A 66,215-nucleotide genomic window follows, 5' to 3' on the forward strand; every position below is an offset into this window, starting at 1 on the left:
TTGGAATACCAGTGAGACAGAACTGTTCACTCCCCTGGAAAGGGTGCTGAAGCCAGGGAGCCAACTGGTCTAGCTCAGCGGATCCCACCCCCATGGAGCCCAGCAAGCTAAGATCCACTGGCTTGAAATTCTCACTGCCAGTACAGCAGTCTGAAGTCAATCTGGGACGCTTGAGCTTGGTTAGGGGAGGCTATAGTAGGTGGTTTTCCCCTCACAGTATAAACAAAGCCGCTGGGAAGTTCGAACTGGGCAGAGCCCACCACACCTTGGCAAAGCCACTGTAGCCAGACTGCCTCTCTAGATTCCACCTCTCTGGGCAGGGCATCTCTGAAAGAGAGGTAGCAGCCCCAGACAGGGACTTATAGATAAAACTCCCATCTCCCTGGGACAGATCACCTGGGGGAAGGGGCAGCTGTGGGTGCAGCTTCAGCAGACTTAAACTTTCCTGCCTGCCAGCTCTGAAGAGAGCAGCGGATCTCCCAGCACAGTGCTCAAGCTCTGCCAAGGGACAGACTGCCTCCTCAAGTGGGTCCCTGACCCCTGTGCCTCCTGACTAGGGGACACCTCCCAGCAGGGATTGACAAATGCCTCATAAAGGAGAGCTCTGCCTGGCATCTGGCAGGTGCCCCTCTGGGACAAAGTTTCAAGAGGAAGGAACAGGCAGCAATCTTTGCTGCTCTGCATCCTCCGCTGGTGATATCCAGGTAAACAGGGTCTGGAGTGGACCACCAGCAAACTCCAGCAGACCTGCAGCAGAGAGGCCTGATATTAGAAGGAAAACTACCAAACAGAAAGGAATAGCATCAACATCAACAAAAAGGATGTCCACACAGACACCCCATATGAAGGTCACCAACCTCAAAGACCAAAGGTAGATGAATCCACAAAGATGAGGAAAAATCAGTGCAAAAAGGCTGAAAATTCCAAAAACTAGAACTCCTCTTCCCCTCCAAAGGATCACAACTCCTTGCCAGCAAGAGAACAAAACTGGACAGAGAATGAGTTTGACAAATTGACAGAAGTAGGCTTCATAAGGTGATTAATAACAAATTCCTCCAAGCTAAAGGAGCATGTTCTAACCCAATGCAAGGAAGCTAAGAACCTTGAAAAAAGGTTATAGAAATTGCTAACTAGAATAACCAGTTTAGAGAAGAACATAAATAACCTGATGGAGCTGAAAAACACAGCATGAGAACTTCATGAAGAATGCACAAGTATCAATAGCTGAATCGATCAAGTGGAAGAAAGGATATCAGAGATTGAAGATCAACTTAATGAAATAAAACATGAAGACAAGATTAGAGAAAAAAGAATGAAAAGGAATGAACAAAGCCTCCAAGAAATATGGGACTATGTGAAAAGAGCAAACCTACATTTGATTTGTGGCCTGAAAGTGACAGGGAGAATGGAACCAAGTTGGAAAACACTGTTCCGGGTATTATCCAGGAGAACTTCCCCAACCTAGCAAGACAGGCCAACATTCAAATTCAGGAAATACAAAGAACACCACAAAGATACTCCTCAAGAAGAGCAACCCCAAGACACATAATTGTCAGATTCACCAAGGTCGAAATAAAGGAAAAAATGTTAAGCGCAGCCAGAAAGAAAGGTTGGGTTAACCACCAAAGGAAGCCCCTCAGACTAACAGTGAATCTCTCAGCAGAAACCACACAAGCCAGAAGAGAGTGGGGACCAATATTCAACTTGCTTAAAGAAAAGAATTTTCAACCCAGAATTTCATATCCAGCCAAACTAAGCTTCGTAAGTGAAGGAGACGTAAAATCCTTTTGAGACAAGCAAATGCTGAGACATTTTGGCACTACCAGGCCAGCCTTACAAGAGTGCCTGAAGGAAGTACTAAATATGGAAAGAAAAAAAGAAAAAACCAGTACCAGCCACTGCAAAAAACATACCAAATTGTAAAGACCATCAATACTATGAAGAAATTGCGTCAATTAATGGGCAAAATAACCAACTAACACATAATGACAGGATCGAATTCACACATAATAATATTAACCTTAAATATAAATGGGCTAAATGCCCCAATTAAAAGACAAAGACTGGCAAATTGGATAAAGAGTCAAGACCCATGAGTGTGCTGTATTCATGAGACCCATCTCACATGCAAAGACATACATAGGCTCAAAACAAAGAGATGGAGGAATATTTACCAAAAGCAAATGGAAAGCAAAAAAAAAAAAAAAAAAAAAAAAAGGCAGGGGTTGCAATCCTAGTCTCTGATAAAACAGACTTTAAACCAACAAAGATCAAAAAACACAAAGAAGGACATTACATAATGGTAAAGGGATCAATGCAACAAGAAGAGCTAATTATCCTAAATACATATGCACCCAATACAGGAACACCCAGATTCATAATGCAAGTTCTTTTTTTTGAGACAGAGTTTTGCTCTTGTTGCCCAGGCTGGAGTGCAATGGCTTGATTTCTGACCGCAACCTCCCCCTCCCAAGTTCAAGGGATTCTCCTGCCTCAGCCTCCCGTGTAACTGCGATTACAGGCATATGTGCCACTACACCCGGCTAATTTTGTATTTTTACTAGAGATGGGGTTTCTCCATGTTGGTCAGGCTGGTCTCGAACTCCCAACCTCAGGTGATCCTCCCGCCTCAGCCTCCCAATGTGCTGGGATTACAGGTGTGAGCCACCACGCCCACCCAGTAATGCAAGTTCTTAAAGACCTACAGAGAGACTTAGGCTCCCTGACAATAATAGTGGGAGACATTAACATCCCACTGTCAATATTAGACAGATCAATGAGACAGAAAATTAACAAGAATATCTACGATTTGAACTCAGCTCTGGACCAAGTGGACCTAATAGACATCTACAGAACTCTCCACCCCAAATCAACATAATATATATTCTTCTCAACACCACATTGCATTTATTCTAAAATTGACCTCATAATTAGAAGTAAAACACTCCTCAACAAATACAAAAGAACAGAAATCATAACAAACAGTCTCTCAGGCCACAGTGCAACCAAATTAGAACTCAGGATTAAGAAACTCACTCAAAACATCACCACTACATGCAAACCGAACAACCTGCTCCTGAATGACTACTGGGGAAATAACAAAATCAAGGCAGAAATAAATAAGTTCTTTGAAACCAATGAGAATAAAGACACAATGTACCAGAATCTCTGAGACACAGCTAAAGCAGTATTTTGAAGGAAATGTATGGCACTAAATGCCCACAGGAGAAAGGGGGAAAGATCTAAAATCGACACCCTAACATCACAATTAAAAGAACTAAGGAAGCAAGAGCAAACAAATTAAAAACCTAGAGGAAGACAAGAAATAACTAAGATCAGAGCAGAACTGAGGGAGACAGAGATATGAAAAACCCTTCAAAACATCAATGAATCCAGGACTTGGTTTTTTGAAAAGATTAACAAAATAGATAGACTGCTACCCAGACTAATAAGAAAAGAGAGAAGAATCAGATAGGCACAGTAAAAAACGATAAAGGGGATATCACCACTGATCCCACAGAAATACAAACTACCATCAGAGAATACTATAAACACCTCTACACAAATAAATTACAAAGTCTAGAAGAAATGGATAAATTCCTGGACACATATACCCTCCCAAGTCTAAACCAGGAAGAATTCAAATCCCTGAATAGACGAACAACAAGTTCTGAAATTGAGGCAGTAATTAATAGCCTACCAACCAACCAAAGCCCAGGACCAGATGGGATCACAGCTGAATTCTACCAGAGGTACAAAGAGGAGCTGGTACCATTCCTTCTGACACTATTCCAATCAATAGAAAAAGAGGGAATCCTCCCTAACTCATTTTATGAGGCCAGCATCATCCTGATACCAAAACGTGGCAGAGACACACACAAAAAAAGAAAATTTCAGGCCAATATCCCTGACGAACATAGATGTGAAAATCTTCAATAAAATACTGGCAAACCGAATCCAGCAGCACGTCAAAAAGCTTATCCACCACAATCAAGTTTGCTTCATCCCTGGGATGCAAGGCTGGTTCAACATACACAAATCAATAAATGTAATCCATCACATAAACAACACCAATGACAAAAACCATATGATTATCTCAATAGATGCAGAAAAGGCATTCGACAAAATTCAACAGCCCTTCATGCTAAAAACTCTCAATAAACTGGTTATCGATGGAATGTATCTCAAAATAATTAGAGCTATTTAGGACAAACCCACAGCCAATATCATACTGAACGGACAAAAACTGGAAGCATTCCCTTTGAAAACCAGCACAAGGCAAGGATGCCCTCTCTCACCACTCCTATTCAACATAGTATTAGAAGTTCTGGCCAGGGCAATTAGGCAAGAGAATGAAATAAAGGGTATTCAAATAGGAAGAGAGGAAGTCAAATTGTCCCTCTTTGCAGATGACATGATTGTATATTTAGAAAACCCCATCGTCTCAGCCCAAAATCTCCTTAAGGTGATAAGCAACTTCAGCAAAGTCTCAGTATACAAAATCATCCCAGGCTTACAAGGGTTAATGAACATATCTTTTGAGGACATTTAACACTCTATATTACATCTTATTCTGCACCTATCAAGCAGATTATTGATATGTAAACTGGTTTTCAGAGGATACCTTCAGTACAGATAACAGGATCTCATTGTCAAGTCAGGTTTATTTTACATTACAATTTCTTTCTTTTTTTTTTTTTTTTGGAGATGGAGTTTCACTCTTGTCACCCAGCTGGAGTGCAATGGCACGATCTCGTCTCACTGCAATCTCCACCTCCCGGGTTCAAGTGATTCCCCTGCCTCAGCCTCCCGAGTAGCTGGATTACAGGCATGCACCACCATGCGTGGCTAATTTTTTGTATTTTCGTAGAGACAGGGTTTCACCATGTTGGCCAGGATGGTCTCGGTCTCCTGACCTCGCGATTCACTCGCCTCAGCCTCCCAAAGTGCTGGGATTACAGGCGTGAGCCACCGCACCTGGTCTACATTACAATTTCTTAAATTTTCCCTCAAAAAGACCAATCAGTTGCTTGCCAGTTTAGTTAGCATTTCTCAGTCTTGATGAGCTTTGAGCAATCTGATAGAACTATATCTGCATGCTCTAAGGCCATAAAGATGCCCTTAATATATTTTTTTTATATAAAGAACACAGTAGCTTCCCTTTTGCTTCTGCCTTCATTTGCAATACATATTTATTATCAAAATAGGAAATTATCAATAATAAATACCAACTTATTAACATTTATTTACTGTTTGGCCATTTTCTAAAAATGTATTTATTTAATTTGCCTATACCCAATAAATGGACAACACCAAAAAAAAAAAAAAAAGAAAGAAAATTATACAAGACAAAAATTTCCAAGACCTTCTTTCATTTGAAAAAATCATTAGTCTATTCCCAAAAGCTTGACTTGTATTGACTTGGTCCCAAGGCATCCTATGACTGCAGAAACACAGGGTCAGAAAGAGAGAGGGAAATGGGAACCCAGCACCATGCAGAATGGAGCTGGGGAAATTGAGAGCTACAAACTCTGGTCTGAAAACATATAGCCAGGAAATTCCAGCAACAAATCTGAAGAATGGATAGGGGCATAGATTTATTCCTAATTATGGAAGCCTTTGGGATTGAGCACCCATTTAGGCATTAGGACATAGGAAGGAGAAATCCAGGTATTGGTCAAAAATTCAGTAGGCAAGCAGGTATTCTCATAATTGATAGGAATCTCAAGCTTAAAATGCCTACATTGAACACTTGATTTGATCCCCTAAATCTCTCCTTTCCCACAACTCATTTAATGGAATCACCCAGTAGTTAAAGCCAGAACCTAAAAGTCATCATTGATTGCATTCTTCCCTCTGCACAACCCTCATGAATCTCCCCTCATGGTCCCACACACATCTTATGTCTCAACAAATCCTGTTGGTGCTACTTCCAAATATCTTAGATCTGCCCATTTCTTTCTCTTGCCACATCTATCATCTTAGTCTAAGCCATCATCCTCTCTCACATAGGCTACAATGATGACTTGACTCATTTCCATGCTTTTTCCCTTACCTGCTATAGTCTATGCTGCACACAGCAGCCATATTTATGCAAAGTTTGGAGCAGCCAACTTAGACCACAGCATGAAGGCCTAGAGTTCAGAATGGCACAGGAAAAAGACAAAGCATAGATTCCTGAACCATTATGCCATTCTTGCACTGCTTATTCTCAAAGTAAGTTAAATGTTACTGAAGCCACTGTGTTTTTGGGTTTTGTGACAGCCAACTAAGTATAACTGCATCTTAATCCATAATTTATGAGGGGGAATGTGATCTAAGGAAGGACATGGCCTTAAAAGAAGCAAAACCTGTCCCATCTTTCCCTGCCAGAAGGCCCTTGCAAACATAGCATCACGACCTCAAAGGAAAATACAGCCTGTGTATCACAGGCTGCTAGAAGTGACAAAGTGAGCAATGGTTCAAGGTAAGATTTCAGCAGAGCAAGACTAAAGTATACCTGAGGGGACAGAAACTGTCCTTTAGAAGGAGGAAAACTTATTCTTGGGCAATGTATGTTTCCCTATAAGATTATTTGCCCCTAGAAGGCAGAGATTTTTATCACATCAATCTCTATAGGCCCAACAGGGTCTTGAGCATAGTAAGTGCTCAAGAGATATTAATAAAATTGCATAAAGCCCTTTCCGAGATGTGCCACCACTTTGAGACCAGCCTGAGCTTGCCCTCCCTCTTTGTCAGTTGATAATTGTGAATTTTTAAGTCTATTAATTACTCTGTGTACATTTGATGTTAAACTCCTAGGCAAAATTTGTTGCATTGCTTTGTTTTATATACGAGCCAGGATAGTACCACATGGAATTAGATGCCTAATAAATGCTTTCAGATGGTAGTAATGACAAAAAGAGTTCACATTAAGTTTTTTTGTTTGTTTGTTTGTTTTTTGAGACACAGTCTGGCTCTGTCGCCAGGCTGGAGTGCAGTGGCACAATCTCGGCTCACTGCAACCTCTGCCTCCCAGGTTCAAGTGATTCTCCTGCCTCAGCCTCCCGAGTAGCTGGGACTACAGGTGCACGCTACCACACCCAGCTAATTTTTTTGGTATTTTTAGTAGAGACAGGGTTTCACCAACATTAAGTTTTGAAAATCTAGTCAGGATATGTTAAAAAGGATTTATTTAGATTGTACCTAACAACAGTTATTGACAACATGAGAGCTGATACTGTTTTAGATTCTGTATAATGATATAATGAGCACATGATGTAAGGTTATAAAGAAATGAGATTAGGTCAATAAGTGTATTTGAGAGTAAGTAGTCTTGTTGTTACTCCTCAGAGATATTAATGATCACCCTGGAAAAAAGTACAAACATTTTTGCTAGCCCATACACATTTTTTCTGAGCCTGCGTAAGGAGTAAACATGGCTTTCTGTTGCTTTAAATTAGCAAAAATTGGGTGGGGGGATGGGAGGACAGAAGAATGAAGAAGTAGGATATTAATCTACATATCCTGCTCAGGTTGATTCTGGAGTACCAGGAAAGTCACTAGGAGTTCTATTTGCATTGAGACTGCCTTAGGCTGTGGCAAGAAATTATTAAGAGGTCTTTGCGAATGGTGGAACTGTCTGGAAAGGTGAGATTATTGCTTTCTAACAAAGGGGACATGAGAGGCCAAGTGTAGGGGCAGGTTCCTTTATTTAGACATAGAATTCACTCTGAGGCAGGAGACACCCAAGGCACCTGGGATCCTAGTTGGCAGTGATGCGGTATTCATTGATGTTGCTCACACAATGGCCATTCCTAACTCCCTTCTTCCTTGCTGGCAGAGCTTTCCTCCCATCGTAGAGACTAAATATGCCAGCTTTCTCCCTGTTCAGCTGCCCTTGCAGATACAGCATGGGTGTATATCCAATACTGGCCAGTAGGGCCCAAGGGAAATATGCTAGAGGCTTCTGGGAAAGTTTTTCACACCTAATAAAAAGAGAGAGAGATGTACATGAAACAAAACACCACTTTCCCTTCTTGCTTCTGTGTTTTTGTGTGAGCCATGATGCTTAGAGCTATGGTAGGTATCTTGTGACCACACACGGACAAATCTTCAATACATTGAGGATAACAAAAGGAAAAAAATGGGAAAGAGCCAAGAATCCTGATATTTTTGAGTTACTGACCCCACCCTAGAAAAGCCTACCTCAAGACTTTCCGTCGTGGAGGAAATTAAATCCCTATTCCTTCAGCCACTACTTTTAAAGAGCTGTTGTGTTACTCACAACCAAAAGTATCGTAACAGAAAAGTGAGGAAGGACCTTTTTATTAAAACAGGTTGCTACCATTCAAATATCCTCTAGGTAAATTCTTGGAAAATTGTCCTAAGTATCTGAGGTGAGAAAAGCATTAAAACCAGAATACTTTTGAAATGTGTTTAAGAGCGACAATCACTGATGGACTAAGAGCCTTACCCGGCACTACAATTTACAAAGCATGAAACTACCAGATGAGCACAGCTATAGGAAATGTGGCTGCAGAAGGATGGCACTCAGGCTAGAAGAGGCCACCCTGCATCAGAATAAACAGCAATGAGAATGACCCCCAGATCCAAAAGCAATCAATGCATTGAAATGAGTCTCAGAGCAGCAGCCCCCAACCTTTTTGGCACGAGGGACTGGTTTTGTGGAAGGCAATTTTTCCACAGTGGGCAGGATGGGCTGGGGGTGGAGGGTTAGATGGTTTCAGGATGAAACTGTTCCACCTCAGATCATCAGGCATTAGATTCTCATATGCTGCATGCATCCTAGACCCCCTGCATGCACAGTTCACAATAGGGGTCATGCTCCTAAGTGAATCTAATGCAGTTGATCTGACAGGAGGCAGAGCTCAGGCAGTAGTGCTTGTTTGCCTATTGCTCACCTCCTGGGGTACGCCTGCCACAGGGTCCCTAACAGGCCACTGACGGGTACCAATCCACAGCTCAGAGATTGGGAACCCCTGTCTTAGACACAGTGAGAAGGGAGGGTGTATTAGTCCATTCTCACACTGCTATAAAGAACTACCTGATTCTGATGATTTATAAATAAAAGCTGTAATTGGCTCATGGTTCTGCAGATTGTACAGGAAATACAGCTGTGGAGGCCTCAGGAGACTTAGCATCATGGCAGAAGTCAAAAGGGAAGTAGGCAGGTCTTATGTGGCTGGAGCAGGAGGGAGAGAGAAGAGAGGAGGTACTGCACACTTTTAAACAACCAGATCTTGTGAGAATTCACTCACTATCACGAGAACAGCAAGGGGAAAAACCCACCCCCATAATCCAATCACCTCCCACCAGGCCCCTCCTCCGACACTGGGGATTACAATTCAACATGAAATTTGGGCAGAGACACAAATCCAAACTGTATCAGAGGGGCTGGGATAATTTGGAAGGGAAAGAGAGGACTTTAAGTCCTAAACCATTATGTTTGTTAAACAAATTGTTCCACAAAGTTGTTATGACCTGGGGAAATAAAAGAAAATCTCGAATGATGATTATGTGTCTATAGCATCATAGGTGCAGTTGAGCAGAAGAGAACATTTAAAAACCCTTGGCAAGAGCCAGGGGCTTTAATTACGTTGGGTTATTTTAATTAAACAGTATGTACAGACATGCTGTCAGTTTTTAGGATAGTGCCATGTTCGTTCTTACTGAGTTTAAATAAATTTGAAGAGCAGATCAATTTCCTTACATGCAACTTATAGTGTAACATATCTGTGGAGAATCCAGTCCATGTGTCTAACTCCAAAATTCCGAATTTCAGATCAGGCCACGGGCATCCTTCTTTGCATGAGGAGCCCCCCGACATTCTATGAATAATAGAGAAAAGTATTTTGGGACTGATACGTGGCCCCAGGACAGTCTAATATGATTAACATCCCAGACAAATATGGGATGCACAATGTCCCGTACCCTCTGATTGACAGATGTTATAGATGAACCATCTGGAAAGAAAGAGGTGCATGGCCTAGGCCTAGGACTCCACATTGTGTGTGTAAATTTTGAGGTAGGCAACAGTGATTTCTCCTGGAACCTATAGCCAAGCTCCATGCTGTACTACCATGAAGTAATAGTAGGTTCAGCTTTCCTTTGGAGAAAATGCTCTCTTACCCTGGTTTCAGAGGAAAAAAATGAGGAATAATGGTTAGAAGAGGCAAAGACAACAAACTATTTTTTTTCCTGGTGTTACTAGTCAATATCTGCAAAATATAACCATTGGGTCTGTCAGCTTGCGTTGCAGGACTTTTCCTTAGTTCAGCTAAAGATGGCATTCTTTGTCTCACAGTCATGAAGATTCAGGCTCTCAGACAATTTGAATGGTGAGTAAGACAGGGTTTTATTGGGTGAAAAGGGAGAAAAGTGGGAAACCGGGACTCTCGCAAGGTCAGAGTCTCCCCACTGCAAAGGATGTAAACTTCCCAAGGCTCCACCTCAGTGGGCAGGCTGGTCGGAGTTTCTCCAGGGACGCCCCCTCACCTGGCTGTCTCACTTGTATGGCCAAAGTGTCAGTGCCACAGCCACATAGACTAAGAAAATAGGTAAGAAAAGAAAGTACAGATGGGAGGTGGAAACCTCTTTTTTGGAAAAATAGAAGTTGTGATAACTGGAAAAGGAAGTGGTGTCTAAGAAGAGTTTGATTATTCATTTGGTTTTGTTAAGATGGGAGATATTCAAATACGTCTATGTGCTAAGGAGAAGTCAACAGAAAGGGAGTGCTTGAAAGTTCAGAAGAGAGAAGTGACAACTGAGGGAAGTGACCCAACGAGACTGGTGGGGGTTGGGGAGATTAACCTGTGGCAAAAGGAGGAACACTTTGCTTCCTAAGCCAGGAGACAAAAGAATACAGTGTGTGTGGAGCCCTGTACCTGTCAAGGTTAACCAGGTCATACTGTGGCAACAATCCCACAATCTCTGTGGCTTACAACAGAAAAGATTTCTTTCTCCCTCATACCCATGTCCAGAAGTGGTTGGCTCTGACTTGATTCCATGTTGTCCACATTTCAGGATTTAAGTGAGAGTATCGGCTCCTATCCGGAATACTGGTGGCCGAAGGAAAAGAGAGAATGCCAAACCATGCACAAGCTCTTAAAGCTGCTGCTGGGAAGGGAAACACACTATCTCGGTACACATTTCATGGCCGGAGCAACTCCCACGTTCATGTCTGAGTTCACCAGAACAGGGACATAGAGAGGGCCTATGAATATGGAGAACAACCCAGAAGACAGGGGCTTTGACTGTGGGCAAACAATATAATCTACTACTGGGCCATCCTGCTTTTGCTGGTGAAAAAGTTGCTCCTTCATTCATTCAATAAATATTGAGTAAGCTCCTACTTTGTGCCTGGTGCTACACTTTTCTCATAGACCTCTAGATAAGACAGACCTTTGGTCTTGTAGATATTACAGTTTAGAGAATTTCCACCTGATGGCCTTGGTTTTTCTTACTGGCATAGGGGACTACATCATCTGCTGAGAGAAAGTTGTTTGAAGGTAAGGAGTTTGAGGAGAAGGGTAAATATTTCAAATCACCACTAAACAAAAAGAGAAGGAAAGCTGAATAGGGGAAATAAATGGATTGCCTGTCAGCATTACATGTGTCACTATGGTTGGCAACCTCATGGCTATGTTCCCTATCAGTGCTTAGTCTCCCGGATACTCTAAGAGCAAAAAAGGTAAGGATCTGGGGGGCCGGAGGGCTAGGAGACACAGGAGCCAGAGATGATGTTGACAATATAAAGGAATAGGGTCTGGCTAGGCAATAAGAAAGGAAGGAAAGTCATGTGGGCAAATGCTGAGCAAGAGACAAAGGTCTTGGGAGCTAAGTTGAGGTGTATTGGGAGGGGAGTGAATGACCTAGAAAGGCAGGATGAACTGATCAAGAAATGCACTGCTGCAGTTTAAAGTTTCATAGGTGGGGCAGTTCTTGATCTAGAAGAGTCTAGGGTGTGGAAACTGGGTGGGGACTGGTTTATGATTATTGAGGTCTTAATTGTTCCTAAGACACTGTGCCTGTAGTCATGGGTTATGTCCATGTGCAGCTTTATATTGATTGACTCAAATGCTGAGTTTCCTGGGAATAATGAATTAACTACCTATACTGTTGTGTCTCCCCCTCCCTACTCCAGACCCCAGTCATTTCACACTTGCTTGGAAAAAAGAGCTGATGAAAATATAACGTTTCTTTTTAAAGTCCTCCAGTGCTTCTTTGTATGGTACTGTCTGTATACTAGGTGTTCATACATTCGTCTTGAATTGAGTCATATTGAGATTGTTCCCTTTTCTGCTTCCTACTCAATAGCAGGATTTTTCAGACTCCTTTTGGCATCTGAAAACATTCAGCAACTTCAAGAACTGTCCTTCCTTGGAGGAGGGCAATAATGGCGCTCATCCCCTATCATGTAAAGCAACATAGTAACAACAGAAGATGAGAATGGAAACAGAGGAAACAAAATGGGAGAAGAGGGGGAAATATTTAAAATGATTACAAGAAAATCAGTCTTTTTTTAGTTCAGTTTTATTAAGATCTAATGTGTATGCTATTCACCAATTTTAAGCTCAGAATTCAATGAATTTTGACAAATGCGTACAGTTGTATAACCACATATATCATCCTCATCACCCCAAAAATTTCCTCAGACCTCTTTGCAGTCGTTCTGCTTCTCATAATCCCAGTCTCAGACAACCACTGATCTGCTCTCTTTCATTATACCTTTGCCCTTTCCAGAACTTCAGAAAAATGGAATCAGACAGTATATAGCCTTTCATGTTCAGCTTCCTCAAGAAAACCAGTCTTATATGGAGGATGTGAAAACAGCACAGAGGCTAGGGAAGGGTAAGGAAAAGAAATAGTAAAGTTCACCAGTCTGAGTGCCCACATCCTTCAGCTTCATCCTAAGTAATAATACCCCTCCCACAAAAAATCAGGTTTTATGTGCTAGTTACATTTTTAAATTCTCATTAGAGGCTAGAGGCAGTGGCTCATGCCTGTAATCCCAGCGTTTTGGGAGGCCAAGGTGAGCGGATCACTTGAGGTCAAGAGTTCAAGACCAGCCTGGTCAACATGGTGAAACCCCTTCTCTACTAAAAGTATAAAAGTTAGCCAAGCATAGTGGTGCGTGCCTGTAGTCCCAGCTACTCAAGAGGCTGAGGCACAAGAATTGCTTGAACCTGGAAAGTAGAGGTTGCAGTGAGCCGAGATCATGCCACAGCACTCCAGCCTGGGTGATAGAGTGAGATTCTATCTCAAAAAGCAAATAAAACAAAACTCATTTAAGATAAATACATAATTATTGAAGACAAAAACATGTATCTTAGTACCACTGATAGGTATTTCACGTACATCAGTGATAAGCAGACCTCATTTAGGAAAACACTGATTTCAAAGCTTTTGACATGTCTATATACTTCAAACGGTCTTATTCTCTCAGTCACTGATTTGGGATAGCGAATCTTGAATAAGTGGCCATTAGCAAAATTTGTAAGTAATGATGACATCTGAATCCCCACATGTAGCATCATAATGTGCACATTTACCTTACTTTTAAAGGTGAATTTAAACCTTTTATTTTTGCTTATCTTTATTTCCCATTGAATTTAGTTGGAATTAGAAAAATGTATACTTGAATTTAACGGAAAACAAAAACACAACTAATAGAGATGGGAAAATCGAGACTTGCCATGCAGCAAACATAGATTCCGATAGACGTCCTGTGTGAGATTTGAAGACAGTTTCACATCAGATAGATGATCGACTCAGCATTGCTGGTTAGGAGAGTGCAGACTACAAAGACACCATAGAAAGGGTATAATTACATTTTGCAGTGGAATGTCTGTGGACAGTCTATACATGTGCACTCATTTTTACTGTGTGTGGATGACAGTTGCTCTATCACTTTTGTACCTTTAGACGAGGACTCCATAGTTTCCTGTGCGTCTCTTTGTGTGGTTGTACAGGCTTAGCTGACTGAGTCATTATGGAATATAGCACTGATAAATCATTGAATCTATGAAGACCATGTCTTTCTGTGGATGAGGCCTTTTCCTAGGAAATTAAAACTCTGGAAGGTTCCCAAAGGGCCTTGGAAGTTTGAATAAGAAAAAAAGTTCAAGTTTAATTTTTCAAAGCTCTCTTTTTACATTTGTCTTTGTGACAATTGTTGCTAATTGGCGAGTCTAGAGGAGATGATAAAGGGAGATGGATAAGACCATTGTCAAGGGTTGCAGGCAGGTGAGTTCCATGCCTACTTCGCCAATGTTTTTTACTGAGGTCAATTCAGGTCAGATTGTAGTATCTGAGGCAACTGAAATATAAAGATGCAGCCGCGGCTATCTGCAAGGGTGTGTGGTAACAGGAGTGGCACAGATACACTCACTTTGCCTGAACAAATATATAAGCCCTAGGTCTTTCATAGCACTCTGAGGGAGAGATACAAGGAGCTGCATGCCCAATTGGCAGTGCCTGACTGCTAATGGTATAAACAGGGCTTTGAATCAAGCGAGGGGGCCCGTTTGAGTCTACGTGTTATTATTTGTCATGTTGTTGTGACCTATGAAAAACAGTTTCTCAGGTCCTTTACATGCTACAACCTCCCCGGGCTCGGGCAATCCTCCCACCTCATCCTCCTTTCAGAGAAGCTGAGACTAAAGGCACACGCCACCACGCCCAGCTAATTTTTGTATTTTTTGTGGAGACGGGTTTTCACTATGTTGCCCAGGCTGGTCTCGAAATCCTGGGCTCAAGCAATAGGCCTGTCTCAGCCTCCCAAAGTGCTGGGATTATAGGCGTGAGCCACCACATCCAACCTTAAATGCTAGCTGTTAAATTGTCTTTCAGGGGAGGCCATTTCAAAATGAAACCTTGGCTCTGTTTTCAGTGATAATTTCATAGTTCTAAACCCCAATTAATTCTGAATTGGTCCAGCTTAAGCATGTAGTTACATAGAGAATGTGCCTATTTCTATCTCAGGCAAATGATGATTGTCCTATTGGTAACATGACTTCATTGTCATTTTTTTCCTCTGTAGACTACTGTGAGGAATCATATTACTAATACGTGTGCAGGCCTCACTCCTTAATTTAACAAGCAATGTCGATACAATAATATTTTTTATTTGCACAGATATGACCTTTTTATTATTATTATTATTATTATTATTATTTTGAGACAGAGTCTCACTCTGTCGCCCCAGGCTGGAATGCAGTCGCGCAATCTTGGCTCACTTAAAGCTGCACCTCCCGAGTTCACGCCATTCTCCTGCCTCAGCCTCCCGAGTAGCTGGGACTACAGGCGCCCGCCACCACGCCCAGCTAATTTTTTATATTTTTAGTAGATACTGGGTTTCACCGTGTTAGCCAGGATGGTCTCAATCTCCTGACCTCGTGATCCACCCGCCTCAGCCTCCCAAAGTGCTGGGATTACAGGCGTGAGCCACCGTGCCCAGCCAAGACCTTTTTATTTTAAAACTGCAAATTCAACTCAAAGATTGCAAGATCAAATTTTGCATCTTGAAAAAATACTACCATAAACAAAGCCCACATTATAATCAGAACCCTACTTTCTTTTCTCCATAAAGCAGCATAGAACAGTGGTCATTTATAGATACATGAATTCCAGGAAGCTAAACAAATAAGAATTTGTACTATAAGTAAAGTAGGTTATATAAATTTTAAATGAAGGAAGAAACACCAAATTGAGGACAAAAATGATCTTTTTCCTTCTTTGAATTGTACTCCTTCAAGTAATATAAAAAGACCTCCCAAAATCAAATATTAAAAAATAATTTGTTTAGGCCAGGCGCGGTGGCTCAAATCTGTAATCCCAGCACTTTGGGAGGCCAAGGCGGGAGGATCATGAGGTCAGGAAATCAAGACCATCCTGGCTAACACGGTGAAATCCCATCTCTACCAAAAATACAAAACATTGGTCGGGCGTGGTGGCGGGCACCTGTAGTCCTAGCTACTCGAGAAGCTGAAGCAGGAGCATGGTGTGAACCCGGGAGGCAGAGCTTGCAGTGAGTTGAGATCGCGCCACTGCACTCCAGCCTGAGCGAGAGAGCGAGGCTCTGTCTCAAAATAATAATAATTTGTTTAAATGCGTGTACAAATAATTTTCCCCAGTAAAACACAGGGAAGATCAACCAATAAATAAATAAGCCCTCTTGTTTCAAACCTCGTTGCTGAAAATAATTCTAAGTGTATTAGTATTTACTACATTGGTGAGTGCTTGGGGATACCTTCCACTTCCATGATCTTTGCCCTGTATTGTATCTACGTGTAGATGGACGTGATTGTCAAAAATAGGTACTGACTTCAAGACACAGTGTACACTGAAGTTGTCTTTATTAGAAGTCTCAGCCGTGCCTCCCGTTCCGAGATGAATCTCAATTCACAAGTTCCACTACCACCATCACCATCACTGCCACCAGATAGAATAAGACTTCTAATAACTTGAAAGACAAGTCTACAAAGATCCTGTAATCGTTTTCACTGTATCACTTTTTCCTGGCTACTTGTATCCGATAAAAACCTCATTTTATTTTTAAGCTATTAAACATGCGGACAAAGGGAATCTTCGTTTTATGCAAAAACGCAACCATGCATGATAACTGCGCAAGTCTTTCTTGGAATGGTCTGTATTTGGGTGAAGTCATCCGACGTCATTACACTTCTTTATTTGGGGGTTGTCAACTCGTTTTCCAGGATTTAAAGACTATAACGATGGTAAAAGTCAGTTTCGCACCCTGTCAAAGGCTTGGCCCGTTGCCTTTTCCTTCCCGGCAATACTCGGTTCAATTAGGTCTTGTCCTCTCATTGTCTGTGAGGACTGAATTCCATCCCCGCTATTCAACACAGGCTCTTTGCTCGGGGAAAGTCAAACCATCCCTCAAAGGATCAAAGAGCTCAGCCATAGACAGAGCCGCCGGAGGAAAGCGGAGTCGCTGCGTCAGATGAAAGGGGCCCCTCAGCCTCACTCCTCACCGCAGCTCCTGGGATCTTAAAGACAGGGTCAGCAGGATCAGGAGGGACAAGAGGGATGGAAGCGAAAGGCTGGATCCTTAATCCAGGCTGGAGACAAAGGTGAGTAACTGCGCGTGGTGGACGGGGAGATGGGGAGTAGGAGGCTCCTGGCCCTCCAGCCGGGTGGTGTGACTTCAGGAGGACTCAGAAAACCGGCCAGGACTGGGTAAGACGGAAGGTCCCAGGAGGGGCGGGCAAACCGGCTCCTCTGCGAGGGCCGAGGCTGAGAACGCCCCCTCCAGGCCCCGCCCTCCCGCGCCCGGGCCGGGAACTCGAACTCGGGCGAGCGACCAGGTCACGCGCCGAGGCGGCCCCGCTGCCTCCAGCTTCCCGGGGCTGGCGTCTCGGAGGAAGAGCGCGTGCCTCACGTCCTCCTCCCCGCCCCGCCCCCTGCGCACTGCGCACGCGCGGCCGCGCCCCGCCCTTTCTCGGCCCCGCGAGGGTGATGGGGTGAGGGCGGGGGAACCGAGGTGGCGAGGCCTCCAGAGATCCCAGACTGCGAGCACGCGAGCTGCTGCCGCCGTCACCCAGGCCGCGTCACGGCTCCCGGGCCCGCCCTCCACTGACCCCTCCCCTCTCTCCGTTTCCCCCTCCTCTCCCCCTCCTCCTCCGTCCGAGCAGTGACTTAAGCAACGGAGCGCGGTGAAGCCCATTTTTCTCCTTCCTCGCAGCCGCGCCGGGGAGTTCGCGGCGCGCGGCCCCTGCCCTCCGGCCCGAGATGAATGCTGCGGCAGAAGCCGAGTTCAACATCCTCCTGGCCACGGACTCCTACAAGGTAAAGCTCGGGGCAGGGGCAGGTGACGAGGAGCGGGGCGCGCTGGAGGCGAGCGCGCGGCTCGGGGGCGGGGGCGGCTGGGACTGGGGCTAGGGTCGCGGCGCGGGGAGGCCCGGGGGAGGCGCGGGCGGCGGCGGCGGCTGGGGCAGGTGAGGAGGCGCCGCAGTGGGCAGAAGGTGGCTGGAGGAGGATGGAGGGCTGGGCGGTGGAGGCGGGGCCTGGGGACGCGCGGCGGCGGGGGCGCGGCGGGGGGCTGAGGCGGGCCCCAGCGGACTCCCGGGCTCCGGTGCTCGGGGCTTGGGCGTCGCCGGCGAGTGCACGCCCTCCCCTGAAGCGCGGCCTCTTGGCCTGGAGCTGGGACCAGTTAGGTAACGGCCCCGGGGACCCGCAGTGGAGAGTGAGCGGGGCTTTCCCCGCCGAGCCGGCCCGGCGCGCTCTCCCCTGGCTGGGCAGGTAAGTCTTCCAGGGGGCGAGGTGGGAGAAGTCCTGGCACGGGCGCCGGAGCAGCTGCGGTCCTCTGTCTGCTGCTCCGGCGCGGCGGACACTCGCCTGGCCCCAGTAGCCGTACTGGCTTCCCCTATCCCACTCTGCCGGGCTCCGTTTCAAACTCCTTCGCACCTAGTGATTGCTCGTGCTCCTTATCCCTGGGTGTAGAGACCGACCTTCTCTTAACTGCTTTAGGGTCACTAGGATTTCTGTGAAAAGGAAAGTGAAACACGAGGATTTAAAGGAACTGTAGTTTCAACCCTAGAGAACTTGTGGAGAGGGAATGGCACAACGTTGCGTTCACATGCCCTTTGAACACTTTGCGTGGGTAGCTGCCACATTCAGTTGATAGGAAGCACGCGGTAGTAAAGGGAAGAGGTAAATTTTAGTTGAGCAACATAGTGGTTTTGGAATACAGTGGTAAAACATAGTACTCTCATGTTTTTGTTTTGATTCTTTTTTTCCTTTGTTTTTAGCCCTCCTTCGATATTCCGAGAAAGTATTTTAGAGAATTCCATTTTACTTAAATTTTGTCTGTTTCTTTCCAATCAGCTTAAAATGGTGTTTATATATTTAGATTGTTGAAATCGAGCCAAGATCCATCAACAAGTTGTCTTTTAGATGCAAGTTTAAAGTATTGCAAAATCCGAACACTCTCAAGTATGATCCTTGATAACATTGTCAAGTATACGTGATAATACCCTAACTATGGTCCTTTACTTGGTCCTAAAACCTCCTGTTGTGTTCTCTTGGTTCAATCATAGTGTTTTCAAAATTTTAAATAGTGATTTTAGAATAGCCTCATTCGTAGTTTTGTAGAATTTTTTTCTTAACTAAATCTAAAATAATTGTCAGATTTTTTTTTACATGTTAGCCAAATGTAAAGGGAGGTTGATTAGTCTAAATTTTAAAAACAAAGAGGAGTGCAACTTCCTTTCGTTTGCAGTTCGTCTAACCATTATACATAAGGAATGTAAAATTACTTTAACATCAGTTTTCTGGGGTGCTTTTAGTTAGAATAGTGAATTACCTTAAAGATTTCTCATCTAGTGAGCCATACTTAATTGCACTATTAGAATTTGCACCTATTTAGTAAAGTTTACTTTTGAAGTAAACTTTCAAGTTAGGCTGGTATGTTTTATCTCCTTTATAATATGAAACTTCAGAATATTTTCATCTTAGATTTTTCATTTTTTTCCCCAAAAGTCACCTCTAGGGGATTCAATCAAGTTGATAACGTTTTATACCAGTGGCTTACCGCAGTATGCTGAAATAGATTGTGTATTCCACAGTCACATTTAAGTCTTAAGTTTCATTTCCCTTATGTTTTTAGGGGTCCTTATAACCTGTTTTACATTTTTGTCTTTTTATCTAGCCAAAAGAACAAAAATGATAATCTTGAGGTTAGGAGTAATGAAACTTACTTAGAAATTACATGAGAATGTTACATATCCTTATCAGTGCTTACAAACTATTGGCCAAAATTGGGAACTCTAGTAGTTTTAAATGTGTTGATGAAGAGAGCAAAATATTGTTGATTTCATCTAAAACTGAAGGAAGAATAATTGATTGCCTAAGCACTACAAAAGTTATTTTGCGAGTAGATGGTATGGTAGCCAAGCACATGACAATGGGAATTTTGTTTTGTCTTGTATCCTGTCAAGAGAGTCCAGAACAATTTGGACCAAAGGAGCATTTGAAGTATATACATTCACTTCTGTAACCTCATACTTTATTGTATATAGGAAGGAATTAAGGACACAGACAAATGTGGTTCCTCTGTTTTCATCCTGGTTCTTGTTAGAATTAAGAAGGGACACAGTTTAAACCGCATTACCCATTAGTTAGAAAGTGTGCTGTCCTGTGTAGGTTGCTTCTCAAAGGGTCATCTGTAAGCTGGTTATCTAGAATTCAGCATAGTTTTAACCACTCATTTAATAAATATTGGTCACCTATTGGGTATTATAAAAGAAGACAAAGATAAGTAGTATTTTGAAATCCAGGATGGAGGGAAGTTGATTTCATAGAAATTTCAAAGAGATGTGCAATTTATATTTGGTGATTAGGAATTCAAGGCACCTTTTATTCAAAAAAAGAAAATTTTGCTTCCTCCAACGGCCGAATAACAAATTTTTGTCGCTTGTCCTTCACTGCTTCTGAACGGATGCTTCGGTATTATCACGGTGGCTCCCGAGGCAACCTGAGCCTCATGAGTGGGGTACTGTTGCAGCTTGTACTCCAGAGACTATGCTTTCATAAAGATATATGTGACATTGTCCATTTATTTAATTTTTCCATTGTTTTATGTTATAAATTATAGGAAAAACTTGAGCAACATAAATAAAATATATATAAATGAATATACCTCATAGGGAGATTAATTTAGGTCATTAATAATTAAGCGGTGTTCTCATTGTGAGGTAATGAAATCTGGTTTAAAGGTGTGGCAAAAGAGATACAAGTCATTAGAAACTCAATGCAAGAGGTTTTAAGGGAAGAGGCAATATGATTATAGGTGGTTTTACAATTTCTCTCCTTCCCCAAATAATATAACCCAAAATCCTTAAGTCATATTTATGAGTGAGTATTGCTTCAAAGCCAAATAGCAGTGAATTATTTTTGGGGGCAACAGATTTCCAGGGCTTAAGAAATCTTAAATAATACTGAAAAGAAGACTGGGTTGCGGTTTTTGCTGTTTGTAGCACATTGGCTTTGAATCAGCAGTAAGTCTTAGCCAGTGTTGGGCAGAGTGTATCCTCTTCTGATTGCCCTTAGATATTATATAGCTAACATAACTTGCCCTGTGACCTTGGGTATGTTATCCCATGTGATCTTACATATACAGCTCATTTTTTAAATGTTGGCTTGTGATTTTTTAGCAGTTAAAAGTATAACTGAAAAAGTAAGGTAGTAGTACTTGCATTTGATCATGTGATCCCATCGTGGGAGGAAAGATCTTCAAATCAACTCTAAGACATCAAATCAGCCCTGTGGAACATCTAGAGAAGCATCTAGAGAAAACTAGGCTTTCTTCTCCCAAAAGGATTCTGTTCAACTAAAATATATGTGTCATATCTCATACCTTTTTTTTTAAACTGTCATACTTGGAACAAGGATATTTAGCCTTGGGAATAGAATTTTTTGATACACTTGGTTGGCCAGCACTCCTTAATGGAAAAAGCTGTCTATTATTTGACTTAGGGCTAGACCCTTTTTGTTTTAGACATTAAAATAATACCAGTTATTGTTATTTAGTATGTAATAATTTTTAGAAGTTTATCCTTTCATGAAGTAAATTAATCACACAACTAGAGAGTTATGTTAAAATAACTACATTTTTCTGTGTGTGCCTGTTCTTTTTTTTTTTTTTTTTTAAGTTGGAGTCTCACTCTGTTGCCCAGGCTGGAGTGCAGTGGTGCAATCTCAGCTGACTACAACCTCCACCTCCCGAGTTCAAGCGATTCTCCTGCCTCAGCCTCCTGAGTAGCTGGGACTAAAAGCACGTGCCACCACACCTGGCTAGTTTTTTGTATTTTTAGTAGAGACAGGGTTTCACCGTGTTAGCCAGGATGGTCTCAATCTCCCGACCTCATGATCCACCTGTCTTGGCCTCCCAAAGTGCTGGGATTACAGGCATGAGCCACCGTGCCCGGCCAGTTCTTTACCACATATGTATTAATGTTCAGGTGGTCTTTTAGCAGCAGGAGGGCCATGCCAGTTTAGGAAGCATTTTCACTGGTAAGGTTTGCTAGGATCTTATTAGGTATTTTGTTTTGTTTATATCTGCTGAATAATTTTGTATTTATTGCAGAACCATTTTCTTTAGTAATAGAAGTCAAGTCAGTGCTAAAAAGTTAACATGATTTAAGAGCTTTCTTTTTGTGTTTACTTTAGAATACTATGAAACTTTTTGTTGGTATTACTTAACATTTAAAATTCAGCACTTCATTTCCCTACCATTTGACAGCCTTCCCCATCTCCATAAATGGCACTATTATTAATGCAGTTGCTCAAACCAAAAATGTAGGATGTATTAATTCTTCCCCCTCATTATGTTCCACATCCAATTTACCAGCCTAGTTCCCCTTTACCTCCAAAAACACTGGGCGAATTCTCCTATCTAACCTAATAGCCCCTAACTCCTGCACTCTTTAGTCACCCTATAATCCATTCTTATCCACCCCACCACCAGGCTGATCCTTTTAAAAGGTGAATCATGTCATATTCACCCCAGCTTAAAGCATAATGGCTTTCCATTGCACTTGGCATAAAATCCAGGCTCCTTGGGGTAGCCTGTAAGCCTTACATGATCTCATTTCTGCCTACCTCTGACCTTATTGTGTACTTACTGTCCCCTCCCTGCCACCATACTTTTAAGTACCTACCACACTGGCCTGCCTTCTGTTCTGTCCCTTATGCCAAAGCATTTCCTGTCCCCTTGTCATTTAGGTCTTGCTCATATGTCACCTCCTCAAAGAAGTCTTCTTGGTCCCCTCTAGCCCATCATTCTCTTACATTTTCATAGCATCTATCTTGATCTGAAATTACTTGGTTTATGTATTTTTTTTCTTCCTTCTTCAGCACTTATTAGTCCTGTGAAAATAGAGACCATGTCAGTCTGTTTTCTTTCTCATCCTCGGTGTCTGAAGTAGGTACAGAATATGTATTTGTGAATGAAGTATTTATAAAATAACAGTTGATTTGAATTTATGCTATATTATTCCATGTTCTGGTGAAGATTCAAAATGGCCTGTTTAGGAGAAAGTGAAATGAAGAGGACAGTAAACCAGCAAAACTAGAATCATTATAAATCCTTTTGAGTATATTGTTAGAAATATTTTCTTAAAAAGCTCTGCTTTAAAAACATTTTCCCATTAAACAACATGTACATATGCCTCTATAAGTAGACCTAAACATGCTCTGTATTCTTTTGTAAACCTGTTAAGTGTTAGTAGATGGTTAATAAATGGTGTTTCTTGGCTAATTATCTGCAAGTTTGCCTAGATAACTTAGATTCGTTGGCTATATTCTAAAACAATACTCTTAAGGTTCTCCAAAGATTTTTAGAGTTCATACTTTGTTTCTAATGAAGCAGTTTAGACAGTTTTGTATTTTAAATATTTGTTTTCAGAGAAGGCATTCTAACTAAAGGTAGGTTTTAAAGTACTGTAATTAGAGAACATAGCGGAAGCTTTAAAATTGTAAATATTTAATTATTGTCCAGAATTGGAGCTGTATTTGTATAAAGGAAAATTTTTAGTATACTTTTAGACGGAGTTATGGAGTTAAATAGCTTAGAGACATTTCCATTTAGATTTGACTCTTCATTTTCTCAGAAAAAGAAAATAACTTGCCTTCTAGTAATTTTAAATCTGATATAGAATGCACCATTAAGTATCTGAACAGTAAGGGTCAAACTATTGAGAAATAAAACTATGAATCAGACTTAGAAACTTGTGCTATAAGATCCACACCTTTTTTCAAGTTTTACTTCATCATGTGTGCTTTTCTTCTACCTCACTACTTAGTCCCACTAAAGACGTTGGAGTTATTTACATTGTAAACTGGATATTTTAATTTTTAGATACATCTTGGGTGTGTTTTTAGGTAGAGGTGTCTTTTTCTTCAGTTTCATAAGTAGTTGAAGTAGTGGTCATATTTATTACTACAGACTCATTCGTAAATATATTTGTTTTTGCATTTTAGTGAATTGACATAAATTTCATTGCTGTAGATTCTGTATTAGCTATCTTGCTTAGCTACTTCTTAAATTTTATTAAAGTGGGATCAGCCCCTGGATTCTAACCTTAATAAGCCCTGACATATACTTCTAGGTTTTGATGAGACTTCCCTGTACCTTTTAGTATATTGCTATCTATTATACCTGAGGAAAACAGAAAGCTCCTGGTCTCCTGCTTGACTTAAACTCTCAGATCACCTGTTACTATAAAGATTTACCTCCAAGGTTGTCTGTGTGCTGCATTAGGGGGGCTATTTTTGTAGAATTGCAAGTATGCTACCATTGGCAAGGAAACAGCACATTCATTCAGAAACATCAATGGGAATATATTCGTCTTAGGATTCTTGTACTAAGCTATGAAGATTCTTGAGCATAGAGCCAAGTTTTACTGAGATTGAGACTGTGTACCCAAAGACAGCATTGACTTTCCTAAACTTGAGATCAAAGCTAAACAGGAAAAATGGTTTATGTTCACAGTGATCACTCATGAAAAATGGTCTGCAAAGATTTATTCCACCACTGCCATGATTCACCCTATACCTTAAGGCACTATTATTCTTAGTCTTGAAATTGGGAAAATACACATTATTCTTCCACTTTATTTTTTATTGGTAAAATGTTTTAATATGGTTAAAACATGGAAATAAATTCAAAGTATAGTGAACACTCACTTTTTGCTTTTTCTTAAAACAAAAGCAGATAAATTTTTTACGTAGTGGCTCTTACCCAAGTTCATGGAAAACAATTTTGTGCTTAAGGAAGACCTCTTCATTAAACTCACAAGAATTTGATGTTTCATTGTATAAGAATTTATTTTCCAATTAGGTGGGTGATTTGAGAAAAAGAGATTACAAAACAGGATTTTTTTTCCTTTGCTGCCGCTGCTGTTGCTGTCATCCAGGTTTTCATAGTGTCACTATATACAAGTAAGGTAGTCATGATAAGTCATTGAGTTTTGGAACATATTGCATTGAGATATTAATAGTACCAAATTCTGCTGTCTTTCAGTTCATTCTTTTGCCCATTAGGCAGCTGCTTCTCTCTCTCTTCGCCTGAATGAAAGGACTATTCCCCAAAACCAAATGAAATACTTTTCCAACCTAGAGGCCTTGTAGTAGGTTTAATGTGCTTGTATGTAAGATTTAATGCTCTCCTGTGGTTTTAAGATACTGAACTATGAAAATATCTTAGTAAGATACTTATTTTTTGTTTGATATAGCCAGGGAAAGAAACTGGTTAATAGCAAACAAGAAGTATAGTTTCTCTGGTTTTGGAGTAACTTCAAGCCTTTTCTGTTGTGATTTATAGTCTGCTCATCGGTGTTTTCTAACAGAAGTGTTTTTCTTTACATAGGTTACTCACTATAAACAGTATCCACCCAACACAAGCAAAGTTTATTCCTACTTTGAATGCCGTGAAAAGAAGACAGAAAACTCCAAATTAAGGAAGGTGAAATACGAGGAAACAGTATTTTATGGGTTGCAGTACATTCTTAATAAGTACTTAAAAGGTACTACTTTTCCTAGTATATTTTAAACACTGCTTATTACTCTAACAAATCTGTTAATTTGGATGCATTAAATCTTATAATTTGGTGTGTTTGTGTTTGATGTTCTAAGTATGAGAAAAGTTTTCTGAAATAAAAGGTTTTTTGTTTTTTTGGAAACCGAGTTTTGCTCTTGTTGCCCAGGCTGGAGTGCAATGGCACAGTCTCAGCTCACTGCAACCTCCACCTCGTGGATTCAAGCAATTCTCCTGCCTCAGCCTCCCGAGTAGCTGGGATTACAGGCATGCCCCACCACACCCAGCTAATTTTGTATTTTTAGTAGAGATGGGGTTTCTCCATGTTGGTTAGGCTGGTCTTGATCTTCCGACCTCAGGTGATCCACCTGTCTCCACCTCCCAAAGTGCTGTGATTACAGGCGTGAGCCACCGTGCCTGGCTGAAATAAAAGTTTTGAAATGAGTTTAGAAAAGTCGGTAATTTTTGGAGGCTAATCTGGTTTCTTATACTTTAGTCATTAATTCAAAGTAAAGGATTTGTTACTGAACTGGAAACTCCTTTTGAATTATGGTAGCAATCATAATTAGAATGTTTTTATATTAGCCAGTTTTTTTAAAAAACCCATTTTTAAAAACTACCTGTGTCTCTGGACTTAGTTGCAAATGCATATTAAAACAAAAATCCCCCAAACAATTTCTGTGCTTTCTTATTTGAAAGGCCATTTCTAATCCATTTTTGTAATGGTGTTTCTAGGGGGAAAACAGTTCCCAAACACATTATACATGTTGGAAAAGTTTATCTCTAACCTTTTGAATTTGAGTTCTCAAGTGATCTGCCTGCCTTGGCCTCCCAAAATGCTGGGATTACAGACATGAGCCACCATGCCTGGCCCCAAGATGTTTCAAATGAGTTTACTAGTTAACTTGTATTAAGTTACCAGAGACTGATAGCACACTTTAATTTAGCCATACAACTTAAGAACTTTGTAAAATATTATTATTAATTATAACTAAAATGTATTGATTACCTATTCTAGGCCAGCATTATTGTAAGTGGTTCATATGTCTTAACTCATTTTGTTCTCACAACCATCATATAAGTGGGTACTCGACTTTATCCTCATTTACGGATAAGAAAAGTTAATTAAAAGTGTGTTGTTTGTGGGGGAAAACATTTAGTAATCATGGAAATTACTGGCTTATCAACCCTGAAGATGCCACATTCTTTACGAACTAAGTGAGAAGGTTCCTTTGGATGTAAGAAGCTTTTGAGTCATCTCAGAGTTGAAAAGTACCAAAATTAATCGAGAGAAAAAATTAATATAATTTTTAAAAGCTATGCAAGTAATAGTTTTTTCTATTACACATCTGCTTTTACAATAAATTAACATTTATACTTTGAGTGATTAGAAGTACAAACTCCTTTTCTGACTCTGCTGTTGATTCTGGGTGAGTCATTTAACCTCTTAGTTGTATTTTTAATCCATAGAATGGGTGAAATAGCCAAAGTTATTAATTCTATGACAGTTCAGCAACTCACAGAATGCACCTTTAGAAATGTAAACAGGACGTGTATATTCTTTTAGGTAAAGTAGTAACCAAAGAGAAAATCCAGGAAGCCAAAGAGGTCTACAAAGAACATTTCCAAGATGATGTCTTTAATGAAAAGGGATGGAACTACATTCTTGAGGTAAAAGATGGTTTCATGTTTTGGTCTGTTTTGGTTTTTCTTTTAGTTCAAAACTTCTTGCAAAAGAATTTGTTTCTGTTTTTTTTTTTTTTTTTTTTGAGACAAAGTCTCACTCTGTCACCCAGGCTGGAGTGCAGTGTGGCACAATCTTGGCTCACTGCAACCTCCGCTTCCTAGGTTCAAGCTATTCTGCTGCCGTAGCCTCCTGAGTAGCTGGGACTACAGGCACACACCACCATGCCTGGCTAATTTTTAGTAGAGATGGGGTTTTACCATGTTGGCCAGGCTGGTCGCGAACTCCTGACTTCAAGTAATCTGCCCACCTTGGCCTCCCAAAGTGCTGGGATTACAGGTGTGAGCCACTATCCCCAGCCAGAATTGAATAGGAGATTAGAGTATCATTACAGTTCTTTTTTGTTTGTGATCTGAATATAATGACTATTTTAGACATCCTTTTGAAAAATTAAGGTTGACATGTTATCCCTCTCCCCACATTCCCCATGTTACATCATTAGCATATAGAATCTACAGCAAGTCTAATTAATAAAAATGAATTATAACTTAAATAACATTTTTGAGAAAGAATTCATTCTTGAAAATACGCTATAGGTAGGAAAGAGCATGGTTATTTGGCAGTTTCAAAATGTAGGTCTGTTTTCTTGACTGAAAATAGATGCTGTGAGTCTATCACTACACACAGTTCTAGGAAGTTTCTCACTGAATAGTGAGAATGGCTTGGTGCTGATCCACAAAGTTGATTTTTAGTAGTCTTGACTGTATTATATTTATATCTAGTATGTTTGAATTTATTGCTTAGATATCAAGGCACTCAAAGACATGGTAATATAATTATAAGAGTTGAATATCCCGTGGTGGTTTCCTTTTATTACAGTGATCAGTTGGGAATGGAATCTATTGGTGTATCTTGATGTTGAGTGTTACTTTAAGTCTCACAAACGAAAGTTTCTTACATTGAACAGACTGTCAAACATAGAATAATTAGAAATACTTTAACTTTCATGCCTATATGACAATACTGAGCTATACTATTTGGTACTTATGGGTCTTGAAAAAGCCAGGTAAGCACTCTGCGCTGCACTTTTCCCGAATCTTAAATAAGGTCAGTAGAATCTGTGAGCTATCACCTGCACTTGCTCCATTTCTCTTCTATGAGGTTTGTTGTAAGCATAAGTACAGTAATAAGTTTACGTGCTATGCTTATTACTATACTGTCCAGTGGCCAGGGCAGTAAGTCGTTTGATTATATGATCAGAAAATCTTGGGGAACTAAAGGTTCTCTAGAGATAATCTGGTCTAACCCCATTTTACAAACAGAATCTGAGACCTAGAGATGGCAAGTGACTTGCCCAAGGTCTCCCCAGTGCTTTTGAGTCCAAACTAGAACCTGTAGGGCAATGTTCTTTTTGCTATACACTGTGCCTCCAGTGCTTCTTTTAAACAGATTTTTCTTTTATTTAATTACCTTGTCCCAAATCACATAAATAAATTATCAGGATTTCTGAAGCAGCTTGCCTTCCTAGTGAATAGTTAGATACAGCTTTTAGCTTTAAAAGGGAGGCACAGTGTCACATAACAAATAATCTTCAGCCTAATTTTTAATTTTGGAGGCAATTATTGCATTAAGAGGAAGTCAGTTAAGTCAGACTTGAGTGTTAATTGCCAAGATTCTGCGTTTGGTCTGTCTCATAGTTTCATATCCACCACCAGAATAAAGAGGGAACCTATTTTGTTTCTTCTGCAGGGATTTCCCTAGCTCTCCCTCTCTCTCGTTTTGTTTTCTTTTGTTCTTTAATAGCCGTCCTTTATCTTTCAGTCTGCAGCCTTTATTTTGTGAAAATGACAAATTTAAAATAAAGATAGTGTTCTTGGAATACTTTTAGAATATGTTGGAATAAACGCATCCTTTTTCGTTTTCTGAAAGAGCAGGGAAAAAGCAACAGTTTTGTTTTGATCAGTTTGGAATTTTCTGTCACTTGTAGTGATAAATGTTCTTAGCAGAAGCACATGGCATCATTAAACTTAACAATTAATATCAGTACCTATGTTAATAATTTTAACTAGTTTTTAGAAGGATAAGGACATTCTGACTAGATTACGGTAGCATCTACAATTGCAATTTCAATGACAGTAAATTTAGATTCTATAAAATGTAAAGAACCTTTAGTAAAACAGCAGGTAATTGAGTGTCATCTGTTGAATAAATAAATTTATCATTTTCTCCTGCCAGAAATATGATGGGCATCTTCCAATAGAAGTAAAAGCTGTTCCTGAGGGCTCTGTCATTCCCAGAGGAAATGTTCTCTTCACGGTGGAAAACACAGATCCAGAGTGTTACTGGCTTACAAATTGGATTGAGGTAAATTGCTTTTTTGTTTTTTTAATTCTTATTTAACATTAATTGAATAAAGACCATTGAACTGAGATTACAGTTTAGAATTTGTTACTAATAAAGCTATATATATAATCTCCTATAATTTACTTAACCTTTCCAGGCTTCAATTTCCTCATCTATAAAATGACAGACTAATCTTTAAGGTTTCTTCTAGTAGAATAGAATGTTCTGAGATTTTGTTTAAATCAAATTATTGAGAGTGATTGTTTTCAAAACTTAGTTGGCTTAAAACTTATCCTTTCATCTAATTCATTGCCATTTTAAATGTGTATTATCTTAGAGCAAACTTACAACAGCATTTCTAGTAACTTACAACATTCAATGAATGATAAATGTTCAAGTTAGACTAAAGGAACTTTGTTCCAACTTTTAGTAACTACTTTCTTCATTTTTCTCTAATCAGTTTAGGTCCTGGGATCTACCATCTGTTACTTTTCAGTGTCTCATCTAAATATAAACAAGAGTTGCTATTCATATTGTTTAATTTCTCAGGAAGGGTACATTTTGGGCTTCGGGTTTATACTGCAAGCCTTTTTTTGTTTTTCTTGTATGTATACCTAAGTAGTCATATGTTTTCACATGGTCAGAGTTTTGATAATAATACTCTACTTGACTTCTGAACAGTTTAATCATAGATTTAATCTGTGAGAGGAAATATACCGTCGAAAGTAACTATAGAAATAACACCTTACTATCTGGTGGCATTTACTTAGTTCTTAGAACTGACTAATTAGTTTGTTGGTTAAAGTAATTTGCTATTTGCTATTATATTGTAAAATAGTACATTTGAGGCTCACTTAAAAAATTGAAAAAACATTGAAATATAAGAGGTCCAAGAATATGTTTGAAACACATTTTGCTAAGTTGACAGAAAATTAATAGACTTTTGATGGGCCATTAACTAATAATAGACTAAAAAAAAATAGGTACAGTTAAATAAAGGTTTTAAATAGTCTATACCATATACTAAAACTATTAACTGTGAACCGTAAAAGAGAACGTATTTTACTGGTTTCTGTAGAGCTGTAAATAGTGTTTGTCCTGGCAAATACTTGATTTTGAGGGGATGGTGTTACAAAAACACAAGAGTAGAAGAGTTGTTCATGTCATCTAGGCTAGCCTTTTACCTTAAATGCCAAAGATCCCAACCAGGTAAACTTAACTTAGAAAATTTGTCATCTATGGATTAACCTTTTTCATATTGTTCTTTTTAGTTGTCTGACTGGGGATTTAGTCAGTAAGTACTCTTCCTTATGTCTAATTAAACTTTCCTAAAGCAGATATTTATGGGTAGAGAATTAGATATCATTTCACCTTGCTTCCTTGTACAGTTTTCTTTGGCCTTAAAAGTAAATTTTTTTAAATAAAATTTTTAAAACATTTAAATAAATTTTTAATAAAAAACTTATTTTTGGTGTATCCGACTAGGAAACCATAAAGTAAAAAAAAAAAAAAAATCAATTATTTTAAAGCAGTTTACCAAATATATAAATATTTTTAAAAGTTATTAAACATAAATCTAGTATGGGACTGTTCGATACTGTTTTTTTAGTAGTACATAGACCCTTGCTTTTTTTTTGCTTATAACCTGAAACAATTTATATTGAGTTTACCTTTTTTATACTAATATATATTAAGTTATTTCCGTCCTAAATAGGCATTTATAGCTAAAACATAAAAACTTATAGTCTGATACTGTCTATCCCTTATTGTAGTTTCTGACAGATCCTATTTTTTAAAATGTGTTTATTCTGCATATTAGATCTCCAGAATAGACTTCTTCATAGATATTTTGCATCTCTTGTGGGGACAGAGGAAATTCATCCTACTCTTATCAATCCCCAACCTTAAGTTTACCACCTTGTATTTGAAATCTGTTCCCATCCCCAACAAACTTGTTATTTTCAAATTTGAAAATATTCTTTAAACAGATCTTGATTTAAAACATTTTCAGTAATAGCATCAAATAGTATTTTTTTCAGTTTTCTTTCCCACTGTATTTTCAGTTATTAATAACTATTGATTGTTATTCACCTGTTAGTAGCACACAGAATTCTAAAATACTGAAATTGAGTTGCTTTATTTCAATATTGGTGCCAGAAGAAACCTTAGTCCTCTCACATTTCATAACAATTTTAAGAGCACCTAGGAGTTCTGCAGAGGTGTCTCAGGCTTACAAGGGGGCTGAGGAACCAGCATAGTGGGCTAAACTTATCCCTTTCTTCCACCAAAAAGCAAAACAAGACCTTTCTACTATTAAGAAGAAAGGGAAAGTTGATTTTAAAAACGATTATACTGACCAAATGTCATTTCACAGATGGGGAAATTGCGTCCTGAGAGATGGACTGGTGAACAGAGTAGGTGCAGTGCCCTTTCTGCTGTACCATCCCATTTCTCATTCTTTAAAGCCTTTATCCTGCATCCTGCATGGTAGCATTGTAATAACACTTCTGGAAGGAAATTTACAGGTTTACTTCCTTTAGTCTTAGTTTCAACTAATAATTTTGATTTGTGTGGGCAAATTGCTATTTTGGAAAAGTTTCCAACAAGGCCTACTTTATTAGACCTTGGATTAACCCAAACTAACTTGCCTTTTTTTCCCTTGCTTACACCTACAGTGATCTTTTTAAAAGGGGAGTGATTTTATTAAGAGTATAATTTAAGCTGATTTTGTTGGACTATGGAAAGGAAACGGTGATGTGAAGGATCACTGTGTCTCATAGTTATTTCTCTCCTTCCCTGGCATTTTTCGAGGGGTAAGGTCAATCTTCTACCTTTATAACTCAACTAGAGTTTTTCACATTATGTTTTATATCTTTCTCATACTCCTAGATAATATCAGTATTTGAGTTGAATTAAATGTAAGAGCTGATTGACTTAAATTCAACAAGTGAATATTGATTTAAGTACCAGCTGTGTACCCAGAAAAATGCTGGGCACAGAAGTTAGAGTAAGATGTCTCACTTAAAGGGCCTTTGAGGGAGAGGTGACAATTCATTCTGAACTAATCACTAATATCATTAAGAATTAGTGCAAGTTGGCAGCAGAAAATAGGTAATTCTGTCTAAAGGAATCATGAAATGGAAAATAAGCTTTTAATAAGGAGAAGGCACAGTGTTCTTAGGATGACAAATAGTCCTATGGGGACTGCAGCATAAAAGTGAAAAATGTAGAAGATAAACCTTTAGATGGTAAACAAGGCAAGATTCTGGAAGATTCTCAAATTCTGTATGAATCAGCTCCACCCCTGCCCCATGGACAGTAGATGACTGTTAAAGGCTTTTAAGGAAAGATGCAACCAAAAAAAAAAAAAAAAAAAATTATTTTAGAATGATAACCAGTGGCAATATGAGGAATAATTAGAGAGGCTAAAGATTAAAGGTAGGATAATCATGGGCCTTGGCAGTGGAATTGAAAGAGTAATTTCAGAAGCAGAATGGTCAGATGTTGGAGGTGATTGGTTATAGAGTTTGAGAATTGTACCAATTTTCTATTGTGTAACAAACTACCCCAAAACTTAATGGCTTAAAACAACTGTTATTTCTCCTGATTCTGTGGTTGACTGGATGATCGTCTGTTGGTCTTGCTTAGACATACGCATGTGCATTTAGCTAAGGGTTCAGCCAGGGCTGGACAGTCTAATGGCCTCATTCCCGTGTCTGGGGCCTCAACTCAGATAGCTGGGACTACCAGGTCTCACTCCGTAAGAGGCTTCTTCAGAGCATGGTAGTCTTGGGGTTCTAAGAGAATGAGAGTAGAAGCTGCAAAACATCTTGAAACTGGGGCTTGGGAGTCACACATGACTTTCTCCACATTCTGTTTGTCAAAAGCCAGTCATAAGGGCAGCACAGAATCAAGAGATAAGAAAGTAGATTCCATCTCTTGATGAGAAGAGCTGCAAAGGCCATATTTAATCAGTCACAGGAGTCTAATGCTACAGGGTTTTTTAAAAAGGTGACTAGATTGGCAAGTTCAAGGTTAATCTTTTTGTTTTATTTATCACTTAGCTGGTATTCAGTAAAAGCTTGCTTTGTAAAATTTAGTTAATAAATATCTTTTTGGTTCAGCACAGACATCTTAGCAGCTCTTTTTCAAACAGATTTGAAGCTGCTTCTAATGATATACTATCTGGTTTATAAAATGAAAATAGAAAATTATGATCTTAGAATGAAGAAGTGAATTTCTAACCCATGATAATTATTATGATTGCTGCGATTAGACAGACTTTTCTGTGGAGCTTCCTGACAACCAAGAAAAAAGGGGAAATCAAGGAACTGTTCTCATCAGAAAGTAGGAACCCAGCAATTCTTTCAATTTTCTCTTTTGGGAACTTAATAGTCACTGAATTACAAAGTAGACAGTGACCTTGATTATACAACATAAGCAGAAGTGTTTCCTGTAACTTACATAAGTATTTTATCAAATACTTATATATTTGATAAAAGCTAAGCACATAACCATAACTCAGTAAATAGAATTTTCTAGTAGTAAGCTAAAGTGCCTCAAGTATATAATTTAGTTGTCATATTGAATCCAAGGGAAAATTAGATCTGAGACTACCTTGAGGAGTAAATGAACAACTGCTTTAGACCAATACTAATCAAAATGCAGTCCACGGACCAGTGCTGGTCCATGCCCTGTTTGATCCAAGTCCGCATTAAGTACAGAAATGAAGAGTAAGCATTTAGAAACTTGGGGCAATTTGACATTGCCTCAACATCCAAGTTTCAGTGTACTTTATAAACTGTTGATCCATGACAGAATGAAACTTGTAAAAAATTTTTCCTTTTATCACATAGTCTTTCAAAATATTATTTGCTTCTTTGGAGCTTTGTATAGAAACTTGGTAATGTGAAGTTCTCTGCTATGTGGGCCTGGTGTGCTTATCTTCTTTGTTGCTGATTTGAGAGCTGAGCTATGTACTATATCTGGAGTGCACACGGCAGGCATCCTACTGTGCAGTTGTGTGTCTAGTTAATAGTATGGAAGTTCAGGACATACCTCCAAAAAAAAAAAAAAACTAGGATTTTCCTCAGAAAGAATGCAGTATTTTATGTCTTAATATTTGTGGTTAATTTTGTTACTACAGACTATTCTTGTTCAGTCCTGGTATCCAATCACAGTGGCCACAAATTCTAGAGAGCAGAAGAAAATATTGGCCAAATATTTGTTAGAAACTTCTGGTAACTTAGATGGTCTGGAATACAAGTTACATGATTTTGGCTACAGAGGAGTCTCTTCCCAAGAGGTAAGTAACTGAAACCAACCTCATTTAATGTAGTGTGGATTGTTGATTAGAGTACCACTATAAACTTTTGGGGATGTTACTGAGATTGATCTTGGTTCTAAGTAGGCCACATTTTGAAATTCCAAAGATTCAACCAACAGATATGTATTTAGTACCTACTATGTTCAGGGTACATGGGATATGTCCTTCAACAGATGTCCCTGTCCTTTATATATTAGATGGATGGACAGATGGATAGACAGAAACAGACATAATAAATATATCAGGTGTGAAATAATGCCATAAAGAAGCTCAAGGCAGGGTAAGGGAAGAGAGAGTGATGAAAAGTGGGGGTGGGACACTGTTAACTAGGTCTCTTTGAGGAGATAATAGTTGATTTTTTAAATATTTAGGAAAAACTGAATATTTGTCATTAGGAACTGTTATCGCTGATAAATACTTTCCTAAGAATAAAGACGATTCTCATGGGAGCTATGCTATATACCTTAAATGTGGTTGACTGCATCCTGGTCTTATTATTAATGTGGGTTTTTCTTTTTCTTTTTTGGATTTTGGTTTATGATTGATTTTCCAGACTGCTGGCATAGGAGCATCTGCTCATTTGGTTAACTTCAAAGGAACAGATACAGTAGCAGGAATTGCTCTAATTAAAAAATATTATGGAACGAAAGATCCTGTTCCAGGCTATTCTGTTCCAGCAGCAGAACACAGGTAAAAAATTCTGTTTGTTTTCTAAAACTACTAATGTTTTCACTCGTGTGTGTGTAACTCAGTGACATTTTACTTAACTGCAGAGCCAGGTACCTACAATAAATCTTCATGAACTTGAGCAACCCAAACTCAGTATTTATACAGAAGTGTAAACATTAGTCTTAGAGAGGTAGAGAAATTTTATCCATCCTAGAAGAAACAGTATAAGAGCTTTTTTCCAACACTTATATTGCCATAGAAGTTTTAAGGAATTTTTTTTTCAATGACTGTATTGTCATATGTAGATAGATTTTATTCATTAAATTTAGAAGCACTCACTGTAAGTACCAGCCACTTTTTGCCTTTTCCCTGTCCTCCTACATGACCTTATCTATATTTGCCCTAGAAATTATCATCTGTACAGTATCTTCAGTTGCAGATGAGAAAGCAGGACCTATTGAGGAAAGAAAGGGTGTTCAGATTCTTTTTATGCTTCCTTGTTTGCTCTCACTAAACCATCTCCAGTTACCCAAGAAAAAAATTATAATCTAAACTGCGGCTGCTCTGGTCCTAGAGCTAACTTTATTAAAAGTAAATCAGGTTTTTAAAATGTTTGTCAAACCTTATCACTGGTTTTTATAACAAAATTATTTACTATAATCATTAGGGAATATTTAAGTTCTGCTAATACTTAAAATTGCAGAGTGCTAAAACCAACAGTGAGTTTAGAATCAGGCTAAGCTTTATTGGTACTACTATTTGAGACATATTAGTTGGCTGGTGTTCATGCAAGGCAGTCTACTGGATGCAACAAGGGATAGAAGGATATTTTTTAAACACTGACCCTATCCTCAGGATGAGAATAATACACTAGTAATAGTCTGCTTGGTTGGTTAACTCCTTGGAAGAAGGTACAATTAAAATGCTTTAGTGTTGCAAGGGAAGGAGAGGAAGAATCATATTCCTATAGGAAAGGAAGGATCATATTTCGCTAGCAGAATCAAGAAAGCTTTTATAGAAATATGCAAAATCTTCACTTCTTGAAGGATTGGTAAAATTTAATAGCCAACATTGGGCACTTACTCATTCTCTGAGTAAATATTTATTGCATGCTTATCTTGTGTCAAGCATTGTGGTGAAAGGGCAAGAATAGGGAGAGAGTGAATGTGTTGAGAGAATAAGGGCTGAAACACAGATTTTGTAGGGAGCATAGGGGAGACCGAGAAGACAGGTTCAGGTTAGAAAGGGCCCTCATATTTTGGCATGGAATGTTAACTATGTGCACGTCGTGCTAGGTTATTCTAAATTAGGCATTTTCAAATGGAAGCAGACACTGATATTTTTGAGCAAAGACGTGATGTTATGAGATAAATATCTTAGGGACTTTTTTATAGCAGGATATCTATCCTATGGATTGAAAAAAGGAAAAACCAGAAGGTAGTCTTTATAGGAAGCTATTCCAACAGTCTTAAGGTGATGAAGCCCAGACTAAGGTACTAAATAAATGGAAAGAAATAGGTAAAGATGAGCAATGGCTTGGGAGATAAAATTGCTCAAAGTTGGTGATTTAGTTGGTGATTTGAGTTGGGACTCAGTAGAAAATAGATTCAGCCGACGTTTATGAGCATTGTATTAGTAAGGCCTTGTTGAACCTTTTACAAACAACTTTCAAGACTAGGAAACTGGGAAAATAAGAGTGTCAAAAAGTTTTAAGAGTTATTTTTTGTTTGACCTTAGATGTATATACATCTTTTAAAACTCTAATGTAGTACACACATATTAGACTCTTTACTGATGGTTATTTCAAAGTAGTAACATCATGATAAGGAGAACAAAGATAATATCTTCTTTAGGGCTATCTTCTTCAGGACTTTCTTGTCAAAATGAAAAGGATACTGTATGTGGGCATGGGATAAAAATCCATTTTATTTTTATGGTCTCATATTCATTGCATTTGTAAAATTTGACTCCTTAATATATACAAATGCTTCACATGTTCTTAATAGAATGTCTTTTAAACAACAGCATAGTATAGCAAAAAGAGGACTGGACTGAAAGTTGGGAAATCTGGGTTACCTTCCGGCTGACATAGTGGGTGGCCTTGGGCAAGTCACTTATCTCTCTCAAGTCACTTATCTCTCTGTTCTTCATTTCCTCCATCCAACCAAACAAAAGGAGGAGCTGAAGTTTTACATCTCCAACATGACAAGGTCGTTGATGATAAATGAGCTAACATCTAAAATAACTTTAAAATAGAGAACTCTATAAATTTAGAGGTTTACCATTATCATATGTATCTTAATAGACGAATCTGCACCTAGAAATACTTAATTACAGAAGCTTTTTTTCTCAAACTTTGGAAAGTTATCAAATTTAATTTGGTGCTTGAAATTAGGATTTATGGCATTGGTAGAATTCATTGATGATTATTTATGATCTTCATATATCAAATACTGTACTAGACTAATAGAGGTTATGATTGGACTAGACAGAGGGTGCCAGAGCAAGTGTCTGTGGGACGCTGAGATGAAGATATTCAACTTTCCATCTAACAAAGTAGATCCAAAGCCCGGAAGAAAAACAGGCTAAGATACACATACTGGAAACTCTCATGCAGGGACTTTTTTTTTTTTTTTTTAAGCTTTTGAGTGTTTCACACAAGATGTTACAGAAGACAAGTGCCTAAGTTAGAACCATGAGAAATACTGCCATTTGACATGTTAGATTGAAGAAGGAGAGCACAGCATCTGGGGAAGACTGAAAAGGGAACCATAGAAATAGGGGGGAAAAAGGTGAAACATGGGAGATGTCATTGAAGTCAAGACAAAGAAAGCATCAGGAAAATTGCTAGACATGATACAACTAGATTGTTAGATGACTTGTTGATACAACATTATAAGCAATGACCCCTTAACTGTAGGAGTTACTTCATACATTGTAAAGTTCTCCAGTATTGGTATTCACTGATCTTAATTCTCTCCTTTTTAAAGAGGAAGGTTGCAGATCTGAATATGAAGAGGAGCTTCTCTTCAGTCATATCTTAATTTTCATTTAGCCTACAGATGCATGAAGTAGAGAATCGACATAGCTACTGGCAGCCTCTGTAGCTGTTAAGAAGAGTGTTCACTAATGAGTTTTATATAAACAGGTTCTCTCTCAATTTTGGATTCTGGGTAGTAGTCTTTACAATCTTGAAATGTACATGCTGCACTACCCCAGGTGTACCATTGACAGTATGGGAAAAGGTTATAACTGTAGTCCTTTAAAAAAAAACACACACGTTGTATAAAGTGATAATTTCAGACATAAAGTCTGACTCTTCAAACAGTTATTAGTTAAACTTATACCTACTTGGGCTTTATAATAAATGAATGTGCTATCTTTTTATTATTTCCTGAGGAGAACAGATTAGAGACAGACTAGAAAATTAGGGAGAATGACCAATTGCTTGGCATAATGCGATGGTAATTTTCAAAATTATTAAGTTGTTTGAGATCTTTTAAAATTATTTACATTATATATTAACAAATATTTACACAGGTTGAGCATCCCGAATCCAAAATGCTCCAAAATCTGAAACTTTTTGCTCAAAGGAAATACTCATTGGAGCATTTCAGATTTCAGAACTGGGGATGCTTAACTGATAAGTATAATGCACATATTCCAAAATCTGAAAAAATTTGAAATTCAGAATACTTCCGGTCCAAGCATTTCAAATAAGTGAAACCCAATCTATGATTACATATTAAATATGAATCTATCCTGTAAAAAGAACTGAAATTAAGGACATTGCAAAAATCACTATAACCATTCTTATCCAGTAGAAACTCTCATACTTTATTTTCCATCTTAATTATGTTTGGCTTAAACTAAGTATTTGAATTCTTATTCCCTGGGCATATATTAATTCATAGTAGATAATCTACAAACAAAATGTATGACTTCCTATTACTAGCCATTTGAAGATATAACAGGTAGTTGACTATATGTATGTATAGTATAGTATAAATAATTGCCTCTAAGTATAAGATTTTGAAAGGTAAAAAAAAAAAAAAAAGTATGTCTGTACTATTATTGGTATATAGTTTCAAAAATTCACAGAAGGGAGCCAGGTGCTCTCATTGCCTAACAAAATAATGGGAGTATGTAGTCATTCTGACATCTTGACATATAGTATAAAGGGCACTCAGCAAGTGCTTTTTAGTTAGACTGATTTTAAATGAGTAGATTCAGGAGTACAAAACACACACACACACAGATAATTGGTTGAAAATAAGAGGTTAGAAACTTAACTGTTGAAGAGGAGTAAGGCTACTTAATAGTGTTAAAAACTAACTGGGTAAGGTGTGGTTGACCCAGATATTCATTTGCCTTATGATGTGTATTCGTTAAACTAAGTCACTCACCTCTGTGATGTTGATGGTTTGGTATAGCACACATGAGATGTGGTTAAAGGTGATTCAGGGATAGATCATGTGTCTGCCTAAGTAAATCTGTATTTTCATTTTGTTTTCTAGTACCATAACAGCTTGGGGGAAAGACCATGAAAAAGATGCTTTTGAACATATTGTAACACAGTTTTCGTCAGTGCCTGTATCTGTGGTCAGCGATAGCTATGACATTTATAATGCGTGTGAGAAAATATGGGGTGAGGATCTAAGACATTTAATTGTATCGAGAAGTACAGAGGCACCACTAATAATCAGACCTGATTCTGGAAACCCTCTTGACACTGTGTTAAAGGTAAATTTTCATATGTAACTTGATTATTAGAATGCCTGTGTAGCCCAGTTGCATCAACACTACTTTTCATTTACACACAATTTCAGAGCTGTCTGGACCGTCCCCTTTGTTTTAGAGTTGCAGCCCAAACAGAGTAATAAATTTGCCTGAGGTCACACAGTAATAGCACAGAAGGATACCAAGAGTTACGGATTATTTTACTGTCAGTTAGACAGTTGAATAGATATTTTCTTTTCTGCTTACCTGCAAAATTAACAGCATTGCCATTTTAATTAATCCTATGATTTGGGCACCAAACTTATTTGCAGTTTCTTTCTTTTTCAGCATAAGTCACTGCTAGACCATTGAAGTTGTTAGCACAGAAGAAATAGGAACAGGGTGATGTGGAATAAAAATAATTCAAAAATACTCAAGTGGAGGTTCATTAGAAATACTGTTGATTCATAATGTAGCAATGTTGCTTTTTGTTGTTAATGTTCAAGGACTTGGTTTATCTTCTTCAAAAAGTAATAATAGCAGACTTATTTGATGCCTACTACTAGAAAAATATTTTAGGTGCTTTATATAAGATGTGCCATTTAATCTCTACAAAAAAACACAATGATAAATATTACTGTCTCTGTTATAGAAGAAAAAACAGAGGCTTAGAAAGGTTAAAGTAACTTGCTCAAGGTCACACAACATGGAAGATAAGGAGCCAGATATCCAGTGTAGGTCTTTCGGCTGCAGCCTTGCTACTTGACCACACTGTTTGATACTTAATGATAGAGTACTTACCCCTTAAGAAAGGGAGACACAGAATTAAGGAGGTCTTTTCTTACTCTATTAAATGATAGGCCAATCTGAAGGTCTTGTCTTAGCCTGCAATATTTGGTTTTAGCAAACTTGACAGGTTTCATATTTTTACTGTTACCCCATAAAAATTCTACACAGCTAGTTATGAGAAACTGATTTCATCAATATGGAATTTTCTCATTGTTAGAATCTTTAATCAGTTTATTTAGGAAAAGGAAATGATTGTTGTGGGAAGAGAATGTCAGTATTTACTCTTTTGTTTATCTGAGAAATTTTAAATTGGTGTACAAAACTTTCAGTAGTTAGTAAGACGGTTTGCGTATTGTGCAATTTGGCTTTAAGAGCAAAGGAGAACTTAAAGACTATGGGTTCTAGATGCTGTGTCTGCCTATCACAGTTTCTCTGAACTTTGTGATTGAACTGGATTCATGTTGGAGTTACATCAGACAAAAACCAAAGTCATTGGGCACAAGCAGAATAAATCCAAATCAAAAGTATAATCATGAGTTTGTTAAATGCTTTATATACTACTTTAAAATGTACTTAATCTAATATTAAGGGTTTTTTTTCTTGAATCCGTATAATTTGAAAGGTCTAAGGCGAAAAACTTGTTTTGAGCCACTTTATGATGTGAATTCACTTCATAGGAAATAACATGCTTGTTTTTAATGTACTTTAAAGGGTTTGGACCAAATTTTAGAAGGCGTATACATAGTGTTATAAAATTTTTTAAATAGTTACTTTTTATATTCTCGATTATCAAAGCAAAATCATTTAACTTTGAAAAGCTCTTATACTTGTTTTCAGCTTTATTTATGTTGCATGTATATTTTTCCATATAGGTTTTAGAGATTTTAGGTAAGAAGTTTCCTGTTACTGAGAACTCAAAGGGCTACAAGTTGCTGCCACCCTATCTTAGAGTTATTCAAGGGGATGGAGTAGATATTAATACCTTACAAGAGGTATGTGTTTTATATTAAAAGTTTCAATAAGGCAATTCTTATAATTAAGCTTGTTTATATTTGTTGGATAAAGAACACAACATAAATACAATTTTAAGTCTTTGTGTTTATGTTGGTATAAATCTCTGTGCATTGCTTAAAGTTTAGAAATATTAGTTTAAAATACAGAAGTGCCAGCCAAGCCATACTTACTCTTCCAGTTGTCATTGGCCACCCTGAATGATGAATCTAAAGAAGTATCACTGTGAAACAAGAAAATCTCAGTCAAGAAATATTCCTTGGAATATAAAACCAAACCTTGACTCTGCTGGCATAGGTGTGAGTTTTCATAGACCGGAGCTTCACAAATCTGTAAAACTCATATTAATGGGTGCTTTTTCAGAAATTATAGAATAGCTGTCACCTCTTCGAAATTAAGTATTGACTGTCATCACTATTAGTTTTAGCCAAATAGTGTAAGCGTTATGCAGGCATACCTCATTTTATTGTGCTTTGCAAACATTGCATTTTTTGCGAATTGAAGGTTGTGGCAACCCTGTGTTGAGCAAGTCTTTTGGTGCTATTTTTCCAACATGTGTTCACTTCGTGTCTGTGTGACACTTACTGGTAAATTCTCACAATATTTCAGACTTTGTCATTATATCTGTTATGGTGGTCTGTGATTAGTGATCTTCGATGTTACTACTATAATTGTTTTAGGGCACCACAGAGCACACCCAGAAAAGACAGTGAACTTAATTGATAAATACTGTGTGTGGTGTGACTCCTTCACCAGTTACCTATTCCCTGTCTCTCTCTGCTCACTTCAAGTCTGCCTATGCGCTGAGACACAACAGTATTTAAATTAGGTCAGTTAATAACCCCACAATGGCCTCTGAGTGTTCAAGTGAATGGAAAAGTCACATCCCTCTCATTTTAAATCAAAACCTAGAAATGATTAAGTTTAGTGAGGAAGGCATGTTGAAAGCTAGAATAGGCCTCTTAAGGCAAACAGTAGGCCAAGTTGTGAATGCAAAGGAAAAGTTCTTGAAGAAAAATAGAAGTGCTACTCCACTAAACATATGAATAAGAAAGTGAAACAGCTTTATTGATGACAGGGAGAAAGTTTGAGTGGTCTGAATAGAAGATCAAACCAGCCACAACATTTCCTTAGGCCAAAGCCTAATGCAGAGCAAGGCCCTCGTTTCAGTTCTGTGAAGGCTAAGAGAGGTGATGAAGCTGCAGAAGAAAAATTGGAAGCTAGCAGAGGTTGGTTCCTGTGATTTAGGGAAAGAAGCCATCTCTGTAACATGAGTGCAGAATGAAGCAGCAAGTGCTGATGTAGAAGCTGCTGCAAGTTACCCAGAAGATCTAGCTAAAATCATTGATGCAGGTGGCTACACTAAACAACAGATGGTCAATGTAGAGGAAACAGCCTTCCATTGGAAGAAGGTACCATCTAGGACTTTCATAACTAGAGAGGAAGAGTCAACGCCTGCTTTGAAAGGACACGCTAACTCTCGTTAGTGGATAATGCAGCTGGTCACTTTAAGTGGAAGACAGTGCTCATTTATCATTCTGAAAATCCTAGGACCCTTAGAATTTGCTGAATCTACCCTGCCTGTGCTTTATAAATGGAACAACAAAGCCTGGATGACAGCATGTCTGTTTACATCATAATGTACTGCATATTTTAAGCCTACTGTTTGGACCCACTGCTCAGGGGAAAAAAAAAAAAGATTGCTTTCAAAATATTATTGCAGATGGCATCTAAGATCTGATGGAGATGTACAAAGAGGTTAATGTTGTTTTTCATGCCTGCTAACACAACGTCCATTCAACAGCCTATCCATCAAAGAGTAATTTCAAATATTATTATTTAGGACATATATTCTTGGCCAGGTGCGGTGGCTCACGCCTGTAATCCCAACACTTTGGGAGGCCGAGGCGGGCAGATCACGAGGTCAGGAGATCAAGACCATTTCTGGCCAACCCGGTGAAACCCCGTCTCTACTAAAAATACAAAAATTAGCCGGGCGGGGCGATGCGTGCCTATAGTCCCAGCTACTCAGGAGGCTGAGGCAAGAGAATTGCCTGAACCCGGGAGGCGAAGGCTGCAGTGCACCAAGATCCTGCCACTGCACTCCAGCCTGGGCAACAGAGCAAAACTCCATCTCAGAAAAAAAAGAAAAAAGAAGAAATATAGTCTTAAGTGTATAGCTGAAAAGGATTCACCATTCTAGATGCCGTTTAAGAACAGGCTTCATGGGAGGATGTTAAAATGTCAGCATTAACAGGAATTTGGAAGAAATTGATTCTAACCCTCACGGATAACTGAGTCTTGATTTGACTTTAAGACTTCAGTGGAGGAAGTAACTACAAATGTGGTAGAAATAGCTAGATAACTAGAATTAGAAGTGGAGCCTGAAGGTATGACTGAATTGCTGCAGTCTCATGATTAAATTTGAACACATGAGGATTTGCTTCATATGGATGGATAAAGAAAGTGATTTCTTGAGATGAAATCTACTTCTAGCAGAGATGCTGTAACATCGTTGAAATGACAACAAAGGACTTTCGAATATCAATAAAATTGGTTGATAAAACCAAAGCAGGATTTGAGAAGATGCACTCCAATTTTGAAAGAAGTTCTTGTGTGGGTGAATGCTATTATACCAAACAGCATCGCATGCTACAGATAAATCTTTCGTGGTCGGAAGAGTCAATTGATGCGACAGACTTCATTGTTGTCATTTGAAGACATTGCCACAGCCACCCAACCTTCAGCAACCCTGATCAGTCAGCAGCCATCAACAGTGCAAGGGCCTCCACCAACAAAAAGATGACTCAGGCTCAAGTGACCATTAGCATTATTTAGCAATAAAGTATTTTTAAGACATAATGCTATTGCACACTTAATAGACTACAATGTAGTGTAAACATAAGTTTTATATGCAGGAGGAAACCAAAAAATTCCCCTTACTTGCTTTATTGCAGTGGTCTGGAATCAAGCCCACAGTATTTTCAAAGTATGTCTGTATTGTCTTAAAATTTTTGCCTCTTGTTTACTAAATAAGGTTCCTAGGAGCCACAATTTCATCATAACTAACATCTAAAATACTCTGTAGAATATCACTAACATAATGGAGGCCGTCCACATTCAGAAACCACTGACATTTTGATGTATACCAATCTCAGATGGTATCTACAGCTATGAAACACAGGTTTTTTTCTGTTTGAAAGTTCAGTGGTGGTAAAGTAAGGTCAGTTCCCAAATTACAGTTTTCCAAAGATTGATTTGGGAGTAAGAAGTATTATGTTTTGTAGAGATGGGGGTCTTGCTGTTTCCCAGGCTGGCCTCAAAATCTCCTTGACTCAAGCCTCCCAAAGTGCTGAGATTACAGGTGTGAGCAACCATTCCCAGCCTGTATGTGCATCTTTGTAGTTGAGAATCAGCCCAAAACTGTACATGAATAAAAACTACATAAACAAGAATTAAATATTGAGATAAATACTCTTTGGCATTAGTGAAACTTAAACAGAACAAATAGGGCATTGAATCGTTTTGTGTTAATGCAGGTGTACTCAGGAAGGAAAAATGTCTTTTTTTTTTTTTGAGACGTAGTTCGCTCTTGTTGCCCAAGCTGAAGTGCAATGGCACGATCTCGGCTCACTGCAACCTCTGCTTCTCGGGTGGCTAGGATTACAGGCATGTGCCACCACGCCCATAATTTTTTGTATTTTTAGTAGAAAAGGGGTTTCACCATGTTAGCCAGGCTGGTCTCGAACTGCTGACCTCAGGTGATCTGCCCGCCTCAGTCCCCCAAAGTGCTGGGATTACAGGCATGAGCCACTGCGCCCGGCCAGAAAAATGTCTTTAAAAGAAAAAAAAAGCTGGGCCTATAGGTGTACCTAAAGGATAATACAGATGTTCCTCTCAAGTTAGCATGGGGTTGCATCTCAATAAACCCACTTTTAAGTTGAAAATATTAAGTGGAAAATGCATTTATTATTCCTAACCTACCAGACCTCGTAGTTTAGCCTCGCTTACCCTACAGGTGCTCAGAACACTTACTAGCCTACAGTTGAGTAGTCCTCTAACACAAAACCTATTTTATAGTAAAGTGTTGAATATCTCAAGTAATTTATTGATGTTCCACTGAATGCAAATCACTTTTACACCATTGTTAAGTTGAACCATTGTATGTTTGGGAACATCTGTACTTGTAATTTCTTTACATTGGTATGAAAAATATGTTCTTAGAAGCAGGAAAAAGAATTCAGTTTTGCTCTGTACGTACATTAAATTAGATGCTGTAGTTTTGATAAAATGAAAAATCTGCTTTGTTTGGAACAATTACTTTCTTCTTTGACTGTCAGCCTCACTCTTGGACTTTGCTACTCAACCTGTCACCCCTGTGACATCCCATGAGGTTTACAGTGTAACCCTGCTCTAGGTTTTCACTTTGCACTGTGTACCAAAATGAAACTGCTTATTTAGGAAAATAAAAATCTCTCATGTTGGACAAAATACAGAGTGTCTATCTTCTTTTTCTATTGTGTTTCAGTTATGGATTCAATCTTCTTGGGTATCATTGAAACCTCTATTCGAGTGATTTATTAAAACATTAACATAGTATTGCATTCTCAGAGTTGGCAAGAGGAAGCTTTCTTTCAAGTCTCACATGTATTAAATGTTTTTCTTCCCAGACTCAAAATTCACTTTAACTCCAAATTGTCTAAATTTTAAAACTTTTGGTAAAGAAAGTTAGCCTGAAATACAGTGATATGATATTAGATGATACTGTTCTTTGTTATTTCCTCATTTTGTTTTTGCCTCTGAAGCATATCTAAAATGAGGTGACAGGTCAGAAACTATTTTCTCTATATTTTACCTTACCCTCCATCTACCTGTTTCCCTTTCTTCCCCTTTTCTGTTCTACTCTTTGCATTTCTTCTGTATTGAAATTCACTTTGTTCACAAATTTAAAGGAAAACCTAAATTCAGGGGCTTTGGGTACCTTTAGGTTCAGGTACAATAAAGACATGAGACTGGATTTGTGTACATCCTAAAGGAATCACTTTTTAAGTTTTATATGTTTTCATCTTGATTCTTCTAGATTCATCTTGATTCAAATTAGATGGTTGGCATTTAAAAAGAAAGTTGCATTTCTAAATGTAGATTTGTTTAAAAAATGAAGTTGCTTGGGATTTGTTGGGTTTTTTCCTTTGCAGTGTTGAAAAAAAAAAAGTCAAATTGAGACTATTTGGTGAGAATGTGGTAACTTTGATACACATGAGGCTGTTAAGATTTCCTAATAACTTCTGAAAGTTCTGTTTAACTAAAACAGTGCCAGCCTTTCCAGTTACTTCCTGTTCGACTATTCTCATGAAGTAAATGGTTACCAAACTTCACTTGCCACATTCTATCATCAAACTGATTGAATATGTTAAATAAGAAGGCAGGTGCTAGGTAAATAAACTTGACTTTGGTGAAAGAAATACAAATAACATTGATAATAAACACATTTTTAAAGTTGTATGTCCCTTGAAAGAACTCTTTTAGAACTGTTCATACAGGTCTGTCTAGCTGGTTTATAACTAATCATTCTCCCAAAAATAATACAGTAATAAATCTTAACACCCAGAGCATCTGTCCATAATTTTGTTTCTGGCACTGGTGCACCAGCCATAATAAAATGACTCTACCAGTATATCAACTGTTATATAGGAGAAGTATTTTATATTCTTTCGCCACCAGTATCTTTTGATTCTTACATGTTCCATTATATAAGACGTGTAATCATATGGTGTATTGTGACTTATTTGTGATGATTACAGTCATTCCTAGAGTCTAGTAAATTGGCTCCCATTGCTTTTGTTGCTGACATCTGGACAGTAACTTAAAGAGGTGAATGAGAGAAGTTGACTCAAGTAGTCTTAGATAGCTATTTTTTTCTCACTTTCTCTCATTTCCTTCACTCCCTGAATCCTACCAGAACCACAGTGACAGTAATACAGATTCAGAAACTATGAATGAAATCCTCTTCTTCCACACATATCCATCTTTTGGGGGTGGGTGGGTCTTTAAAAACAAAATGCAGGCTATGATTATCTATTTATTGACTGTGTTATAAAACAGCTCTTGGATGCTTCATCAATATTGTCCTTTGAAAATAATCTCCATTGTCTTCCAAATTAAGGTTTTGTTTGGTTTTGTTTTGTTTTAATCTAGATTGTAGAAGGCATGAAACAAAAAAAGTGGAGTATTGAAAATGTTTCCTTCGGTTCTGGTGGAGCTTTGCTACAGAAGTTAACAAGAGATCTCTTGAATTGTTCCTTCAAGTGTAGTTACGTTGTAACTAATGGCCTTGGGGTATGTCACCTTTTAATTACTTCTGTGTTAGTACCTTCCTTATATATCTAGGTAGAATGTGGTTATTGAGTGCAATTGTCAAAGATTGATGTGGCCCTCGACTGTTAATATGTTGTTGGGTGTTGCTGACCTTAACTCAGAAACAAGGAGAAGGGAGATATTAGGTAATAACAGACCTAAGGAGACAGATTCGGAAAAAGTAAGACCAATAAGGAAAAACATTTAAGAGAGATAATACAGGTCAGTCATTTCCCACTGCCTCCGTTTATACCTTTGGATCAAAAAGTAATATTTGGGAACATCAGCTTACCTAGCCATCATATATTAAAGACAAGCAAGTATATAATCACTGACCAAACTGTTTTAGGAAGGTAGAATATGAGGTTTGGATTGTTATACCACAATCATATTCTAGTAGCCATAGAACAGCTAGGCAACTGAACCACCACCCCCTCGCTTCTTTGTAACGTCTTGAGAGCTGGAGATTCTATAGAGCAAGGGACAGAGGCAGGAGGATGCTAAGAATTGAGAACACCTGAGTTGATTCCCTGCTTTACTCTTCCATCGTTCTTTAGAGAGTTCTGGGATTGACTGATTTGTTGCTGCTTGTTCCATTGCCTCTTGTTTCTGTGGCTTTGCTGCCTACCTTTCTGATGCAGAAACACTCTGCTCTCTTGAGGTTCTTTAAGTCTTTTGCTTCTGACAATAACAAGGCAAAAGTAAAAAGTACCAAAAGAGGGATACGTTATGAAATAGGAAAGCCTTTACCTTAGTAATATTCTTGTTCCCTCTCCAAAGATTGTGTGTGTGGTTTTGGCATAGTTGGTATAGTTGGGCTTTTTTTCAACAGCATGTATGTGCTTTGCTTACTATCAGTTTAAAGGCAGTTTGTAATATAAAAAGAGATACCTTAAGGGTTACGTGTTAGAATGCTCACAGACTTCCTACAAATGGAGTATTAGGTGTTCTTCAGTGGCAAAAAGGATATCCAAGATGTCATACTTTTTCTTTATTACAAATGGCTATCCTTCAAAACAGGTTAAAGTGTTACGTTTCTAAAAGCCAGATGTGGATTGGTTCAATTACACCTATTAAGTTCTTAAAACTTAAATGTAAATTATGTATATGCTTTCTTGTAAGGGAGTGTTTAGACATTTCTGATGATTAGTCTTCTATTTCTCTAACTTTCTTAATTTGGATTTCAGATTAATGTCTTCAAGGACCCAGTTGCTGATCCCAACAAAAGGTCCAAAAAGGGCCGATTATCTTTACACAGGACGCCAGCTGGGAATTTTGTTACACTGGAGGAAGGAAAAGGAGACCTTGAGGAATATGGTCATGTATGTATCTATGCTGGTTTTTTTCAACAGTAGTAGGTTGGCTCACCAATTAATAAGAAAGGAGGTTCTTATGTTACTGTTTTTGTGGAAGACAAGGTATTATATTTTATTATAAAATGTCCAATTGCTGACCTGGCCTACCAAAATAAGATACAAAACAAGTTTCTACGTCATAAACATGGGGCCTGTGTATACACAGGGAGAAATATTTCGTAAGTATAGTGATTGACAGCAAGTTTGTATATACTTTATCTAAAAGCAAACTGTGTTATCTTAATATAAAATGTGAAAACAAGGTGACTTGATTTGGATTACATAATAAATGGTGAAACCTTGATTTAACCAAGTTTTCTGATTCAAATGATCTAATGGTCTTTAGCATACAAAAGTACATTTATATTTGTGAACTCGAGTTAAAAAAATTTTGGTTTTTAAGCCACTTGATCAAAAAAACTTTAGACAGAACTATTTATGAATATTCATATTATCAGAAAAAATACTAAACATGAATGTACTATTACTTCCTATTTTGATTCTTTATACAACATCACAATTACTGCTTATAACATGTTACTTTTATATTTTTTAATGTTTTGAGCCAGAATTGAAATAATTTTGTTACCGTTAATGAAAAAATAACTCTTGTACCTACTAAGATTTTGGCAGATTTAGTTTATCCCAGATGAGCTAAACTCACTTCAAACTAAAAGTAAAAATCTAAGTGTGATTTTTAAAAAAGAGTATGTGAATGATACTAGAATAAACTAGAAACTCAATTTATAATCATCTAGGCAATTTGATTTAAGAGTAGGAACTAGTATTCCCTTATATTTAAATTTATGAAAGAAAATGCTACAGCTAAAGCACTGTGGTTTGAAGCAACACGATGACAAAAATACTAGATAATGTCATATGCACCTCAATCTTCAGACTAGATGGAAAATTGAGATTACTTCTGTGGACTTTTCAGAGAGAAACCAGAAGCAGATAAGCTTTACCAGACCCAAAGGGAATTTAATTTCTTCAATCTGTCTTTGCTACTCTGTATAGATGAAGTGGATTACCTTTATCATCAACTTTTGTAGTGTAAACAGAAACTTTAACCCAGTCACTGTGCGTTAGTCAAGAACGCAATACCTATTTTTCTTTGTTTCTGTTTTGGGATTGGTTTTGGGCTTTTTGTGGGTTTTTTAGACCAAATTTAGTGACTAGCAAATTTATTAAACTTCCAGTTGATAAGTTTAATCACTGTTGAGTTTGTTGGCCAGGAACAAAGCAAGGTTTACCAGGCTTTTTTGCTGCACCATCAGAGTGATTGTCAGTGACAGCCACAGTTCTCCTTGGCACCCAGGCATCTTCCTTCAACTTGAAGGAAAAAAAGAAAAAAAGATTGGTCAGCTAGGTTTCTTGATTTTCCTTTAAGAAAACTGGTTTAAGAATGTGGTATTGAGGTCATTCCTTTTCATAAAAGTTAAATATTTCTACATACCAGGCAACTCAGTGATTGGCCATTTTAGATACTACCTTGGTCCACTAGCATTTTCTATGCATCAAATCATCTCACAATTTGAACACCATTGGCATCTCTTGTGTATTTGATTGGTTGGTCTAATTCATCACACCAGGATTCAGGTATTTTGCTTCATAATGTAATCTAATCATGAAATTTCCATTTATGCAGGATCTTCTTCATACTGTCTTCAAGAATGGCAAAGTGACAAAAAGCTATTCATTTGATGAAGTAAGAAAAAATGCACAGCTGAATATTGAACTGGAAGCAGCACCTCATTAGGCTTTGTTTTATGACTGGGTGTTTTTGTGTGTGTGTGTGTATATGTGCATGCACACACACATACACCTGTGTGTATGTAATACATAATGTTCATTGTACAGATGTGTGGGGTTTGTGTTTTATGATACATTACAGCCAAATTATTTGTTGGTTTATGGACATACTGCCCTTTTTTTTTTTTTTCCAGTGTTTAGGTGATATCAAAATAGGAAATGCACTTAACCATGTAAAAGATCAGTGCTAAAGTAAGCTTTTTAGGGCCTTTTGCCAGTAGGTAGTCACTCAATGTGGTATTGATCTTTTCACAAATAACAGAACTGAGAAACTTTTATATATAACTGATCACATAAAACAGATTTGCATAAAATTACCATGATTGCTTTATGTTTATATTTAACTTGTATTTTTGTACAAACAAGATTGTGTAAGATATATTTAAAGTTTCAGTGATTTAACAGTCTTTCCAACTTTTCATGATTTTTATGAGCACAGACTTTCAAGAAAATACTTGAAAATAAATTACATTGCCTTTTGTCCATTAATCAGCAAATAAAACATGGCCTTAACAAAGTTGTTTGTGTTATTGTACAATTTGAAAATTATGTCAGGACATACCCTGTAGAATTACTAACCTCACTGCCCCTTGTAGAATATGTATTAATCATTCTACATTAAAGAAAATAATGGTTCTTACTGGAATGTCTAGGCACTGTACAGTTATTATATATCTTGGTCGTTGTATTGTACCAGTGAAATGCCAAATTTGAAAGGCCTGTACTGCAATTTTATATGTCAGAGATTGCCTGTGGCTCTAATATGCACCTCAAGATTTTAAGGAGATAATGTTTTTAGAGAGAATTTCTGCTTCCACTATAGAATATATACATAAATGTAAAATACTGACAAAAGTGGAAGTAATGTATTTTAAAGTAATTACACTTCTGAATTTATTTTTCATATTCTATAGTTGGTATGACTTAAATGAATTACTGGAGTGGGTAGTGAGTGTACTTATCTTAAATGTTTTGATTCTGTTATATTTTTTATTAAGTTTTTTAAAAATTAAATTGGATATTAAATTGTATGGACATCATTTGTTAATTTTAAACTGAATCCCCTCAATAAGTAATACTGAAGCACATTCTTAAATGAAGATAAATTATCTCCAGTGAAAAGCATGACATGTTTCAATAGAAGACTCTTAAGTTGGCTAAATTCAAAGTGCTTGACATCAAAATGTTATAGAGTGATTAGCTACTAGATTCTGAATCAGACATCACATCTGGAGACCAGTTTCTTTCGAATGATTCTTTTATATATTTAACTCTGTTCTTCTGAGGCAGCGGTTGGCCAACTATGGCCCAAAGGCCAAATTCGGACTCCTTTTTATAAATGCAGATTGTCTATGGCTGCTTTCCCACTACTCCAGCCAAAGGTAAACAGCTGCAGTAGAAGCCAAATGAGAATCATAAGAAGCCAAATGAGAATCATAAAGCCCAAAATGTTTATTTACCTGCCCTTTACACAAAATCACACAAAAAGTTTCCTGATCTCTGTTCTAAGAAAAGGAGTGTGCCTTGCATTTAAAGGGAAATATTGGTTTCTAGGGAAGGGAGGAGGCTAAATAGTTGATAAGGAATTTTCCTCTTTTGTCCTCTTTTTTTCTCATTTAAGAATCTGATTCTGGAAGACTGATTTAGAAAAGTTTTAACATGACATTAAATGTGAAATTTTAAAAATTGAAAAGCCATAAATCATGTTTTAAATAGTTACCTGAGAAAATATTTTATCACTAGAATAACCTAATTAGAAGTGAGTTATCTTCATTAAATGTTTTTTGTAAGTGGTATTAGAAAGAATATGTTTTTCAGATGATGCTTTAAACATTTAGTGAGAACAATAAGCATTATTCACTTTTAGTAAGAGCCTTCTGTAATCTATGGTAGAAAATAATTTTAAAATGAGTTTTTAATGTATTTGAGTAATGATGAGTATTAAAAATAACACACATTTCTTCACAAAATGTGCTAAGGGGCGTGTAAAGAATCAAAAGAAACTATTACCAGTAATAGTTTTGATAATCACCCGTAATTTTGTATTTAAACCATTTAAACATTGAAATTATTCTACAGACAGTATTCTCTGTGTTCTGTGAATTTCAGCAGCTTCAGAATAGAGTTTAACTTTGAAACTTGCAGTGAAAAAAGCTATCCATTTGTTCACAACCATAAATCAGGAGATGGAGATTAATTCTATTGGCTCTTAGTCACTTGGAACTGATTAATTCTGACTTTCTGTCACTAAGCACTTGGTATTTGGCCATCTCCATTCTGAGCACCAAACGGTTAACGTGAATGTCAAGTAGAACTCTGCTGTGTGTCACCCTTAAATCAGCCTAACTCTTCCCGATAAAAGCAAATGGCATTTACGGATTTAAGTCATTAGATTTTAAACTGACATTAATTAATCCCCCTTGATTCATTATATCATCAAGTATTTATATTTTAAATAGGAGGTAGGATTTCTGTGTTAAGACTCTTACTTGTACCCTATAATTAAAGTAAAATGGTTTTTATGAGTATCCCTTATTTTCCCTTCTTAAATTGTTATCAAACAATTTTTATAATGAAATCTATCTTGGAAAATTAGAAGGAAAAATGGCAAGGTATTTATTGTTCTGTTTGCCATAATTTAGAACTCAAACTTAAGTATTTGTAGTTTTACATTCCTTTTTAACCCAGTCAGTGGAGAATGTCAGCTTTTCTCCCAAGTTGTATGTTAAGTCTATTCTAATATGTACTCAACATCAAGTTATAAACATGTAATAAACATGGAAATAAAGTTTAGCTCTATTAGTGAAGTGTTAAATTTGTGTGCTTCAAGTAATGCCATTTTCAGGCCTACCTGTTTTAAGTATTCCTCCAGTTCAAAGAATTAGAAGATGAGAGAAGGGCAAGTGTCAAAGCTGACTCCTCTTTTCTGCTTTGTGCAACTGTATAGATGACAGTGCCTCTTACTAAGGAAGAACACTGGAGGGACACCAGATTTGAGAGAAAGGAGCATGATTCCTGTGGTAAGGCTTGAGATGCCTTTGACACATCTAAATGCAGGTATTAAGTAGGCAATTGATGATACAGGTTTGTGGATAGAAGGGCCTCAAGGTATGACTGATGTATACCTTGGAAGGTATACATCATTGGAAGCACACAGTAAAGGATACTTTTCTAGGGAGAGTATAGAGCAGGAGTTGGCAAACCCCAGGCCATGGGCCAAATCCAGCCCACCATCTGTTTTTGTAAATAATTTTATTGGAACATAGCCACACCCATTTATTTAGTTATTGCCTTTGGCTATTTTCATGCCACAGTGGCAACACTGATTAGTCGCAACAGAGAAATTATGGCTGCAAAAACTAAAATAATTTACTGTGAGGCCCTTTACAGGAAAAGTGCTGATCTCTGCTATAGAGTATAAAGGGAATCTAGGGCTAAACCATGAGTAACCCTTGAAGGTTAAGTGGCAGAACATGAGCAGACCAAATGACAAGCATAGCTAAAGAGATGAAAGTTCCAACCAGGAGTAAAGTCTCAAAAGCCAGAGGAAACATTTTTCAGCCCAGGTGTTGAATGCTGCCGAGAGATCAAATAGGGTGAAGAATTTAAAACAGCTACTGGATTTAGCCACCTGGAAATAATTGGTGCCTTAGACATGTTCCTTTCCAGATAGTAGAAGAGGCTCATTTCTGAAAGAAGCTTCCTTATATACCTCTTTGAATGTGGGGTGTGAAAAGGGAGGAGAGAGTGAGGCAATAGTATCTTTGTCCTTCTAGCTGTAGCCTTACCTCTGAAAAAGGTCCAGGAAAGAGGAAGGAGTTGAAAATAAAAGCAAAAAGAGATCAGTGATGATTTGGTGTTCCAGAGACGGTGGAGAAAGGTAAGATCCAAAGCACTTGGTAGGGTATTGGCCTTAAATGTTAGGGGTTCTTCTATTCTAGAAGAAAGGAGAAGATGGGAGCAGGTGTCTACTTGGGTGTTCTGTGAAGTCAGAGGCCAGATCCCACTTGTACATGGTTTATTACTCATTCATTTATGTTCACCCCAGAGAAGCGCCATTCTTCATGGTTAGCAACAGAATTCAGTTAGAAACACAGTTATCCTGACCTGCTTTATTTATTTTTTTAATTCTGTAATTGGATACTGAGCTGTTACTTCTTTGACATGAAGTAGGGAATGCATGTTGTAATTTTTATAGAGATGGATTAACGATCTCGCTTACAAACTCTCTAGAATTGGCTACACATTTAATTCTGATTAGGTCTTCCTGACTCGCCAGAGGAGTTCTACCAGATCTCTGAGCCTCTCACTTTCTATTCCTTCCTCTTCAGCTAACATGTTCCTTTTTCTCACACCCTTTTTAAAGAATTCCCTTGATAACACCATCTCTAGCCTCCCTTCTCCCATTTACATCAGACTTCTCTCCATTTACTGCCTCAACTCCCATTCAGTCATCTTCCATCTGGTTCTCACCCCTTATTGGGCAAAGCAGTGACCTTCTAATTGCCCAATGAATAAATTTAGTTATTATATTATCTGAGGGCTCTCCTGCATTTGCCACTACTAATAATTCATTTATTTACTACTTTCTTCTATGATGTTTTTGCGTCTTCTAATCCCTGTGGACTGTCCCTTCTCTCTTGGTCTCTTCACACACTTTTAAATGTAGGCACGTCCCGTTTATCTCCATGTTCATCTTGGCTGTTGTCAGCCATTCATGTGGTGTCAGCTGTGAGCTATCTACTACAGCCTCCATGCATTTATGTCTCCAGCCTAGACTTCAAAATAGAATGATTATTCTACCTGTCAGTGATACGTTTCTACTCAGATGCAACAAATCCAAGCTTACCATATTCCCCCAGAACTTACTGTATTTATTTTGATTCTCTCATTTGGCAGCTCAGCCAGCCTCCAACATGAAACTTTCCTCTCCATTACCCTATACATTTAATCGGCCACATAATCCTATTGATTTACCTACTGAGTAATGTATAATCTGTGTCCTCTCCAACTCTTACTTCAGGCTCTCAAATTTCTTCCTGAAGTACAGGCTGAGCATCCCAGATCCAAAATCTGAAAAACTCCAAAACATGCAATTAAGTTTTGAATGCCTACATGACACTCAAAGGAAATGTCCTTTGAAGCATTTTGGATTTCAGATTTTCTAATTAGGGATGCTCAACCAGTAAGTAAATGCAAATATTCCAAAATCTGAAATCTAAAACACTTCTGGTCCCAAGCATTTCAGAAAGTAATTTCTGTATTACTTCAACTTGTAATACAGAAATTATCTAATTAGTTTTCGTAACTCCAATCCAGCCTCCCTCCACTCTGCTACCAGAGTATTCTAACAAAATCAGTGTCAGTCCCCTGCTGAAAGCACCTCAGTGTTCCTTTAGCCTGCAGGATGCTGCTCAGTATCCAGCCTGACCCGTCCCGATCTGGCCTGTGCTGCGTATATAACCTCATGTCCACTCCTCATTTCCTGTCCAGCATCACTGATTTGCTGTACCTTAGACTCACACATGCACACATTCTCTACACCATTTTCTGCGTTTCTCTGCCTTTGTGTATTCTAACTCCTCGGCCAGGAATGCCTTCCCTGTAGGTGGTACTTATTTTAGGTGACAATGCCTTAAGGTGGACGCAATTTAGGTGATAACACCTCCGAGAGGCCTTCAACAACTCACCTGCCATCCCCACTTCACATGCCCTTCCTCTGGCCTCTGTAGGTGTTGAATGTATCTCTAGCATTTACAGTCTAAAGGTCTGTGTCCTATATGAGACATTCATCTATATTTCCTTCATCAGCACATAGTAGACATTGAAATGTCTGCTGAGTAAATGAATGTCATTAAAATAAACACTTTTAAGGTGTTTTGATAACTTCTCTGTAATACAAGTACCCTGAACATGTTAGTGTTTTTAAAAAGTGAAACTTTAACATTTTTAAAGTACTTTTTTTTAAAAAGGTGGATAATTTTTTAAAGGATATTCACATATTACTGTCTTTTTTAATTCTTAAATTCATGAAGTACAGGTGTTTCATCAAAACACAGATTAGAAAGCTATGGTATAGAGAAGGTATTTGCCTGAGGTTACCCTGTATGTAGTTCAGTAGTTCCTAATTTTTCTTGGGTCTTAGGCTTCTGAGAATTTGATGAGAGCTGTGCCTCTCCTCTCAGAAAAATTCTCACTTGTGAATAAACAACAAATTTGCCTAAAATTTGAGGAGGTTCATTTCACAGGCACCTAATTGAGAACTCTTAAGTTAATGACAGAGCAGAGATTAGATGTCAGGGCTGTTTCTAGCAAATGTTCCTCTCTGTTTGAACTTCTAGTAGTAGTCTTAATAATTTTAAGGTTTTAATTTAAATTGTTTTTGGAACAAGTCAACATAAATATAATTTTAATTCCACTTCCAAAGATTCTACAGACTTCACTGATGCAGATTTCAAACTTAGTGGCTATTTTAAATGCCTTTTTTTGTAGGTGGAGAAACAAGCTTAGGAAGTGAAATTAAGAAATCTGGCCATATGATGAAAGAAGATTAAGAATAAACCCAGGAATCTTCTGTACAAACCAGCAACACCAAGCTTTTGACAAAAACTTTCTCTGTATTTTTTATAACTAGAAGGTTCTCTTTCTTATAACTAGAAAATTCTGTTTCCAGAAATATAAACAGGCTAGGTCAAATCCAAGTGAAAATGGAACCCCAAGAGGTAACCAGGCATTGACGATGCTTTTGCCCTAGAGTATTTACCAAACCTGGGGACTATGAGCTTCACTTTTTAGGGCCTGAAAGGACATGATGAACAGAAATCAGACTCTCCTGCCATAAAGCAGGTCTCCCAAAAGGCTCCACTTCAGGATGAGGATGAACCAGTGGTACTCTATCCCCACACCTCTGAGGAACTGCAAGAAAAGTTGCTTTAGCTTGAGCAAATCAAGAAAAATCTAAGAAATTAACATTGCAAGCTGGCCCTTGCAGTCCAAATTTACCTCCCCTACATATTACAGAAACCTTAAACTATAAACTTCGATTAAACTGGACTGGCAGAGTCCAGGGTTCCCTAAATGCCCGACAGAAGTAAATGCAAATTCTCCCTGAAGGGATACTTTCATCCTACACCCCAAAGAATTCCCAAAATAATTTTCTACAGAAAATGAACAGCTCACAGAATAATCACATAGGCAACAAGACACCATGAATGAGAGCAGCAGAAAAATGATTCACAAAGGGTTCAGATACTGAAATTATGAAACATAAAATCATTGTGCTTTCTTTTTTTTTTTAATGAGGCCAGCTGCCGTGGCCCACGTCTGTAATCCCAGCACTCTGCGGGGGTCGAGGCGGGAGGATCACTTGAGGTCAGGAGTTTGAGGCCAACATGGTGCGACCCTGTCTCTACTAAAAATACAAAAATTAGCCGGATGTGGTGGCGCACACCTGTAATTCCAGCTACTGGAGAGGCTGAGGCAGGAGAATCACTTGAACTGGGGAGGCGGAGGTTGCAGTGAGCTGAGATTGCGCCACTGCACTCCAGCCTGGGTGACAGAGTAAGGCTCTGCCTAAAAAAAAAAAAAAAAAGAAAAATGAAGCATACACTTAAATATCTATCTGCAGCTAATAGGAAAATTTTTAAAAGGCCTTACAAATTTGCTACAGGGATTAATAGAATTTGTGAAAACAAAAAGTTCCGTAATTGAAATTAACAACCAGATTAGACAGCTATAAAGGGCACCAATGACTTTGAAGGCAGATCAGAAGAAATTCAGAATGCAACACAAAGCAAATGGAATGAAAGTTAAGCAACATGAAACAGAAGGCCTCACATATGTCTAATCAGAGCAATGGAAGAAGAGGAAAGAGAAAGTGGAGTAGAGGCTATATTTTAAGAGAGAAGGGTTCAGGATTTACCTGAACTGATGAGAAGCAACAATCTAAAGATTAAAGCTCAATGAATCCCAAGCAAGATAATTTAAATCCAGATACATTGTGGTGAAACTGCAAATCACAAGTAACAAAGTATCCTAAAAGCAGCCAGAGGGAAAAAAAAGATTGTAATCTGAGGAAGGAGACTGACTGCTCAACTCTCAGCAGCAACACTGGGAGCCAGAAGACAGTGCAATGTCCTGAAAGGAAATAACTGCCAAGAGAGAACGCTGTTCCCCTAAAACTCAGAGAGAAGATGAAATAAAGACACTTTCAGACCACCACAACCTGAAAGTTCAACACTAGCATGCTGTCACTAAAGGGAATTCTAAAGGATGAAGGAATAAAGAGCCATCAAGGTAGTAAGTGTGTATGAGCAAACTAAAACATTGTAAACCAATGTCTTATGGATTGAAATTAAACAATATTCAAAATATACAAGGACAGCATATATTAGAAGAAGGGTAAATTGAATTAAAAGTGTTCTGAGACATTTCAATTGTCAGGAGGAAGTAAAGTGATTAATTTTACTCTATTGCACTAGTAGATGTAGAAATGAAGTATGTTACTTTCAAACTAACAGGAAAAAGTGGTGGAATGGTTAAAATATTTCAAAATAAAATGACAGGAAAAAAACAACAGGTGGGACAAATACCAAAAAATTAAAGATAATAACATAAATTCTGTGTAACTAATGTGAATGATCCATATATCCCCACACACACATATAAAATCAGTTGAGGCCAGGCGCAGTGTCTCACACCTGTAACCTCAGCACTTTGGGTGTCTGAGGCAGGTGGAACTGAGGTTGGGAGTTCGAGACCAGCCTGACCAACATGGAGAAACCCCATTTCTACGAAAAATACAAAATTAGCCAGGCCTGGTGGCGTATGCCTGTAATCCCAGCTACTAGGGAGGCTGAGGCAAGAAAATTGCTTGAACCCGGGAGGCAGAGGTTGCAGTGAGCTGAGATCATGCCATTGCACTCCAGCCTGGGTGTCAAGAGCAAAACTCCATCTCCAAAAAAAAAAAAAAAAAAAAAAAATCAGTTAAAAGAAATTTTAAAATCTATTTGCTACTTACAAGAGACACATCTAAAACAAGATGCAAAAAGATTGGAAATATTTTTAAATGAGCAATTTACTGGAAATAATTGCTGCCATTTTCCTTTCAGTCAGATGACTTGTTTGCTCAGGGTTTCTGACCGGGGCTGGCTGAAACAATGCATTGTATCACTGGGCTCCAGAACAGTGTGCCAACAACGTGCGGCACTCTAAAAGGACAGAGCATTCCAGCACGATGCTGTGGCTTTATTTACCAAGCTTTTGGGATAATATGTGCCTCGGGCAAAGAGTTCTCTGTCTGCCCTCAGATCACAATGCTGCACAGGATGCCACATTTAGAACTGTCAGAGGACTGTTCAGTGCAGGGAAAGATGCATTCTGAGAAATAGTACCTGCTGTGGAGTGTTCCAGTTTTTATATTTTTCACACCCATTCTCTGTATCTTTTATCAGGGTTTAGGTGCTTTATCTTTTGTATCAGTAGGTAGAGGAGGGAGGGGGAGGATCAGAATTAGCTGTGGGGCTTTTCTGAACCACATACACGTACTCCTGAAAATCTGATAGACGCCAGGATATATGACCATGGAAAGGGCCTGTGTAGTTCAGATAAACCACCAGAGATTTTTTAAACACATATCATCTCCAGTAGAGAACCGCTGCTCTATATAAACCACTATCCAAATACGAATGCAAGACTTCATCCCTAAGTGCCTTCTACACCATATGACCTCCATTCTAAACTTCATTAGTTGTGTTCTCCCTTCTGCTTAGCAAGGCACAACGGATGGCCAAGAATGGTTCTGTGAGGTTTATACAACTTGTCATCACCCTAGCCTGCCTGGGGAAGGAAAGGTCTCTGTATTTTTCCTACAGGAGCAAAAAGGAGAATGATTTAGCTCTGGGAAAAGGAGACAGTTGCATATCATTTCCAGGCTCTGCAAATTGATTAACCTGTCCAAATACTTCATAATGTGCACATATTTTATTATCAAGAAATGACAACAAGCACTTTCTATAAACAAAATCACAAATTCTGGTCTTACAAGTCAGAGAGTGGGGTGTCCAGGACTCCTGGGAATCAGGGGGTTTTCTCAGTCCTGAAGTGGGCAAAGAGAGCTTTCTGCTATTAAGGAATACTGGCCCATTGAAAAACCAGGGCCACAGAACCAAAAAGCAATTGAATTTAGCATTTTGTGTGTGAATATGTGTATGTATATGTATGATTGTGTATGTATGGGTGTATTCATAAGTATGTATGTAGAAGAGAGAAATACCTCGTTCTTTCTCAACTAGTTTTTAAACTAGGAGCAGAGAATAAAACAATGATATATAGCACAAATAGTTTAAAAGCATATTGCAGTCCCATATTATGCCCAGGGATACTTAAAATCTTTTTTTTTCACTCTGTCACCCAGACTGGAGTGCAGTGGTGCCATCTTGGCTCACTGCAGCCTCCACCTCCCGGGTTTCAGTGATTCTCCTGCCTCTCAGTCTCCTGAGTAGCTGGGATTACAGGCACGTGCCACCACGCCTGGCTAATTTTTGTGTTTTTAGTAGAGATGGTGTTTCACCATGTTGGCCAGGCTGTTCTCAAACTCCTGACCTCAAGTGATCTGCTCGCCTTGGTCTCCCAATATGCTAGGATTACAGGCATGAGCCACCGCGCCTGGCCTAAAATCTTGATAAGCAAAAATTTTAACTCACTGAATAAAACTATTTCTTTGGCAGGCCCTTACTGGTTTCTACCACTAAATACTAGGAGGGCAGGAAGAATGCCTGACACCTATTATGTATTCCCAGGGCCTGAGCACAGGCCTGGCCTACGGTAGACACTCAGGAGTTATGTGTTGAGCAAAGGAAGTTTCATAAAAGAAGTCTCACTTCTACCTCTCACCACACCCACTGTCAAGCTACATGTCATTCTCTACCCGCTTCCACTCCATACCTCCACCTCCTTATTACATCGAGCCAAATGCTGGTGCTTTTTACAGTCAAAAGTGATCAGTGGAAACTCCTTAACAAATCAAGCAGCTCTCAGTCATCTGCACCTTGTGAGGAATTCTGGACCAACATTTCCATCTGCTTTACCCAGAAAAGGTCCAAGTAGATATCCCCGACAGGCCTTCAAAACTGCTACAAGCAGCATGAAACTCTTCAGGAATTTACCATTTAGAGGGCCTGGATTTCAAGTATTTAGAACTCCCTCAACAAAAGCTTTCATCCTCTAGACCACAATTTTGTTTTTACTTTTTTGACCACAAGCCTCAGTAAGAAACATGGTTCACATTGCAACCCAGGACACACACATACATACACACACATGTATTAGCGAAGCTCTTTGTGCCATGCAGTCTGATATTGCTGGATCTCCTCTGTGCAGTTCTGTTCTACCTATTCTATTTTTTTCTTAATGCTGGTTTCAGATCATAAAATTGATTTCTTGAACCACTAATGGTTATGACCTGCAGTCCAAAAACCCTGACCTAAACTGACCTAGTATAGCATCACCCACCTTGATCTCATATTTACAAGATCATAGTTCTTCAGGAAGCCCCAAGTCAAGCTGGTGCCTAAGCCAAACCTAGGGGCTCCAGCTACAACCGGATGAGCTTCAGAATGCAGTGAATAAACTGACTTGCTCTCTGTGCCATTTCCTATATAAAGAAAGGTAGATTAGAAGGGAAAGAAGTTAATTTATATGTGCCAACCCTGTGCCAGGTGGGCATGCGAGGTCTTTATATGAATGGCCTCCCTTAATCCCCTCAACAACCACCTATGTAAGCATCATCCCCACTCCACAGATGAAAAAATGGATGAGTACAGATGTAAAGGAGCATGCCCAAAGCCACACAGCTAGTAAGGAACAAAGTAGATTTCCAGCAGGGCTGTCCAACTCCATAGAGCCCACCACTCTCATCTTCCTGACTGTTGTACCAACTATGTAGGAAACAGTGCTTTCCTCTTTACTCTCCTGTGTCTGTCCACATTCAGCATTTCACTCCAGATCTGGTTTTCTAGTCACTTCCTCCAGGAAGGTCCCTCCAAGCCATGCTTGTCAGCCTCTAGACTTGCAGGTAGCACTGTATTTTCTCCATGAGGTTTTGCAGTGCTTGGTCATTGTGTGTGCAGCTTGTGCATAGTATCAAGTGCACATGAGTATGTGTGTGAATGTATATTCTATTGCTCTTCTGCTGCCAAAATCACACGTCAGCCTTCAGTAAATAGGCACCTGCAGTTCTTGGGGCTGTACATCAGGTTCCACGATTCCCTTTTCCGGTGCCTCATCTGACCCAGCCACTAAAGAATGACTAGCTAGAGCATGTTCAGCTATTTTTAGTTCCCTCAGTCACTGACCTAGACTGTTGGCTGAGGAGGCAGAAGGAACTGGGAAGGAAGATATGTATCAGCCTCATCCAAACCGCTTCTTAGGCAGCTGACTGCCAGGAGCTTTGGGGCAAGGGCTGAAAATTAGAAATCACGTAGGCAGAGCTTTCCAGATGGGGAAATAAAGAGCAAACGGCTACCCCGACCAGCAATGGAGCTTGCCACCTTGGTCATCAAAGGCTGTGGGAGAGAAGAGAGCAGAGAACATAAAGAAGGAGGTAGGGGACACCTGGACAAGTCTGCAGCCAACTCTTAAGAGCAAAACCACTTATAAGGCACAAAAAGAACCAGAGACTGCCTCCCCTCCTTGACCTTCCTATTTGAACTTTGCTCAAAAGTTTTCTGGTGTACGTACATAGTACCACGGGAAACTGGGAGGAACTTACTTAGGCCATGCGCTAGAAGTATCCAATACTCACAGCCTGGGAAAGGAGGCAGCCTAATAGACATAAGACAAATTCCTTTAGCTGGAAAGTGTTGGAAGACTCGAAGTCATAACTGCCCAGGTGCCAATTCAGCATTTATCCTGACCCAATCTAACTTTTAAAGATTTTCTTGTATTGATTGACTGAAATATATATAGAAAAATTGTAGTTATGTAGAGATAAATGGAATATATTTGGATATGTGGAATATCTAGAGAGATGTATGAAGAGATTACCTAACAGTTTCCCTCTGAGACTCACAGCAGAAAAAACTATCTTTCAGTTCCTCTGTTTGTAGGAATTCACACCTTTGCTTAAAGCAACTCTAGCCAAAAAGAACAAATCATGAGTTTTCAAACAATATTTTGTTTCAGTTTAAGAAGACTAAAAGGAACTAGTTTCTCTGGCATTCTCTGTTTTTCAGAGTAATGTTGTTGCAGGTAGTTAGTCGGTCATGAGTGGGGCAGAAAAGGGCTCTTCCCCACCCACTAGGAATGATGGGTGATGGTTCGGAAGTTATCACATTGCCTCTCTAAAAGTAATAAATTGGCAGCCAGACCAAGGAGAGGCCATTTCCTGATGGTCCACACCTGTTGCACTAAAATGTTTATTGAATGCAGATGCCAGGGTGGCACAACTTCCCGGGCATGTGCCTTAAGAGACAAAATGGCAGAGTATGACCTTCTGGGTACACTCCATCTGAAAAGGGAAGAAAGTCTCAGATGGACGTGACTACAACTTCCTAAACACACTGCGCATGCTCACCTCCCAAGGGTAAGGAGGGCACTGCACATGCGGGAAGCCCACCCTAAGGGAAGAATTACGGGAAAGGGGCCAGCCTATAAAGTCCTAGGATCAAGGTTAAACACTGCATTTGACCTTCATGTGCCCATTTGCATTTCTTCCTCTCTTTCCTGTTCTAAAGGCTGTTTAAATAAACTTCCACTCCTGCTCTGAAACTTGCCTTGGTCTCTTTTTCTGCCTTATACCCCTCACTTTAATTCTTTCTTCTGAGGAGGCAAGAATTGGGGTTGCTGCAGACAAATACGGATTCGCTGCCAGTAGCTCAGGTATCTTCCACTGGTAACATATTTGGTGCTGTGAGACTCAGATATTTGCCACCCTAACAAGATGAGAGAAAATTTTTTCCCCTTTCATCGCATCTATTTTGCTAAGTAAACTGTTTCTTTTGTCTTGGAGACCTTCCTGCAATCTAGAGTGTGTCGATTGTCTCCCTGTTTTTTAATATGTTCCTTGGACCTCTTATATTTTCTGTAAATGATAGTTAAATTTAGGAGCTTGGTCAAATTCACCAAAAATATTAAATTTTTGGTGATGCCTTTTTATTGGAGCATTTGTGTACTTCCACAAAGAGGTGCATGATGTCTGGCTATTTTTGTAATGGTAGCAGACATTTATGATCTTTGCCTAGATCATTAATAGTGTTGGGGTTTTAAAATGGTGATATTTGAATTCCATTATTCCTCTATATTATCAGGGATACATCCATAAAAGAAACATTCTTTCATCAATGATATGATTTCCTCTAGGTATATATCATATAGGAAAAGCACAATAAATATCTGACTCTTTGCATTTACTGGTTTTCAGAACAATGAGCTGGTGTGTTTCTTCTTCTTTCTTTGTTTTAGTATCATCATAATGAACTCAAAGATATTTAGCAGATGCTGTTGATGTCCAACCCCATATCCCCTGGGCTCACCTCAGATTTCACCTGCATTTGTGCTGGACAGTAACAATGCATACTGACAGCTTCTCATATCACC

At 38.6% G+C, this 66,215-nt stretch overlaps 1 protein-coding gene across 2 annotated transcripts; it reads left to right on the forward strand.

Annotated features, from left to right (window-relative positions):
* Positions 1–16,342: 16,342 nt before the first annotated feature.
* Positions 16,343–54,422, forward strand: NAMPT (nicotinamide phosphoribosyltransferase). Of its 2 annotated transcripts, XM_009203633.4 has the most exons (12): positions 16,343–17,096; positions 17,658–17,811; positions 25,391–25,547; positions 27,126–27,229; positions 29,478–29,606; positions 34,732–34,890; positions 35,465–35,601; positions 40,098–40,323; positions 41,961–42,080; positions 48,295–48,435; positions 49,641–49,775; positions 51,457–54,422. In XM_009203633.4, exons 2-12 carry the CDS (start codon positions 17,755–17,757, stop codon positions 51,565–51,567), a joined length of 1,476 nt encoding a protein of 491 aa, XP_009201897.1. In that variant the 5' UTR covers positions 16,343–17,096; positions 17,658–17,754; the 3' UTR covers positions 51,568–54,422. The 2 variants fall into 2 exon arrangements, with proteins under 2 accessions (XP_009201897.1, XP_021791845.1); XM_021936153.2 differs by lacking the exon at positions 16,343–17,096 and having other exon boundaries at positions 17,449–17,811.
* The last annotated feature ends 11,793 nt before the right edge of the window (positions 54,423–66,215 follow it).

This window comes from Papio anubis, chromosome 4 (assembly GCF_008728515.1).
Source record: "Papio anubis isolate 15944 chromosome 4, Panubis1.0, whole genome shotgun sequence".
Taxonomy (NCBI): domain Eukaryota; kingdom Metazoa; phylum Chordata; class Mammalia; order Primates; family Cercopithecidae; genus Papio; species Papio anubis.

Excerpts from the sequence above, each read along its gene's own strand:
- NAMPT (XM_009203633.4), top strand. The coding sequence starts at position 17,755 with ATGAATGCTGCGGCAGAAGCCGAGTTCAACATCCTCCTGGCCACGGAC. Across the intron at positions 17,812-25,390 it reads TGGCCACGGACTCCTACAAG|GTTACTCACTATAAACAGTA; the intron begins GTAAAGCTCGGG and ends TTCTTTACATAG. Across the intron at positions 40,324-41,960 it reads CTCTTGACACTGTGTTAAAG|GTTTTAGAGATTTTAGGTAA; the intron begins GTAAATTTTCAT and ends TTTTCCATATAG.